We start from the raw sequence: 72,089 nt of genomic DNA on the forward strand, positions 1-72,089 counted from the left end.
CCAGTTTTTTCTGCTTTGTAACTAGCTTTCCTCTTGACGTATATTAGCCAAAAGACATCCTCAATTGATGTTGTGGAGACGAATCGTGGGCACCAGTCATCGTCAGGTCTGCACAAATATATTCGGCTGGACGCGCTCAGCCAGGCTGGGATGGAACAGCGCTGCGCCGGCCTTGCAGTTAAGCAGCCATGAAAATCCAGTCTGCGCGTGCTTGGCATGCGTACTGGGACAGTCGTCGTCTTCGGCTGCCGGACCACGATGGCACGCTACAATGTGAAAAAGTCAGTAGAAAACAGGTCAGAATCGTCTTTTCTTGGGCTAGTTGGTTTTTCATGCTGTAGGTGTTTGCAGCGCACACGGAACAACGCTCTGTTTCGTTCCCTTTTCTGTCCGTCCTTGTTTCGTGTGCGCTGCAAACACCTACAGTAAGTAGAAAATTTGTGATTTCATGCAAAAAGTTGACTCCCTCTCGTATTCACACTATTTTACATGGCTGCGCGTTTAGACTAACAAGCAATCAAGTATTTTGCGCATTTTTTACGTTGAAAAATTTTTTGTCGGCACCTGTGCTATATAATAGGGTGATGTAAGTTACATATATGAAGACATTTTTGTTTGGTACAAAAATTTTGTTGCACTAATGATTATTGTTTCTTCGTAGTCATGCAGTAAGACAGGTTTCCTCAATAGTTAATCACCTACCACCATGTTTCCGTAGCTTTCAAGGAATTATTTGCAGAAATCCGATGCTACGTTAGCTATTAGTCTCATCCTTTTATTTTCCGGCAGTGTTTGTTTAATTTCTTTTAGGTACTGTTCCTCCCACCAAATCGACCGACGTGAATTGAATGAGAGAAAAGCATCTGAATGCGTATGAAAGGCAGTGTAGTGTAGAAATTAATGCTTGTAGCCGTTTACAAGATATAAACCAGAGCTTTCTGGAATCTTCTTTTAGTGTCTTCAGTTGCTGCGGACCTTATGCGCAGTGCCCTCCACCCTTCACCTTCCATAAGTACCAAACAATCAGGAGCTCCCTAGCATGTAGCTCTCTTTCCATTTCGAAAAAAATCCCATTTTCCATTTCGAAGGTCTAAAAAATAGTAACGACTAGCGGTAGACTCATCACGCCAGCAGTTTCTCATTCGACTATGCTGCGAGAGCACAACCCTTGTGAAGAGTAAGTAACAACATATCGGGCCAACAGGGGCTTTGAGGTTTTTGTGTTCTCATGGAGCTTTTCGAAGGCTTAAAAGGTGAGCAGGCGGGCCCTCTCAAGCGAACATAGCCTTTGGAATATTAGGAGAGTAGCAGTAGCCGCAACCCACAGCCCGAAAATCAGTCGATTTGCGCTAGGTGCTCGCATAAGGCTAATGACCACAATTTTGTAATATATACGTAAGGTGGAGCAGAAATAACACTGTACGCCATGGTGTGCTCGATAGTAAATCTCACGCGACCCACTGCTGTATCTGGGACATGTCTTAATATTGTTCTGCAATGTTGTAATTGACGCAGCTGGTGCTTGAAAAAACATAAGGGCCACCGCGTACACATTCATGACTGCGGGATATCTTGCTCCCATGATCACGGAAATTTTGATATCGAAACGTGATACAATCATGGAACCGGCCCAATAAGAGCCGTTCCAAAGAGCGAGCAGTTTCAAGAGTTCCTTCCTTAATTTGCCGACTGGAGCGGTTGCCTCCATATACCCGTCATGCATTTGTAACTAAACTGCGGGCGTAGGAGGCGTTTGGTTCTTTGCTGAAACGCTACTGTTGCACTTATATATGCAGCCTAGAGAACAGCATAACGGCCGCGTCAATCCCGCTAGCGTGCCTGGCTACGGGATGCTTCCAGACACTTGCACTTGCACTGGTTCTGAACAGTCCCGCCGGCCTTAGCGAGGGTTTTGGTCTACCAGAAGACCTGCAAGACAGGGCATGTCCTGACCCGAGGCAAGCGCTTTGACTAAAAACACGTCATTCTTGAAGCGTTAATATTGATGCCAGTGTTTCAAAATTGAGGCAAAAAGCGCTGTCAGCCCTGAGAAGTTAAAGACTCGCTTTTATGGTTTAAAAAAGAATAATAAAGAGCGCTGCACAAAAAGCTAGGGTGACTTTAGTATATCTTACGGCAAAGACATCAATTACACAAAAGGCGCGATTCATGAGCAGACCTTAGCTTAAATTGCAGTACTTCTTTCACGTCGTTACAAGGGCCGCTGTATAATAAAGGGGCGAAAGCGTGCCAGCATGCTGTAATATGTGGCCATATGCTATACAGTTCAGCTTTTTTTAGAATGCTGTGAACACGGCAATCTGAGACCAATTCCATTGAACAAATAATTACCAAGAAGCTCCAAGAAGTCTGTCCGCATTACACTCAATGAATAACAGATGAGCCGGCTTGCGGACAACTACTAAGGCTGACGACAAGAAGCCCATCATTTATTCAGCAGTGTTTGTTTGGGGTCTAGTTGGCTCATGATATAGAAAAAAGGATTTTGTTGCGGAACACTTGAACACACTAAGACAGAAAAAAGACGGGAAAGCGCCTGCCCCGTGTCCATTTGTGTTGATGTGTTGGAGGTTTGCGCTACAAATTCCCATTTTTATATTTAGTCAGCAGGCAGCTTGCTTGAGAATTTAGAGTAGCAGCAAGTAGTCGAGCAAGTAGGAGCAAGCCATGAAAAGCTTATGAGGAAAAAATGGCAGCAAATATGTCTCAGCACAAATCGTTTCGAGAGCCGTAAGGAACCTTCGTAAGTGTATTCCGTGCAGCCTTGGGCGTGGCGAATCTGAAAATTCCGACGATTTACGAAGCCGGGTTTGAAGAAATCGTTTCTTTTTTTCTTGAGGTACCTTGTTCTTTGATTCATCAATCAAAAATAAATTTTAAAGCACTTCCTAAGCTTCTGAAATTCTGCCACCATGTTCTGTTAAGCGCTGCAGCTTCGTGAATGTAAGAGTTTCAGAAAAAAAAAACGTGAAGTTGTCGCTTGAGTTCCGTCGTCTTTAAGTGCCTCGGGTTAATCCTGTAGCTGTCTACGAAACTTTCATCTCTTCACTCTCACAGAGGAGGCGGAACCCTTCCGTCAACCAGGTGTGAAAGTTTCAGTGAGAACACAACATTCGTCGCAATTTTTTTGGACGGGAAAAGTTGAAGAAATGCATGGTGCAAATAATGCCACTCCAATAAGCACCGGTTCCTTCCAAAGTTGCCCATAAATCTATCTGTCACTTAGTCGAAGGAAATTATTCATCAATATAGAATATATAAATTAGTTTGTTCAATTCATCAATCAGATATAAAAATAAACAAATGCTTCCATCGGGCAATTGATTTATCGACAATTAGCATTACGAATTTACGAATGACGGTTCTCATACGTGACCTAGAGCCTTTCACAGGTAGTTGACTTCTTTACACGCCTCGTTTCAGCTTGTTCGTGAAAAGTATAACGAAGAGAAACGAGAGCGCGGGAAAGCCTTCGAATAATTTCAAGGGAAGTCCTTCCCAGGACGTGAGGCGCAGACAAACGTCTGCGGCCGCTCGGCACAACAGGCAGGAGGAGAGGCGAGCAAGAAGTTCCTCGCGGCAAGGCAAGTCGAGACCGATCAGCATGGTGGCGAAAAGTATCGGAGGACCAAATTGCTCCCGCAACATCTGGCGCCCGGGGTGAGTGGAAACTAGGACGACAGCGCGCGTAAAATGCACGCTAGTGTAGCAGCGCACGGCGATTCCACCCGGCTGGCACTCGGTCAGGCTCGGATCGCTAGACGCATTCGTCGTGTGCCGGAGACAAGTGTGAGAAAGAGTACGCATGCGTACCGCACACAAGCGCATATAGTCCGAGGCTTCCCCTCACCTACTCCTGTTGGGATGCGCCTGACGGGATTTTCTCTCGTGTACAAAAGAAATCAGTAATCTTGTGCGCGTAGCTTCGCGGTCATCGCCGCACTTTTATCATCCTCTTCTAAGTATAGCTTACTGTCGGTTATATTTTTCTACTAGTTTTTATCAGCAAGCCATCTGTAAAGCTTCATTTAGCGGGACTAGAAATAGCCGCGTATTCTTCTTAGTGCTTTAAGGAGAATATAAAAATATATAATATGAGTCGAATAATGGCACACACCAGCAAAAATGCAGAAGAAAGGGAAAGACAGAAAACGCGAAGCGAGTTGCAACGTTGAAGTTCAATCGAAGATACTGGAACAAAAATTCAAGTGCATGTTCACAAGATAAAAAGAAAAGAAAACTGTATATATTGACAAAGGGAACAGCATCGGCACTGGTGAAAAAATTTTCTAAAAGTTTATGCTAAAACGATAACCTTTAACTGGGAAGGAGTGCGGATATATTGAATAATGAGCGTTTTGGGGCCGCTACCTGCGAAGGTCACTAAGACAACGCAAAACAAAAGTGAACGAATGAGAGGGAAGCCTCAGGGTGCTTAGCCAACGTTTCAACAAAAGGATTCGTTCCTTCCCCTATTCACTTTGTTTTTTCAAGAAACCGATCTTCCTGCTCTGTCTACAATGGCTAGTAAGGGCGTTCAATGAAAAAAAGAAGAAGCGGAAGAACATGCACATTGCACAATATTAGCATCCTCTTCAGAGGCGAGTGTTCGCTGTTCACGACAAGAATACAAAATGGTCTGCTCTTTCGTGTGCCTTCCTGCGGAACTCAGAGTAGAACACAAGGAAGGGGCTCTCCGAGTATTACTGCACTGAAATTGTTAGAGAAATTGGGGCTAGCATTGGCATGTCAGTCATCAATAGACTGCAAATCCAGTACGTTAGATTGGCTGGAACTACTCTAGTCGATGTGAGGAAACTGACTCTCAACTCTCAAGGAACTTCTGTGCTGAGGCTTTTTAAGGCGAAAGCCTTTAATGCCTCATACTGTCGTCAGCAGCCGTGTTTGGCAGCCGTGTCGGCAGATTTGTCCGCGTTTCGGCGTCACTAAAAAGGAAACAACGTCGAAGCTGGGAATCGAACCAGGGCTTTTAGCATTTGAAGCGGAGACGCTACCACTCCGCTACGAATGCTCAAGTCTTGAGCATGTATAAAGGCGGATCTAGTGAATACATGGCTCTCATAAATGAAATTAAAGAAATAAAAAATAAAACCAAGAAAAGAAAAAGAAAAACAATAAAAATAAGAAGAAAATGAAAAATATGATTAATAAAAAGAATAAAAATAAAAAGGACAAAGATAAAAAGGAAATGAAAAAAACATATGAATATAAAAATAGAAAGCAATACAAATAAGAAAAAAACAAAAATAAAAATTTTTATGAAAAAATATGAAAATCAAAACGGAATAAATAAAAAACAAACAGTGCGCCAGGAAACGCTTTCCCTTTGCAGCCCTTTAGAGAGCCGAAGTGCGCCCTGAATTCTTTACTTGACCGACAAGTCTACCCACTTCCTGGTTATCCGAATCCAGCATGCGTGGACTTGTAAAGTTTAGCATTGACGGCATGCTGAGGCTTGGTTCAGAGAGTGCACCCAAGTGACTAAATTCATTGACGCTTTTCAAAAGTGCGCTGTCAGCACCGCGTGAGCACAGCACGCTGCACATTGAGCACGCAGGATACATTTAATGAAGACAGCACAGAATACATTCAGTCGAATGTAGTAGTGTAACATACCCCAATGAGCACTTTTTATTAATAGTATTGCACATTAACAACAACGAAATTGATCACGATTACGATAATGCTAATCATAGACCTATTACCATTTTTATGTGCACAGTGAAGGACGAGCATGCCAAAGCCGCTGCGAGTGGACTTAGGGGCCAAACTCTGTTGTGGGAACAGATTAAATGCTCTTCGGCGGAAGTGCAAGATATTTAGCGATATTCAAAATAGATTGCAAAGCAAGGAAAAGTGAGCACTGATCGAGGAGCAAAGGGGAGTACATTTATATTTTAATCGCGCTAAAGGTTCTAGTAACTGTACATGTTAAAGTATTTTGGCATGAAACATCGTACGGGAGATTGTTGGACAAATACGGTGCATAGTATTCATTAGCTGCCCCACCGCATAATGCAAATATTGTGGGCAATATAAACTAATTAACGTTACACATATTGCCTGGTTCTGTTTTCTGTTCAGAACTTACTGAACGAAATGTGCTGGCGAAAAAAAGTGCCGAAAAAAGAGCCTGGAAAGGCCGCATGCGTACAGGCAAGAACACTGACTTAAAAACTTGAATGGTGGGTGTTTTAACAAACACTTTCAGGGATATTAGGTAACATAGTACTACCTTTCTTGTGCCAAGTACGAAAACATTGGCCGAAAACACTTGAAACCCATTTTAATACACTACAGCCAAGATATTCGGTCAGCAGATTGCGGACATCAGAGCTAAAAATGATCAGGATAATTCAAACATGCCGGCAACAGTTCGCATGCAATTTCTGAATTCCAGGGAGGTCCATAGGCCGAAAATATGTCTACAGGTTTCATTGAATCATTCCGACCAGTACAAATACAGTAACAGATTTATTTTCGCAGGTAGAACCGTAGTTAAAAATGGATGAAAAAAAAATATTTTGAGAGATTCTTAAAGCAGGCAAGCTTGATTTCTGAAGTTTTCAAATTCATTTTGTTGCTTAAAAATCAGTCTACGAGTTCACCTCTTCGGTTCTTAGAAGTCCAGAGCCTGCGAGTAGTTACAAAGGGCTAGGAATATAACGGTGTCCAACATTTGTAATAAGCGACTTATCTTGACCTGTGAGGGTAAGACGCGAATATAAATCCAGTACATAACAGAGGATAAACTACAGAGCCCTAGAGAACCCGACGAAAAATTTAAATCAAGGCATTTTGTACTTCTTTTTTGCAGAAATGAACTGTGTCCTTTATTTTAGTAATTTCACAGACTGTGATAAAAAACCAGAAATTCACTCATATGCAGCTTCCGTTGAAAACATCGATGACAAACAGAACGTCTAATAATAAGGCTCTGCGGACCAGTTTACGTGTGAAAGAGCGCTGAAAATGTTTTAAAAAATCCTGTGGAAATATATTTGCATCGCGGCATATAATAAATTCATACTGCTGCGGGGGAAAGACATCGAACTTAATCAAGAAGCTGTACATCAGTAAGAGAAGTTTGGAAAATATGCACCGTACAGAATTGGGCGACAACCTTCCGTCCTACTAATGGATCGCACTTTGTATAGAGGAATGCGCTGAGTTGAGCGGAGGAACGAAGATTCCACGTTCTGAAAACAAGTTTAACATACGCAGTAGAAAGCCTTTGGTTTCGGCAAAATTTAGGCGCATATCACTGAAACAAATCTTCAGAACCGGCACTTTTGCACTTCAGACATGGAGAGGCACGACTGCGTCATGAACAGTAAGTGCGCGGAAAATGCTACAGTAAACAGCTATGTGTACAATCGGGAGTAATATACTTCGTTCCATGAATATTGTGAGCAAGCCTCAGAAAAGTTCGCTTTAAGGACAGAAGCAGAGAGAGCACAGACTGGCCCACCCCTTCTGACCATCTGCGCTGCAAATATAAATAAATAACAAAAAGAATAAACTAAAGTGAACCAAAACAAAGGCGCATACAAGCGGCATATGGTGTCATATTTGATCGGCTGAAAACGCAAACAATTTTTTCATGTTGTTCTAAATGTTATCAAAGAAGGGGATGAATTTTGACATTCTGCTTTGACTGACCTCTGTTTACTATTTGGAAACGGAACGAAGCGACGTTTCATGGCGCTCAGTAGTCTTAAACGATTTCTTCTTTTCCCCCCGCAGCGAACAGCTAAACAGCAAATTCTTTGACAGCTGGCGCGACCGTAGAGGGTCGAATACTGTTTGGAAAAGGTGCAGGATCACAATGAATACTTTAGAGCCAGTACTGAGACAGCGGGTGGCCTGTAGTCCTTTTTAGGCGGCAGACTGCAGAATTCTCGATAATATAGTGCAGCGACGTCTCTTGCGCGGTTGATTTAGGAGGCTTTTTGTGCAGCTGTCACTCTAGCCACGTTCTTTCGGAAGTGGGAAACGTCCAGCTCTCAACTAGGCATCGCGGTTTTGGACCTTCTATAAACAAATAAAAGCAAATTTGCATCAAATAAGGATCGAAACACCGAGAAAATGGCTAACAGTGATCTCGACAAGGCGTACATTTTTGTCTCCACCTCACCGAGCCGTTTTATGCGCTCTTTATCCGTCGCACTAGGCAACGCCAATGTCCTTGAAACTTTGCACAGACCACGAAAGCTCTCAGCTCATGCCTTTCCCAGCGCCTCTGCGAGTCAACTATTTGAACCCTCTTCGAAGCGGGGTAAACACGGTACATGGGGCTCCAGGTGAAAGTCAGCCTTCGCGAACTCTATATCTGCAGCGGCAAAATTTTCCCCTCCTTCTTTTCCACCCTCCTTCTTATATTCGTCTCTCAAAGCCACGAACGCTTGAGAGGAGTCGGAGCGAGAGCGACGCGGAAAGTGAAAAGCGGTGCGATCGTGTATAAACACAATATCGCGAAAACGGGTAAGGGAAGTAGGGGAGCGTTGTCGCAAGGGTGGGGGGTCTTGGTATCTCCCCATCGCCGTGACCGCGCCTCAGCCTTCTTAGAAGGTTATAAGAGAGGCATACCCACCCGGCCGGAGTGTGAGTGCGTGCCTCTGTGTGTGTGTGCGTGTTTGAGTGCGTGTGTATGTTTCTGCTGTCGAGACGAGTAAGTAATCGGAGCGATTGGCCGTAACTTTGCGCGGCGCGTGTCCCTGACACGGGTCTGCTGTTGTCGTTTCCACCGAACGCAGGACGAACCAATGCAGACTGCCGTTAGACACCACATCGAGCGCGCACACTGACCCTAGCTCCCAACTACTTTCTGTCCAATTCTCTGCCGCCGACCCGAAACTGCAATTCCTTACCACGCCTTCACTCGAGTTGCCATGCGATCAAGGTGCAGAAGTCCGTGTCCCACGGCTGGGCCCAGTGAGGCTCTTTTTCTTATCGTCGTCACTTTGCTAGCGGTCGCTGTGCACACTGCCCCGTGTCTCGCAGCGTCCAACTCTACGCTGCGACCGGAAGCCCGCACCATCTCGAAAAGAGACGACGGCGTCCTGTCGGCCGAGTCAGTGGTAGTCGTACAGACCGCGCCCACTCCGTCGGTGACCGAACGAGGCTTGATAGACAAGATCAAGCACTGGATCGGCCAGAAGATCGACGAGTCGTCGCCCGCACTGACGCGCAAGTTGCTCAGGGCTGACGTCTCGCCTCAGTGCAGCATCGGTTTGCTCAAACTGGTCCGTGGCATCCGAAACCTCGAGCCCTGGGCGCTTCGACGTGAGTACACAAATGGCTGTACGCAATGCCCCGTATGCAACAACTATTCGTTTTTGTTAGAGAAAGAGGTCTAAGCGTGTACTTGAGTGAGCGTTGTGTACCGCAACAATGTTTCTTCATAGTGTGGGCTAGAATGGCTACGTATACTGACAAGCTTATTCACTTCTTGTACACTCCTTGCTGTACTCTCACGCAGCTCCTATGTGTCAGGAGGTGTTGTGCTGTCTCAATGGAGAAACATATTTCAATCCTTACCAAGGTAAGCCAAGTTTCTCAGTTAAGAAGCCTGGCTTTGCTCATTGATTGAGAATCTTGGCTCATCTCTATTTGTAATTTGAACTTCACAATTTTCGTTTTTGTTTTCTTCAGTGAAGAAACGCGCTTACTCTTTGAGGATTCTTTCGATGACAGGGACAAACACGGTGTTGACTACAAAAATAAGAAATGGAAATGGAGGCACTCAAGGGCAGACTAAAACTTTGGTTTGCCGTTACCTCCGCAGACATGGGTGCATTCTATACTTTTGGTTCTGCTGTCGTTTTACTTGCTGAATGCTAAGGAATTTGGGATGGAGAGGAGGGGGCGGCGAGCTTGTGCCTTGCTGAGAATTATTTCGTTGCCGTGCTGCGAAAGCTTAGCACTGCGCCACGCAAAGAGTGCTTAGAAGAAAATAAGAAAAGCACAGGCACATCTCTTAATTAACCCACAATGCCGCAGGCCTAGCTGCTAGAGAACTCCAATGGGCGATCTATCGTCGTGCAGTATCTCGTGTCATATATTACGGGACAGAAGTTTCACGCGCTTCCTTCTTTCCTGCAATTCATGGTAATTGCACAAATGGATGAACCCAAATGGACACAAATGGATGAACCCAACATGGACACCTCATTATTTTAATATTAAATTAGTGTTAGCATTTCTTCCATGAAAACTGTTTCACTCTAAAAGATATGAAAAAAGGCTGATATACATCAATTTTTGTATGTGGTTCCATGTGCATTGAGAACAGTGTGATGCGAGCTGTCCGAGATGGCGGATCATAATAGCGGTGAGCAGATTTGCCAACCCTAACACATCGAATCACAATGTTCGCAGTGCACATGGAAGACTGGCTTTCATAAAATAAACAATATTGGACATTAAAATTACGGAATAGAACGAAAACTGATCGAAGAGTTCGATATTATTTCTGCTGTTGTGGGAATAGGTGTAACCGAAGCATTAATTTCCCTGACGATAGTCGAAATTCAAATCATGTCGCAGGCGCAGTGAAGACATACTCTCACCTGAATGAGGATGTGCGCTGTGATAAACAATGAGCTGGCTCGTGCTACACGTAACGAGTCTGTATTAGGTTGGCCTGCGGTGTTTGATATCTCGAAGCTGCATGGGAGGCACCATGGTGAAGGGCTCCGGATTTTTTTCGACACCCTGGTAGCCGCGCACCGACATCGCACAATCCACAACGTGCTTTTTTCTATTCCGTCACCATCGAAACATAGCCGCCACGACTGGCATTCGTTTCCGCGACCTTGGAATCAGGAGCTGAACGCCATAGCTATTAAGCCGCAGCGTGGGTAAATTAATGTAATTAAGGATTTGGCACTGGCCGATTCAACAAACTCTTAACTTGTGCATCGTCTTCTGATGTCCTTTGTCATTCCTCAGGGAAAAGCGTCATAAAATAAGCTGTTTAATCAACTAGAGCCAATTTTGGATTTCTTAGCAACAGCCCTTGTTAGCAGCTTCGACGCCGAAGAATGTACACGTGCACACAGTACGCACATGAAAGTTCTTTATTTTTTATGGCTTCCGCTGAGTGAGGTTACTGCGTCCCATTTAGGAAAAATAAATGAGTCCTAAAAGAAAGAACAACGATCATAAGAAAAATCTGACGTGCTTTACTCGGTACTCGCGCTGAAGGTTTTAAAACAAACCCAGAGATGCGATTAGTGTAATAAATTTAATATAGACAACATCCTTCAAGCCGGTGCCAGCTTTTCATCGCTGCAATTAAAGGTTAGATTAGGTATGGTTAGGTTCTTTTCTAAAAGCTGCGTTATTAGCCACCTAAAACGACATTGCAGGTAATGTTTATTCGGTTTAGTTCCATACTGTACTCAAACCAAGAGAGAAATGTGCTCATTATTGTTGCTCACAATTCGAGGCTGGGTTAAAAGGGCAGTGTTAACCAAGAAATCTGAACGCCTCTAGCTGAAAACACATTTTAGTTACATCCAGGCACGAAAATAATTGTGCCTTTAGTCTTTTCTTAAACGTACTGCCTAAGCCACTGAACAGCAATGCATAACAAAACGAATATTTTGCGGAATCTAGGCTTGGAACGTGAAGGCATCGGGCTGCCAGCCGCACTGTGCTGACAAAAGGCCCGACAAGATATGCCGCGCACATTCGTAGAGACAGAAACTAGTCACTGTCTCAGTTATGTGTCTTAAATGGCTGCTCTCTGCCCCTTAAGTGGCACCAGCGTTTCGAAGCGCTAGCGTAGAGTAAGTTTCGGGAAAGCCGCACGGGCTATCTGACAAGTTAATACGCCAATTCTCCCCACCATGTTGCGCGCAAAGTCCATGTACACAACTCAGGTGGGAAGTACGACTGGAAGAAACAGGTTGAGTTCTAGGGTGAACGACTTCGAAAATAAGTCACCCGAATTCTCATCTAAAACAGGAGTGAAGGAAACATGTCAACATACGCACAACCTTAAATTAAAAAAAAAAGCCGGCCCGTTGGAATAAGTAGAACTTGTCGGCCTGGTTGGTTCATTATACATGTGAAGCAACAAATTCGTGACCGAGACACGGACGCCGAAGAGGCAAAGAAGAGGCACACAAACGCGTTCGCTTGTGTTCATCTTTGCCTCTTCGCCATCTGGGTCTCGTTCACGAAGTTCTTTCTTCTCATCGTTGGAAAAAGCCATCGTGAGAAAGGTGTACGGGGCGCTCGCAGCAAAAGCTGAGCGCAATGGCACTGACAGGAGATGCTTGTAAGTCTGTAACGAGGAAATTATAAGCAATCTAACAATAAGCGCCAGCTACCTACCTCATGTTAACACTTTTTTTTCAGTGCATGCGTTTTTACTGATGCGAAAAAAAACGTTATCTAAATGTAAAATAATCAAGACTCGCAAGAGAAATACTCAGAAATATACAGAAACGTTCTGTACAAAAAAAATTGCAATATTTGTGGAATATTTATTAATAGGAAGAAATTGGGCAACGAAAATGTGTCTGCCCGTATTTTTTAACTTCAGAGGAGAGTACGTATTAGGCAAAGCGTAGCGTCCAGTTTTATATAGAGAAGAATCTCGTACTTTTCAACTCACAATTGACCTGATGGCCTCAACAAATCAAACTTTTAAATCATTGAAGTTCATGCTGCGTATTTTACGTCAGGTACACCACAGGTGTGCTTTTTTAAGCTGCCAAAACATTTTTCTCCAACCTTTCTTACCAACTTTTCTTTCTTCCTAAACACAAATTTATAAGTGCATCATTATAAGACAGGGCACTCTTTGACGATGTGTTCAACCACAGAATGTTTGAAATACGTATAAAAGCGAAGGAAAAATGGAGAAAGCTGGAAGACTATGGGAGTTTTATGTGATCACAGAGCCGGGTCCGACGTCGAGGTAAAGTGTGATTCCTATATTGTTCCTAAAACAAACTAGCTTTTAATTTCTAGTTATTCGTATGCAAAAGCGACATGACTGCTTCACCGGAAAATGTGCACAAGCCGGTCATCCTTTTCTATCAATTTCAGTGTTATACCACACTGACGATAACTCGCAGTCCAAGACCTCATGGCGGAGACTAATCCAGCTGCAGAAGTCCACACAAATACAGGAAGGAACTGTGCAACAATACCATTATTTTTCTATTCGTGCCATTCTTGTCGAGCAATGCGGATGTAGAATATACGTGCGTCCAGAGTCAGGAGGTGGCTGCGCATATATATGCCTTGAGCTGCACTCACGTCCGAGGAGGGCCCCGAAAGCAGTAAAAAAATCCTATCATTGCAGACCACTCGGCGCCAACATGTGCCGATTGTGTGTCTTGCCGCACAATTACGACGACAGGGCGGCATTATTTCACGGCCTACGGATGTCTTTAACGGCGCGAGACGCAGGGCGCTATACTTCGCTTCGCCAGTGCCACCGATAACGACCGCGCGACAACGTTTCTTTTCTAAGCGAGCAAATTTATCCAATGCGCAGCGGACACGCTCCAATATATTTATCACTCCGGAGAATAACTTTATGGGTCAAGGCAGAAAAGAGAACGAAAATAAGGAAAAAGGAAACAACATAAAATCAGAAGAAGCACGCTGTCAGTATCACTCAAACGATCGGCACCGACCAACAAGACGCCCGTGCCGGCCGGCCACGACGTCGGAGCGCATCCTCTAGGTCGCGTTCTCGGCGGCAGGCGGAAGAGCCAGAGGCGTGCGTACGTGAGCGGGTCGCCCTGGACACCGGGTGCCCCCGTCCGATCGAGAGCGAAACATGTAGGAAAAGAGAAACAGGACTCGTCGCGTGTCACTTTCTTGCCAGCGTTGCCGCTGGTTGCATAGAGCCGGGATACGCACGTGCGGCCTCTCTTCCGACTTCAACCGGAGCAAGGTTGGGTCGCTCTCATTCCAGCGTAGTCAAGTTTGCCCCCGCCTCAGCGGGACACTACTGATCCGACTAGCACGTTCAGGGGTGGGGGAAAACAGCCGCAGTGCTATGAACATGTACCGCCTTGTGTAGCCCCGCGCTTTTTTGCGAGCGTGGTGTGTGCGTTTCTGCCGTACATTCTGGGTCGCGTTGCTAAGATTCGCCCGATGATAGTGCAGCGAAGGTTGCAGGGATGGGGCTCAGGTTGGGTGCAAAATCGGATAGGAAATTATGACCGATCAATTTCAGCTTTAGGGATCTGGCAGCTAGGGTCTTTCGGTTGGCTTATAGGCCTGGAGTATAACACCGAAATGATTGTGTTGAAGATTTGCGGGGTCGCAGCGGAGCACCAGAGCAAGATGACCAGCGTGGCAGGCTTCCAGTTCCGAACGGCCCGTGCTGGGCATGCGCTCCGAGCACGCGCTGTCGATCTTTATTTTCCTCCATCGCGGGAACGCCGATCTCAGCGCCTGCCCTTTATTGCGTCGCCGGGCGCTATAGGGCCCCCCGCCTAGACCGAACGTCGAAATGGGCGCTTGGTAAAAGAAAGGAGAGAATGAGAGTCCAGTAAGTTCATGTCAGAGGCCGGGAAAAGCCGTCGCTTGGGGTGCGCGAGCTCAGGTGGACGAGCCTGGCTGCTGCACAACGGGCGAATGATGCAGGGTGCCAAGCTGACAAAGGATATGAGGGAAATGGAGGCCATGGTCGGGCCGTCACCGACTGTAGTGCTGCCCGCTGGGTGTTGGAACGTTGCAGCTGGTGTCGGCGGGAAGCTGGCACGCAGAGTACGCCGTCACAAGCAAGGGAGCGGCCGAAACGGCTCCGTGGACAGATGTGGTCTTTATCGTGGTGTCGTGTCGCTGCTGTTGCGCCAGCTTCAAGTCCTCCAAGTAGGTGGCAACGGCTGGCTTACATGGCTCAGGTGAGCCTGATGCAAGGCGCGAGCAGTGCGGGCCGGCCACTAGGGTTGGCACAGGTGTGACCGACGAGACAACGGTGACAGCTGTGGTGATGACGGAGGAAGTTGCTCAGTTCAATGCCAGGTGCTTGGGTGAAACGGGAGTGATAGTCCGGAGCACCTCAACAGTGTTGATGCGCGTGTGGGCATGGTCGGCTGTGGGTGGCTGCAAGAAGATTGTGGCAGTGACAGGCCGTGTAGTTGAGACTGCTATATCAGAGGGCTGGCTGACAGCAAGAGATACATTCTAAGAGGATTCTGGTGTGGGCTACGTGGTTCATTCTTAACAAACAGATTCACAACAGCGCTACGGAACGAGGACAGAAGGAACACGAAGAAGGAACACAGCGCCCGCCCTGTGTTTTTCGTGTTCCTTCTGTCCTCGTTCCGTAGCGCTGTTGTGAATCTGTTTATCAAGAGATACAGCTGGTGGATGGGCAGTTGCCGCACTACACGGTGTGGGTAGCTCTGCCATTCGTTGCTGAGGATGGCTGAAGTCAAACACCAAAGCAAACGCTTGCTGCGGCAGTGTCGAGCTGACAGGGTCAGACTCCGAGAAGCTGTTGACAGCACTGAGGGCTTCGGGTGTGGCCCCTTGGGCAGGCGGTGTGGCCTTCTGGATAGTGGGGCGGATAGCTGACAGATTCTGCGGTGCCGGCAACCTCACTTCGCCCTTAGCACGCTCGCTCAGGTCAGTGACTGACGGCACTGGTGGAATGAGCGATGAGGCGGCAGGTGAGCTTTCGGCTGGCAGCGATGCTACGCAATATTAGGTTACTGAAGGTGGCGGAGTGGGCCACTCGTCGAGGATGCGCTCGGCTGACGGTGGTACAACTGTAGATGAGAGAAGTTGCTTGACGGACTGTGCTGAAGGCACTGTAACGTCATTCTGGGAGCCGGTATGGCCAGAGGCGCTGAACAGGCTGGCGCGAGGTGCATCTGTCGCTGAGTTTGCTGACGTGGCAGACCGCGGTGGGCCAGGCATCTCAAAGAGCTGCTGAGGGAATGACTGCGTACTTCGGGCCGTAGAGTCGTCGCACAGCGCTGCTAGCGTAACCGGGGTAGCAGGATGTGCTGCCGGAAGCGATGCGGTAGCGTCTGGTGCGGTCGGTGCTGAAGAAGCCGGGCCGGAGACGCTAGACAGGAGCGGCAGAGTACTTGCCAGTGACAGTTGCGGCGTGCTGGTTCCGTAGGATGCAGCGGGAGACAAGTGCGATGCTGGCGCGGGCGGTGGCGAAAGCGGGTCCGCCTCGTCGTAGAGCGACAGCGGGTAGTAGGATGCGCCGTAGCAGGCGAGGACAGCAGCGCGCAACTCGTCGTAGGGCCGGCATCCTGAGGCAGGGCAGGCGAGTCGGCAGAGGAGGTCGGGCGGGAGAATGTCGGAAAGGACTGCGTGTTTAAACAGCTGGATGGTAATGCTGTTCATCTACATCGCAGCCTTCAGTTGGGCGAACCACCCGCCGACGCCTGCAGGCCGGAACGCTGGGAGCGGGGGGTTGAAATCTAGGTCTTGCCAGCCTGCCATGCTAGGACGCCGCTGGAATAGAAGGCACGGCTCGCCGGGTCACCACTGTTGAAGATTTGCGGGGTCGCAGTGGAGCACCAGAACAAGATGACCAGCGTGGCAGGCTTCCAGTTCCGAACAGCCCGTGCCGGGCGTGCGCTCCGAGCACGCGCTGTCCATCTTTACTTTCCTCTATCGCGGGAACGCCGATCTCAGCGCCTGCGCTTTATAGTGTCGCCGGGCGCTATAAGTGCTTTTTCTGAGACATGTTACAGATGATTCAATGTGCTCAACTTCGCTTCGAAAGTTATGGATGCATTTATTCCCAGCGCTCCTCCCAATCTTTGCATCCAGATGATACGGTTTAGGATTTAGGCTGGTACTAAATAACGTACAATGTTCATACTTAATAGACACTGTTAGACAAAAACTATTCAGCTCTGCGCCCTTTTCTCATACCTTCGGTAAGATTATGCTCTTGTACGTGATCATTCTGTCGCAGAGAAACGTATTGTCTTACGTATGCCCGCGGTATACGCCGTGGCAGCGCAAGTGAAGCGGGAAACAGGTTTGGTAAGTCGCCGAGCCTGATTTGATTACTACTGCTTTGATTACGACAGGGGAGGATGTAAAAAAAAACGCCATCCTCCTTTACAACCAAGCCCAACGGGCTCAAATTAATAAAAACGGCGCAAATTTTTCTAAATGGCAAATTTTAGAGGAAAAATTAGAAACAAAATAACGCTACTAAGCGAGGCGCAACCAACCATCAGCTTCCTCCACCCTTTCCGCTTAGCAGGCAAGGATATCCAGCGCATTTTGTACAAGAGGGACGAAAGAAATGAAGCGAATTAAAGACTTGCTCCTCTCCCTCGTATGTGACCCACTTTATGTGGTGATCGTAGCTATCCTAATATCGAATTCCAGTGGTTCACGCGTGTTGTTTGCTGCAGAATTTCATATTAAGGCATTAGTTTTATATGCCTAGATGCCTGCGTTCCTTTCCAATACCTCCCCTTTTTTCTTTTCTCTGGCTGCACTCCACTTAGTCGTGCACAATGGACATGGCAGAATAAATACGACATGCCAAAGCTGACATTGCATGCAGCGGTAATCTTAAACATACAAAACTTCTTCAAACTAAAATATGCGGTGTATATAACTTGCTTAATGATTACTGAACCAAAATAATGAGCATCAAGATCTATACAGCGATGATACATAAATGCTCCCGATGCGGAATATAATATGATTCCTTTTTTGTTGGTTGTCTTGAGCGCCAAATTTATGCGTATCTACCGCCTCACATACAGGTCTGATGAGCACCGGGGCCGCTTTGGTTTAACCAAAGCCTACAGTCCCAGGGTGTGTTGTACAGTAAGAAATACCGTGAAGGCGGCTTGCGAGGCGCACATCTACTGCTGGAATTGCGCGCTGAATGCAATATTCTGAGAAGTCGAAAAACACCAGACTGCTGTCGCTGACAGAGGAATAGCCAGGTCAGCAATGTACAGTCATGGACAAAAATTTTCAAGTGCAGATTTGTAGAAGGAAATTATTCTTCGGCGATCTAACAAAGGAGCTCCTTGAAAAGCATGGAGTCAGAAGAGGCATTCGTGCTGAATCCACTAGAGCGGCTACGAGCTGACTGGCTAGCGAGGTAACGTAGATATGATTTTTTCCCGCGATTTCGCATACCGCAGACTTTTGTCCATTACTCTACCGATGAAGAGATATGCAGAAATATTTCAGCTACCACGATGTAAAAACGGGAGCTTTTGTAATATCATATGCAGTTTTAAAATTTAAACAGAAGCCTTGTGCTAGAAGTCGAAGATGCCAGCTGAAAACGAACGACGATGGGCTCAGTAACGTGAACTACATGGTTCTCTGGAAGTGGCCCTTGCAAGAATCATGCTTTCAGCTGGCCTAGTACGAGGAGGCGAGCTTTCGCATCGCAAACGTTTCTGTTGTCAGTTGAGCGAAAGTCTAACTCTTACAGAATAAAGATCCAGGCGCAATATTTCGCATTCAGAAGCATTTTCCCGGTCGGGCGCCGAGGTTTGCAAAACAATATTTTCTTGACTGAAGGAGTTTCAGCAGGCAATGTTAACCACCTCAAAGCAGTGGGAGGCGACAAATGGCCTATAAAGTGTTTTCGCACTTTATTGGACCTTTTTTTCACAAAAAGCACATGCTTTTTCAATACCGCCCTTGACAGTTGAGGTATTCCGCTGAATTCGTACGTGTATATGTACGGGTGTTTTGGCGGCGATGATAATATTTAGAAAGAGGCGTTTGAAGTTGGGAAGAATTATTTTTTTCTTAAGGAGGTAATCTACGATGGCGTACGTCAGGAAAGAAGAGACGTGCTAAGTTATTCTAAAGTACTTGTGTAAGATGTAACAATCAGCTTTCTCGCCACAACCAACAGGCGCTTTACTGCGTGGATGCAGGGGCAATCTTCCATCCACTACGCGGGAGCAGCTCTATCGCTTGCCAACCCAGGAAGGGTACGCGCTCGAAGGAACAAAGGGAGAACTACATGAAGTGTGCACTTAGATGGTATTTACTGCTCATGCAAGTAATACAAAGAGTGGCCCAACTGGCTATGCAAAAACAACAAGGGGATCATTGGAAGGAGGGGGAACCTGCAATACCTGCATTTTACTTTGTCGCAGCTGGTAGCCGTTAATTTTGGTTTTAATTGGAAAAACGCGAGTCCTCTCAGAGTTCTGACGCTTCAGCCACGTAAAACTGAAATAAAGAAGTCGAAGAGACCACGTAATCACTCCGCTCAGCCTGCATTCCTGGACAGCGCACATATAGCATGCACTTTCCTGTGGCACCCGGCCTCGACCGAGACGCCGCTTGGCGTCTGCGACCGCCCATCCTAGTAGATATAGGAATGTGATAATGGCTGCTTCGACTGATATCGTCCGTTCAACGCAGCTCGTTGCCTTCCATTGTGCCGGGCAGGCACAACGAATTTCGATGCTACAAGTGGACAAGGCAAGTGGTTGTGTTTATTGTCGAGATGTTTGCGGACGTGCTTTTGTTTCAGGCAGCACATAACACATTCTCTTTTAAAATTAAAATGAAGAATTGTATAGTCCACAGTTCCGCCCTAATTCATGACCGCCACACAATTTTCCTCCGCGAAAGAATAACAGTCGGCTGCTAAAGATTTTCAGGTCACCTAAACAAACAGCTAATCACAAGACTAAATTATAAGCCCCAAAAATTCTGTTCCCTGAGACTGGTCTAATAGAGTGGAGCATTAAAATGCTAATCTTGTTTACTGCTGCGATTGGTAAGCAGAGTAAAGCACCACCCTGCTGCTTTTAAGCTGCATCCTACTGTAAATCTTCATTCATGAGATGAGGCGTGTTATTTTAGTGCGAATCTGTGTACGGCATAGTTTTTGCTCGTTGCAGCTTTCGACGGATTCGACAGCAGGCAAGGCTCCGCAGCTCCTGCATTAAGGCACAGCCTTCAGCTCGTGCCATATCTCTTTCTGGTTGCTGCTTCAGGCATGCCCGCGAGCCTGCAGTACAGAGGGTTTCTGTGCTCCGGCGCTTGCGCAATCGGGCCACCGCATGACGGCGCAGCGTAATTCCTCTTTATAATCTAGTGATAGGCGCGTTCCCCTGCGTGCAGAGTCCGCAGGGAAGCACTAAATGGAACGCGACGCCGGCAGAAAGAAGCCATTTCGATTCGGGTAGTTGAAAATCAGCTGTTGGCCCCCGTGGGGCTCCGCTCAGCTGACGAGAAAATGGGTTACGTGGCTTCCGATGTTGCGAAACGTCCACAGTAACAGGCAGGCCCGGCCGACATCGCCCCGATTGGAATGGGTGCGCGTCGAGATGCAATTCTACGAAAGATACTGCGGTCGCTTTCATCTATAGGGTCGCTTGTCACCTGGGGCACATGCGATAGTGCATGGGCATGAGAGCGAGCTTCCTTCGTATACGACTTTGAATTACCAACAAAGCGCGGAGATGTACCGAACTAATGTTATTCGCTAGTGCTGCGAACGTAGTGACTGCAGCTGTGTGGCACTGCCCCGGATGTCGCGCTTGCTTCTTTGATTCCGCACGGATAATTACAGCCAGGGCTATCTGCTAATGCACAGATGATTGGCCGGGTTTGTTTTCTGTTCAGAATATATTGCTGGCTCTCAACGCAAGCTCTTTAATTATTTTTTATTAGTTCAATATAAAAATCCATTGCCAACAAGGAAACGGGCAAGTCCTGCGTGGCATTTGAATATTTTATGTAGGCGTTCGCGTTGACGCATATTTAGCCCCAAACATTTACCCTCTATTGCAGTCCATATTAAGGAGATTTGGTGAATCGAAAAAGAAAAGACTGAATGCGAAATCTTTACCCAAATATAGTGTAGCTGCAAGTAATGAGGAATAAATTTGCCCAATTATTGGGACCTGTGTTGAGCTTTCTCTTTAGAACGCATTGCGAGCTCTAAAACACATAATTGAGCTTTTTCACCGGTTCTTAGCGCAAACGAAATTTCGCCTACAGCCATAACCTAACAACCTCAAATTCTCCAAAAACACGCGTGTAGGCCTGACTTCCTCAGATAATTTTGAAACTAATTTTTTTTACGTTACACTGACTGTGATTTATCTCCCAGCAACTCAACTTTACTTGCCCATCCCTGCCATCAGAAAATCTATGAGTTCGGTCACTTACGATATCGCGCATGCTCAAACAAGGCCTCTGAATAAGGTGCGGCTTGATAAACGCGACCAGCGACTGTTTTCCTTTTGACACCTCATGGGTTTTTTGAATTTCTTCTCCGTGTTTTTCACCTGCCAGAGAGCTCAGCTTCCGCGTCACGCCCGAGTACAAAGGTCCCTATTAATTTATACCACCTGTAGTTTAACGTGTCAGAAACTTTGAGTACACAGGCACTTTCCTTTTGTCTGCGTTGAAACGCTGCCGCCGAATGAGAGATTGTGTGCTATGATTGCTTGAAGATCATAAGAGCGCTGTAGCCATTTAGCCAGCTTATTTCTGACTGCGGAATTTTGTGCTATAGAACGTTTGCATTTTCTGTTACCCTGAGAAAGAAGCAAAAATTTGCTATTGTAAAGATTTGGAATGATACTACTTGACACAATTTGTGCAGAAGGTTTTTGGAAACGTTACCGTGAAACTTTATTCACTGAGTAAACAAAGCACGCAAAATGTTATGTACATTTCGTCCTACGAAGCATAAATGTAGCTGTGCGTATATATATATATATATATATATATATATATATATATATATATATATATATATATATATATATGCAAAATTGAGAAACGCTTCATTTAAGTAAACATTTATTGGGAGTCGACGTTTCGGACAGAGCCTGCCCTAAGGACAGCTCCGAAACGTCGACTACCAATAAATGTTTACATAAATGTAGCGTTTCTCAATTTTGCATTTTATCTTTCTCTGCTATATATATATATATATATATATATATATAGCAGAGACGAGAGGGGAATGAGGGGCTCGTTATACCAGGTGTCCCAGCTAAATGTAACCAAGCTTTTAAAAAACACAGGATGTCCTAGCCGTCTGAAACCAAATGAGGGTTGTTTAGACTCGCGTGACCTAGTCTGCAGTATTTTTTTCGTTCTTCAAAGTTGACTAATTGGTTAAGCTTAATTAAATAACTTTTTAATTATTGATTTGAGGAACAAAGTGCCAATGGAAAAGTTGTAGATCGCTTTGAGAAACAGCTTCCTAAGACATTTGCAGCAAAGTAATATTTACGAAAGTAGTTTTTTGCCGGCCTTTAACCATAACCCGCACAATAAGAAAAAGCTGCCACATGACAACTGTGCCACTTCAACGTCCCAACACGCACCTCAAGAATAAAATCCGTTTTTTCTGGAGTCCTCTCCTCGATGAGACTATGGGTGCACATTGGGGCAGAGAAGTGAGCGAGCAGCCGGTCACGTGACAACTTTCTTTTAAGGCCAATAAATGAAGCTACGTAAATTATAACTTCACGGAAACAGCACTACTGGCGGTTTTTCGAGGAGATCTCAAACTTTTTTATTGACACTTTCTTCCTGAAGGCAATAATTAAAAAGTTAGCTAATGAAACTTAACTACTTAATTAACTCTGAAGAGCGAAAAAATACTCAAGACTAGGCCACGCGACTATGAAAAACCCTCAGTTGGTTTCACTACACTAGGACACTTCGCCTTTTTTAAAAGTTTGGTTACATTTGGCTAGGACACCCGGTATATTTACGAGAAGCCAACAGCCACACAGAAAACAAGGAACACAGGGAATTTTATTTATATATTTATTATTTTGTGGTGTTGATCAATGAAGAATATTACTTAATATGTTATCGCTTAAAGATAATTCATTAGAAAAGCAGAAGAAAAAACAACCACATGCCGCCGGTGGGAACCGAACCCACGCCCTCCGAACTACGCGTCCGGTGCTCTACCAACTGAGCTACGGCGACGGCTGTCAGATCAGCTTTTGGGGGTATTCATGCTTACAAGTGACCTAACCTTGAGAGTGTTCATCAACGCCACGCACTATTCGTAAGCGGCAGACGTAGCACGTCCTGAGACTCGCAATAACACATGGTTGCCTAGCAATTTCTGCCAGGCCACATTAAATTCCATGCAGCGCATTGAATGGCGGCGCATGAGCAGCGAACACGTAGGACTCTTTCGGAGTTTCACAGGCTTCGTTGAGTTTGTAGACCAACATTACGAAACCACCCCTAGGGAGGTATTTCTGACGCGCTGTAACTCATTGATTAATGATCATCAGGCAGTTTAAGCGGTCTTGAAGAAAAACTAACCGCCTTGACTAAACCTTCATCAAGAACGAAAAATATTCAAATCAGCGCTTCCCCGCACCCAACTTGACTGCTTTATTTCATATTCGCGATACAAGCTTCTTATCTTTATTAGTTCCAGTTGCCTACAACACTGTATGTAAGTTCAGAAAATACAGTTCCTTCGAGTCTGAAGCTTAATGTGCATCGTTACGCCGACGAATAAAGAAAGGTGACGCTGTGCGACAGTGTAAGGCGAGAAAAAATACTTTTAATTGGCAGTTATATTAACCTGACGTTGATCAGAGCTTTTCACAGGAAAACCTGTGCGATTTTAGTGCAGATTCTAGGGAGGCTAGGTTGTTTTTTAATTATTTTGTGCTGCATACCATGGCATTTTATGCAAGGGGGTTCCATAACAAGCAGTGTACACAGATGTGACAAAACACGTTTCATTAGTATAGGTTCCAAAAATTTGAGGCTGAATCTCGCATTATTAGAGAATACCTGCATTTTCCAAGTTCTGACAATAAGAAGACTGAACAAACTTACGTTGACGTTGCTTGCGACCAAGCCCGAATCCGGATTATGACGTATTTGTACTCCAAGTGTAACAAAATTATAAAGCAATCCGTAAAGACTTCGTTTTTCGTTGCCGGGAAATTCAGCAGCGTCGCTTGCGCGGCATTGTAGAAGTAATTATTTACGTCTGAAATTTTTGAGTGTGCGCTCGATTAGAACATGGAAGTGACAAAAGGTAATCCAAGATTTCATTCCTGCCAGCATTTCTTCTAGAGAGTGATAGCGGCAGAAAACGAAGGTGGGAGGAGTATACAAGTGAGGCGCGCGTCGTGTGTTGTTTCGAGCACTCTTCGACAATCCAGGTGCGCTCAACTAGATGTCCTTTCAAGTGATTTGTAGCACACTAGCCTCGTCTACATGTTTTATACTTTGCTCGCAGTGTTCGACGCGTCCGGCAAGTACCCTACAGGGGCGCTGCAGGCCACCAAGGCTGACCTGGGCGCCTTCGAGGAGTGCATCGAGACTGTGGTGCGGGACAACGACGGCTACGTGACCGCGCGCGGCCAGTACTGCAACCTGCTCTACTTTTCCACCAACGACACCGATGCGCAACGCTACATACTGCCCGCAATGGCCATGTCGCACCCTCGGGTTAGCCATTATTCTGGTTCATTAACCACGACGCCTTAACATATACGAGTAGTCGCGAAAAGTGGCGGACATATGCTAATTGACCTGCTCGTGCTTATGAAAACACGCGCCTTTCGCGGGCGTCTCTATTTACAAAACTTTACATGACACTAGCTTTCATCTCATGCGTCTCCTTATACCGGAGCGGATTCATGCACTGCTGTGCTCACGCTTCTTTTCCTGCATCATAGTGATGCATCCACTACAATGAGGAGTGGCATGAGTCGACTGCGCTTACTAGATTACGGAGATATGTTTTCAGCTCCAGTCGCAACATATTTTCATGGCGAGCAAACTCTGAGGCGCACAGTGCGCTGATCGGACGCTGTATGTTATTCTTATGTTACATATTGCATCTCCTTGATGCACTTTTTATACGTTCACACAGAGAACCGTCTTAATTGCGTGAGGCGCACATTCGCGCCGCATCTTTGACATTATAACTTTTTAAAAGATGCATCGCTGCTTCAGAATCACCGTAATGTGCTCTGCTGCTTTAAGCGGGCAGCGGTTAGCACTCTCAATGGGCGCACCAGGCCAGGTTATTTTGTGTTACTCAGCACGGTAAAATTTCGCTGGGAAGCTGACTAGTACGGCGAGAAATCCTCGGGAACGCACACAATAATATGGGGCACATTGAGGCCGGTCACGATTCTAGCAAAGCGCTTAGAAGAGCTTAGAATAACGTGGTTCAGCAGAAAGGAGAGAAGAAAGCTTTCATATTGCCGCCTGTATTTATAACTCGTGAGGCAGTGTGTCTGGGAGCTCCAGACATTATATTGCATGCACTTCATATTTGATATGACGCGGTGCGAGACCCACCCAAAAGCACTGAATGTTAGAGCTGAATTTGAACGGAACCGTTACATTCTCCCGGCTCAGGAATATCTCGTGACCGCTAGCAATAAACCTGTGTTTGCTGCGACCGCTTGCGAGCAAAATTTTACTTTTTCCCCAACCGAAGAGAAGTAAACAGTGAATTAATTTGGTTTATTCCACTCAAAAGAGATCCTCTGTCGAGTCCTGAAATGTTTTTCTGTATAATACCGCTCATATTTTGCCCGGAATGATAATCTTTCTCTATTTAAGTAACTTCAACTTCTCGTATTTTCGACAAACCTCAGTTTCTTTCTCGCACACAAACTCGCAGTTAATCGCATATGCAGCCCTGTGCAAGTCTGAAATATTACTGAAAAGGAGGGAGAATTTTCATGCTAGTAAAATGCAGTCAGATAACCTAACGTAACGATTCTCGTTTCTTCTAGTATACAGGAGCCAGACTTAGAAAAAATTTTTGATCAGCATAACTTAGGGAGAGGTACCGTCGGGGGTCAAATCCGGTGTACAACTTTGGAGTTTCAGTTGAACTTGACTGCGGCACCACTTTCCAGCAGCGCCTACTGTCCAGACAGACGAGAAGGCGACCGTTTTCATCCAAAGGCATGTAGCTTCGCTCGTATACATTCGTAGCGCTCAAGCTTGCGTAAACACCGAAAGAAGCCTCATGAACAGCAAGTCATTTAACCGCGAGTATTAAACAGGGTGATTTTTTTTCAATCTTTCGAGGTGTTTATTTTATGAACTATGAGAGATAAGTCGATTCGGTCTGTTGATCCGGACTCTAGATCAATGCGGATGGTATGTACCTCGCACTTATCAGTAAATAAAAGACTGATAAGCTAAATGAACGAATAAACTTTCATATTTTTGAATTTGGAGGGCGAGGATGTACTCCGAAATTGATGACCATCAACATAAATGTGAGCTGTGTTTTGAAATTTTGTTAAACGTCAGTGTGTTTCGTAATACCTAATGTCAAAAGTATGCATTTGAAAGCTGGTTGAGGGGGCTTTCTCTCATTGCACATTTTTAAAATGGCGTGTCTCACTCTTCTTATGCATCTAATATAGGCTCAATCGGCGTACTGGATGATGTAGAAGAAGATAACTTTATTTCGGCGACGATAGTATGCCCAGCAGCACAATTTTGATGTTTTATTATGAGAAAAAGCCAACTCAACAAGCTTCGAAATTGAAATTTGAAATTTAAAATATTGAAATTTCAATTTCAATATTGCGAACCATGTTGGCGATTAAGCAAATTAAAAAACAGGGCTCGGTCTTCTATATTCACGGCCATACATTTTGCAATACAACCTTTCCCCTTACAATAAAAATAAAAAAGCTTATTGGTAAATTTAAGTTAATTATTCGCTTAATTATTGATTCATATGAGGTACACAATGTCCGCATTGTTTTTCAATGCAGCTCAACAAACCCCACTGGCCTTCTCTCCCAGTTTTTAAAATAAACATCTGGAAAGGTTCAAAAGCCACCCTTCCGCCGCTTTTTCGCTGAGACTTATTATAGCTCGAATAGAAAAAGGGCAAGATAAAAAGAGGGAATGCAGCGCACCCCTACACATTATGTCGTTGCGGTGCTCGCGATGACTGCGTAAAATGCGGTCATAGTTCTTGCTTTTGCTCTTGCAGGTTACTGAATTCAGGAATCACTTGTTCAGTGCCAAAATACCTACGTTGCGGCTGGGCATATGTGTGCTGAATGACTGCACAGAGCAGGAGCTTCAAGCATTGATCAACACAGGTGAGTCATTTGTTGTGAGTTCAGGGGAACCTCTCTGTAATACTAAAGGAAGGGAAGCTTAACTTGGTGATTTTCATGTCAAGGCAGTTCCACTAGGACAATCAGTAAGTCGACTGTTCGAGCTTTGATATTTAAAGGGATTTTCATTTGAGGACAGCATCACCTCGCCGAACGTGTAAGCACGACTGAGCTTAACTCCAAATAACCTAAACCTGTGCTATGTCCGCCTTCTTTACGACTACTGCTCACCCGTGTAGTCCTGTCATCATTGTATTTCCTGCAGACGCAGCACCCGGGTGAGCATTAGTTGAATTCTTCGATATAAATTGTCCTTCCTTGTTTGTAACTGCTCACAGACTGACTTGTAGAAAAGGCTTAAATTAGCGCTTTCGAGCATGCTATAGCGTTGACAGATTTTTTATTTAAATGGGTAGCTGAATCAACAACATGGCGTTCCGATTGAAACTAAACAATAGCCACATTTAATCATTCGCTCTTTGTCTCCGTGTTCCAGTGGTTCCAAGTCAAGTGCGTCTTCGCGTGGAAAACTGCGTCGACGGCGACTTTCCCTCGTTAAGTCGAACACAGATCATCATCACGTGAGTATGAAAGACACGTTAGATAGAATTCAGGCATTCAGCTCTTCTCATAAAGGACAGCGAAGAAATAAAATGCGAGGACTTCGTTCGGCATGCCCACTGGCGGCCTACTTATTGTGCCTATAATTCTTACAGATCATTTTTGGGCATTATCACTTTCACCATTATTCTTGGCACAGTTACGGATGCACTGACTTCAAAAACGACGAGCCCAACTATCAAAGGTAAGCTATCAACGGCTGTTGTTCAGTCGTCCAAAACCTGTCTGGAGAACTGGAATGGCGCACCGGGAGCACATTTTGGTGGTACATGAGTGGCTATAAATCGTGCACAACTCCACATGCCTTTAGAAGCCGAATGGGGCCCGATAGGCACCTGCGATTGCCATAAATGCACGAGAGAGCACACTGTTGGAACGCTCTAAACTAGTGAGTGGACATCTTTACTGTGTTATCACTTATGGAAAAATTGCAATGCGTGTTTTCATTCAGACAGAATCATAGTTTTGTGTTACCAACTACACAAACGCATGAATTGGTGCCAAAACGGTCATAAACTAGTAACATATTTTTAGGATTCCTACAGCGCGGCCAGAAGCGCTGCGTTTAGGAAGGTAACATTCCGTGAGCCGCATAAAAAATCGGCCATGAAATCGGTATAAGTAATTAGGAAATAGTTGGTCTTCTTTCAATTTTCTAGCGAAGTTGAGTCGCAGCCCAGATGCTTTTATAATCTTAGTGCGCATAATGGGGATGCTATAATACTGATTTCTTTTTTGGGACCTTCGTGTTTATTTTCCCCGCCCTGGTACGTGCATAAGCACGCACAGCTACGGTTTCAGCATGACACGTCGCAACAACTTCAATAAGAAGCTCAAACGTGTCGTTCTCAATGGAAAAGTGCTGAGAACCATACAGACAAAAAGATGTTGACTTATACGGAGTCAAAAAAAAGGAAAGCTCTAAATACTCTAAATATTAATCATTATGAAGTAGGCCATCGACACTGAGACTTGGTGTTGTAGTCTCACTTTGTTCAAGTTAGTTTGCCAGACGCCTTGCTTACGCTTAGTCTACATCAATTTAATCCATTCAGAATACTTTTGTATGCTCCGGTGTAGTTCTAATCTGAACAAGCCGGCTTTGCACACTCTTCGGGGAGAACAACACTCTCATAACTGCTCTTAATTTATGACACATTCCGCTAGAACCCATTGAGTGCCAAAATTACAGACTAGATTAATTAATCTTTCCGTGGCCACGGATTATGCGCCAAAATAAAGTGTCCTTGTATTTAACCTAGTGAATGAAGCCCTCTTTCTTCTTTTCCAGAGCGTTCGAAGTGCGCAGCCATTCTAGTCGAGACGTTGAAGTCCTTCTCCGTGATATCTAACACCAGGGTGTTGCTGAGCATCGCCAAAGACAAAGGCTCCGACTCTCACCGCTACCGTTTCCTACACGGCATTCGCTTCCTGAGCATCGCGTGGGTCGTGGTGGGCCACTGCTACGGTTCACCTTCAGACACCTGGTGTGAGTGAAAGCGACTATCTTTAAGCTCAACGATACCTCAACTCTCTTTCATTTTCAACTAGATGTCTTAGACATACGTGAGTCCTCACTCCGGTTTGGTGTAGGGGTGTATTCGGTTTTTAAACGTGATGCAAGGCGGCACGGGCGGCAGTGAATGTGACTTAAACTACCACATAGTCATTGTTACATTTTCGTTGCAAATATGCCAGTCACGTTACACTCTAAAAATAAAACCACTTGTGAGAGCAACTACAGATGTTAAATGTGTCAATAGAGGTGCGGACACTAAAGCTCTTGAAAATCTTCCGAAACCTCTAACTATTTCGACAGTCCCTGTTGCCGTGCCTGACTTTCGTAAACGTCGATTAGACAGCGCACAAATACGTGACGGTTGAAGGTGAACGCAATCTCTTAAGTATCTCTCTGCACTGATTGTGCTTTCAGTATTGCGCGCGGTCGCTTTAATTATTACTACAAAATAAAGCGTTACAAGGTATGTCCTGTTGTCTTCTGGAGAGCGTGCCCTTGTAACTCTCCATATTGTGCGCATCACCTGAATCAAAGACTGATATTGAAACTTTCATACTCCATAAGAAAATTGTGTCACATCTGAAACAAGCTGTACATGCTCTACCGTACAAAGAAAGCCGTGCAAGTTCGATAGTACTTAAAGCGTTCTCGGTGACCTGAAGTGTTACTTACGGCGCTGTTCTTAAAGAGTTTATATCTTATTTTTCAGTTCTGTGCCGTGGCTGCATGTGTGTACTTGTCGTTCTCATTGCACATTTTCGGCAGTAACGTATGCCTGTCATTTCTGTTTTTTCAGCACGTGTTGTGAACAACATAATTTTTGCTGACCGCTGGTTCACTATGATTGTTCCCGCGGGATTCATCGGCGTTGATACTTTCTTCTTTTTGAGGTGAGCACGATTATTTCGGGGTGGCAACAAGGCTTCGAATCCAACGGCTGAAGGACTGTATATTTTTTTACTACTTTCTCACGGTGCCCAAAACAGGCGCGCAATTATTGAAGTTAGACGCACGCACCTTTCATACACACAAAAAAGTAAAGCGTTAGGACTTCTGCGATTCTGACTTGTTGACAGTCGTTGTTAGGTTCTCGAAGCTGCAGTTCTCTGAAAATTGAAGAGCGATATCGTGAACTGAGCTATTAACAGGAATTCTGTGAAAGATAACGTGGCGAGTGCCATGTTTGTTTTTATGTTTTTAGATCTGCAAATGGAATAATGACTACCGCATGTTATAACAATTCTTCCCGAGCCGCTTTGCCTCACGGAATTGGCCAACTCCACCTTTAATATACTACTCGGCGAATAACAGCACTTGGTAGCTATCAGTCTGTTAGTCGCATACGGCTGGTACCAGTAGCATAGGAAAAAATAACACATAATAAGGAATTTCATCCGCAATGATTATTTTGATTACACTGAGACGTGGCGCCCTTGGGATAAATATAAAAGCAAACCCGATGTGAATAAGCAGACGGTCATTAAGGTTGCAAGAGCTTTGTCTTCCATGTACATTTGTGATACTTGCTGCTGCGTCACTAAATCATTTACTCTGTGTAAAGAAACATTGTAGTCTGTGCGCTCCTCATATTCAAGTTCTCCACGAAAGTACTGACCTCTCGAAGCCATTATTATCTTATATGTTTGCTCAAATTGTCCGTAAAGAGCCTCAGGAAGAGAGCATTGTTAAGTAAAGGGAGTAAACAAATCACAAAAGCAGAAAAAAGCGCCAACTAATATACTTAATGAAAAAGAGAGATGCTGGCGAACTTGTGCTGGACAGCTAAATTCAGAAATTCTTAGTATAAGAAGGCAATATTAGTTTTTTGTACTGTATACGATAACATCGTGTTCTATCACGGTTCCGATCGCTGCTCATGAATTGCACTGCACCCTGTTTGGGTGTAGTCAGCCGCAATTATCTACCTCGATGGTGGAGAAAATCTCTTTTCCACACCTTGTGATTAATTTCCGTCAGAAGCGCGTAGGAACTTTGACTATTTTCGGGACATGAAAGTCACTATTAGTCACTGCACGATAAAGGGCTTCTTTGAGGGTGCATATATTATCGTCAGACTACAAGCCATAGACTAAAGCTATGAACAATCTGTTCATTTCAGCGGATTTCTCTTAGCGTACGCCGTGGCAAAGCAAAAGCAAACCGGGCCGATTCTTTTTGCCGTCGCTGTCATACGACGTTATGTAAGGTAAGTAATGCGATAACAAGCTCTGTACTTTCTTCCTATGATGAGCTCCTGGCGTACACAATACAAGAAAAGATCTGCTGCAGGACAATGGTGCCCCCGTTCTTCCTCATCATGTGCATGTACATGCTGCCTGCAATTACGTCTGGGCCGGATGCCAAGACTTACTTTGACAACTTTTACTACGAAGTGAAAAAGCACTGGAAGTCGCTGCTGTTGCAAGTGAACAACTACAATCATGAAGACAATGGCAGTGGGAAACTGGTGAGTTTTTCTAGTACGCTTTATAATTTTGGATATTGCAAACAAAGTAATGAAGAGCATTTAAGGTATTTGCAAAATGATATTATGACCAGAGATAATCAAATCAAACAACTAAATAAATAGATAAATAAATTTTAAGATTTTAAAGAGACGAGAACATACCTTAAAGAATTCCAAACCTCTTTTGTGCAGCTGTGGGAATCTTGCGTTCAAAGTGCCTGATCCGGCTACAGCTACATTTGAGTAGACGAATAATGAAATTTCTTCATTGATGATCAACAGCCCGCGCAAAATGTGGTTTTTTTTTTTCATTCTCGCGTTCTGAAATGTGCACCATGACGTTTACGCTTCGTTCATGTGCCTGACATGCGCAACGGAAACTGGAATGTCACGCTGCCATTCATTTTCAATTTTGTTTTCTTGCAGCCTATACTTCCACATTTTTGGTACCTGTCACTTGATTTCCAGTTCTTCTTGATCACCCTAATAATCCTTCTAGTTCTTAAAAGGTAAGTAATCGATGTCTAAAAATGAACCGCCGAAATTCGGGGTACACTTAAGCTCCGCCTTAACGGTATGACACAATAGCGTTAAAGGGTCCTTTCAGTGGCATGGGGGGTCCTCTTGGCATATCACTCAGCAGACACAGGCGCTGTTTTTTGTTGTCGTTGCCATTTTTGTTTTTTGAACTTTTATTTTTCTTTGTTTATCACAAGACGCACAAGGCCTCCCCTTAACTAAGTCGAACGAACATTCCTCAGGGGTCTAGGGTTAGCACACCCGGTTCGAGTACCGGCTCATCCGTTTTTCTTTTGTGAGCATTTCTTTTCTTCAGAGGCACTGCGTAATGATGGTGTAATGACGTCATGACCGAGTAGAAACCATCACGCGACCTCTGCCGTCAACGCCAAACAAGATTCGCTGCAAGGAATGTGATGTCACAGTCCTTTTCGACCAATAGGGAATGTCGTCTTACGGACACTATGTTCACGTCGGACGGCATATGTAACGTTATCCCACTAATATTTTGTTAGGAAAAAATGGGTTCTCCAAGGAGGGCGGCACCATAGAAGAAAGATGCTCGGGCACCTACACTTTGCCTGATACTTGGATCGTTACCACTGAAGTACACCGACAGCTAACTGCTGCTATCCAGGCGCCCAATTAAAGCATCTCGCTGTAACAACAGTTCTTCAGTTCTTGACTGGGTGATGCCCATCACTTCAGCAGTCATGAAAGGTTCCACATATCTGTAGTACGCGGAAAGCGTTTAGAGTTCTGTTGATTTGCTGGCGGAAGAAGGAGGTTTCACTACAGAACTAACAAGTGAAACACAAAGTGGGCATGGTGTCTTGGTTTTCATGTCAGCCAGACCGCTATAACTTTGCCGCGCAGATAATTAGAAGAACACGGCATGAACTATCCCCAGAAAGTACTTGTTCGAACAGTAACCCCTTTGTGAACACTGAAGTATTTCATTTTTTATTAGTGCCGTGGTTTCTGGTCCCACTAGGAATATTTACCAGAGGCCTCAAAGAGTGATTGACAAATACTTCAACATATTTTTACGTGCATGACCGTCACCTCAAGGGGCATTGTGTTACGAAATATTTTTTTATGAATAACACTTGCCGCTTCAGCAACGACAAGGGAGGTTTTTCACGCCACAGCCGATCACAGGCATCAGCCCTTCCTTCCCTTTGAGCAGTGCCAATGGGCGGAGGGGATAAACAGATGTTATAGCAGAGGTATCCTTCCCCACCCCCCTTCCGTTGTGTGGATCACTGCTTTAAATGACTTTGAAATAGTTTTGACTTTGCGGTTCTTTAAACTGCAACGAAGCTTGAACATGCAAGCGGACTTTCATTTGGTATCAATGGGAATGCAGCAGCTCTAGTTGGAGTAGCAACTTTGATATCGCACTTACTATGAGATTACCGTAGCCACCATGCTTGATAACGGGAGCTATAGAACTGTATTTTTACTGCAGGAAATGTAATTTTGCTTTTGATGGTATTTATTTGTGTGACTAATATCTTTTACTACTTAGGCAAAGCTAGAAATCGCGAAAAGGATACTTACGAAAAACGGGGCTAGTTTGCTGCAATGTGAGGCTCTGCAGGCGTGATTTAGAGCCACCGCCTTTGTATTCTTTCACGTATTTCAAATATATTTACATTATATTTGTATTCGTTGTTAAACAAAATAGGGAAATTTTCACCTTTACCTCTGTATTTCCCGCAGTTTGACCTTCCTGCCCATTCGATAGACAATGGGACTTGTATGCACCTAATTCTTTTTTTTTTCAGTAAACCTCGTTTCACCATCGCCATCTTCGCTTTTCTCACGCTCGTCGGAAGCGCCGTGGGCACTTGGCAAGTGGCTGGGAATGATATGCCACCATTCATTGTCGTTATCGACGAATCGGTTGCGTAAGTTTCTACGTTCTATATTTACCTGGGGTATAGGGATGAAGCGCGCGTCTTTTGGCCGAGCGCCTGAAAGGGCGCTCGGCCAAATACTCAGCCCTTTGGCTGAGTTTTTTTTTTCTGAACTGTGTTAAAGTGTTCGATTTAAAAACACGATGCCGATGGCTTCCTTTAACACAAGACAAGAAAAGTATTGACCCTAAGTGGCATATTTTTTTAGTTCAAAGCAGCACCTAGTGCATTAACGCCGGCGGGTTTTCTCGAGCACTATATACAGGGTCTGTTCTGAAAGTAGTAGGACTGATTTTTTCCTGGGCAAACGGGCGGACGAGAGGCGGCCTGCGCGTGCAGGATCAGTGAAGGAGGATATTGGGAATCCTGGGGAAAATCGGCAGTCCGCTCTCGGCCGTTGAAGAGAGCAGGTCGCTTGTACTGTGAACCCCTGTCGAAACGTCTCGTCACGCAGAATCATAGAGCGTTTACTGGATCAGCGATACGCGATAAAATTTTGTGTAAATCTTGGTAAAACGGGCAAAGAGACTCACGACATTATTAAAGAGGCCTACGATGACGCTGCCATGGGTAGATCAGGTGTTTTTTGAGTGGCACACGCTGTTCCGAGAAGGTCACGAAAGAGTTGGAGACGACGACCCTTCCGGACGCCCTTCGACCAGCAAGACCAACGAAAATGTGTAGCGAGTGAAACATTTACTGAACAGTGATTGTAGGATGAGTATCAGAATGATAGCTGATGACTTCAGCATTCTTCAAACCCAAGTTTTTCAGATAGTGACAAAAAACTCAACCATGAGGAAAGCGTGCGCGAAGTTGGTGCCGGGAGTGTTGTCAGTGGAGCAAAAGGCCAACCGGAAAGTGATCTGCCAGGATCTTCATCATGTGAATGAGGACCCAGATTTTTGCCCAGCACAAGGCGGCAACGTTGCCTCAGCCCCCCTACAGCCCCGACTTGGCCACGCCAGTCTTTTTTCTATTGCCGAGAATAAATCGACGCTCAAGGAGAAACATCACGGATCGGTAGAGGCGGTTAACAGGCCGTGACGAGGGAGCTTAACAGCATTCCGGTCCAGGCGTTCTTGGAGGCGTACGAAAACTGGAAAACTCATTGTCAGCAGCGTGTAGGTGCGGAAGGGTACTGCTTTGAAAAATTCTAATCGTTTGTACTATTCTCTTCAATAAATTTTATTTAAAAAAATGAGTCCTACTGCTTTCAGAACAGACCCTGTATACCCTACTGTGTTCCTTATCTCATCGCATGCCAAGCTCTCCTGGTTTCAAAAAAAGTATTCGGTTCTGCAATAACTTTGCAGCTGTGCGCGCTTTCGCATCAGGTCTCGACCACCAGATCAACCACTCGGCCCGTCATGGTTGAAACGAGATGTACAAATTCCTGGCTCTGCTGCTCGTAAACTGGCGTGCGTCTGTGGCACGTTGAAAGAATATATTTAGTGCTGACACTGCGCCTGGTGGCGTGAACAGATTGTGTTCGCTCCTCGTTGACCTTTTCTCGAATGCGGACAGATGGCGCCAGGCGATGGGGTCTTGCCTGATCGCCGAGTTTCGGCGGTCGTAATGCAGGTGTTGCGCGACCGTTCGGTGCCGCGGCCTGTATGGGCGCTTTGTTAAGTTCGACAAAGCGCAGGAAGATTGAAACTGCTGTCGGCACTGAATCATTTTAGGCTGCTCCGTGTTTTACTTGATGGGACTGCATGAATGGATGGAACAGCGGCGAGGACGCGGCACTGCGATCCTTCCAAGCTCGTTATCGAAATGCGTTCATTGTAAAGTTTTTTTCCTTCATCCGCAAGGATGCTGAGAGCATAGTTAACTATACCGACTCTTAAATATAAACGGTCGGCCGCAACGAGCAAGCTCCTACATTTGGGGCAAAGAGCCTGCGCGTACATTCAGACATTGCTTGAACAGTGTAACGCGCCGACGCTGTGACATGATGCCCGCCGTGTAGAGAACATGCTTAATTTCGCCGAACTGCAGTTTTTTATTCTGCAAAGAAACCTCAAGGGCGTTGCCGTATTCCGCCCGACAGATTGCCTCCGCAGCCGGGAATAGAAATCGCGTTTTTGGGGTGCGTTGCGGAACGCCTCCAGCGTTACACGAATGAGCGCAGGGACCGAAGGGAAACCAAGTGTGCATTCACGACGTTTTAATGGCTAGTGTAGTGCACGTTTAGCTATGCGACGCAAAAATAGTGGAAATTCCAATGGCGTTACTCCTGCCAAGCTCATCTTTTAAGCCGGCACCGACGATGCTGGGCTGTGTTGTCTCCCTCAAGCAAAGGCCGGCTGCACGTGCAGAGGTAACATATTTACGCGATTATAAACTGGGATTTGCGAATGTCAGTTGAGAATAACTGCAGCGACTTGACGTCAGTAGTGGGCCACGAAAACTCCATCTAGCGTTCTAGGGTCCTGCAAATTATGCAGCTGCATATTTGTTATAAATATTACCGGCATGTCGTTACCGGCGTGTCTTCTGCCTTTCATACCACCATGTTTTGTGGCACCAAATTGTACAGCGGGTGGAAACTGGCCACGAGATCATCGAAGGAAATTAAATGCTCCGCCGCCACGGCATGTCGCATCTAGTGTGTCTCTCTAGATGCTTCTTCAAAATTGGCTTCTTCCACATCAAAACAGAGAGCCCAGACTCCGATTAGGAGCTTAAATTATTTCTTTCGCTTACCTCACGACCTCCAAAATTTTAAGCTCAAGAACACCTAAAGACCAGGAAGCTCGACTACTTAGCCGGAGAGCTAGATAAAGCCGATGGCAACGGCCGCAAAACTACGCAAAAGGTTCCCGTGTACTGTGTGCTGTGAAGAATCCGATGTTGTCGAAATTTGGAGCCTTCCAATGCGGCATCCGTGAAAACCATGTGTCGCTTCCGGAAGTTAAAGGGCACAATTTACATTTTTTGTTCAATTGAGGCCTGAATAGCCATTATGTGGAACAAACAAATTTATTACTACAAGTATCCCATTTTTGAGAGATATGATTGTGTATTTTCACTTCATTAGGCACAAAACACAATTAATCACAACTGGCTGGGCTACTTTTGTGTAGTCTAGAGGCAAGACCCTGACAGCAATCTTGATCACCGCAACTGTCTATTTGGACGATGCACTGAGTAATGAACCTCCACCATCTAGGCTGAACAAAGCTTGGCCTGTTTCTTCTTTTCTTGAGACTGCTTCGTCATGATTGCATTCGTGTGCTTTCAATGCTGCTTCATACGGATGCTGACGTGCTAGTGGAGAAGATATACGATTAATTCTTCCTTTTGATTAGTACATGGGAAAGTCACCGTGCACGTATCAATCACCCCGTTTATGGTGTCCCAGTAAACCATGTGGCAGTCTGCATAGTCAACAAAAAGCCACTGTGTTTGCTGCAAAAGATAAAATATGTTCAAGTTAGGATGTGTAAGACCTCCACTGCTCTTCACATTTGAGGAGAGCTGCTTCAGCAAAAGAGTTATTTTTTATGCTGAAGGCAGATAAGCTAGTAGAGCAAACTGGTTACTTTTCGCATTTTTTTTTGCACAAAAAAACTGGTGACATACTAAGGAATCCAGTCCGCAACTTGCCCTCCATCCGATTTGGAACGGAAAACACTGAAAAATACAATCTAAAACGGCACCGAAAACCAGGCCCGCCGCTCAGCCGCGTCCGCCGCTCCACACGCGAATAGACCCTGCTCCGCAGCGCATCCGCGCCGCTGCGGTCGGTGCCTGTACTAGAGGGAGAAGATCTGCGCGCTGTCCGCCGCGGCGGCGGCCAGTGTCAACACCTAAATTATTCTTACACCATGTTCTGTAGACTGTCAAAAACATTCTATGAGTGCCAAAGGGTAAGGGTGAGTTTTGCTACTGTGAGAAACGGGGAACTCCGGCGTGCAGGGAAGTGGAACTACTGAATTCGGTCTACATTGGTTGTATTACTGTGTGTGTGACAGAGATGGAAGAGAGAGGGATGAATTGGTGTGCAAACACAAGTACATGAGAATGTGATCTCGTGAGTCACACGCAAGCAATATAGCGATTTTGAAATTTTGCATTGTGTTTTCATTTATTTGTGAACAAGCGCTCAAATAACGATTTTAACTGACCTCTCGGTTTAAAAGAATACAATCAGATTCAGTTTTAATGAGCACCTGGGGCCATAACTTTCAATGAAAATTACACATCCCACCAAATTAGCATTTAAAAGGTTTAAACTTTTAGTGCAGGCGGTAATGCAAAAGAAAGACATTTTGAGCTCGAAGGCAAAAAAAAACTAATCAGTTTAGTTTATGGGGGTTTAACGTCCCAAAGCGACTCAGGCGCCTGAGTCGGTTTGGGACGTTAAACCCTCATAATCTAAACTGATTAGTTTTTTTTTTGCCTTCGAGCTCAAAATGTCTTTCTTTTGCATTACCGCCTGCACTAAAAGTTTAAACCTTTTAAATGCAGGGTACTTTCGTTAGAACTAACTGCTGGGTGAAAACACTTTTTGTTCGCGAAAGGAAAACCCATTATCATACACAACTATTTCGGACAAAAGCATTTTTGAGCAAGAAACCGTTTATGACCGCAATTTTTTCTTGTAATGTAAGATTTCAGTGTAACAATCAACATATTCGCAGATAACACGATGGCCTTCTTGTATTTTTTTTTTCTATTAACGTTTTTGCTGTGGTCAAAAGCATTCTCCATCGTTTTTTTGGGGCAGTGTTAACTGTTCGATGCAATCGATGTTAACACTTTAAAAGAAACATTTTTATACATATCAGAAGAATGGTTCATTACCTTAAATATTTCCATAACAGTGCCTTACAGTTTTCTAAATTTTTGTCCGAGGTAGTTGGAAATGAGAGAGTCTCGTTAACCGGAAGTTTCTTAATTCGGCCGTCAAATCGAACTCCCTCACTGGTGGTAACACCATTATATGTATTAAAGAGGCTCCTTCGTTTTCGACTGCATCGAATTTGAACAAACTTTTCCGTCGCCTTTGAGTTCGTAGTATGGAGAGTTAACTGTACCTCTTGAAAATTATCTGCACAAAGAGCGCGCACCATTCACAGTTCGGGTTCTAACGGATCATTAGCTGGTGTTGAAGACGGTGGTGGAATTACTCCAGCTTTCCACATATTTAGTTTGACGTCAGGACACACACGAATAATTCCTCCTCTGCAAGCAAGCGAAATTTCAGCGACCTCATATTTCTCTAGTTGCACAGATGAAGCTAATATTTAGAGGGCAAATATTTATGCATGAATTGTTTTAAACCTCGAAAAAGACAGAGCAGAAGTTTCATACGCAAGTTCCCGAGCGGGCGTAAGAACAAGCAAACAAAAAGAACAGACATATAAAGTTTCCAAAGAATAGGGAACTCATCGTGATATGACAAGCAAAGACATTGCATTACAGCGCTCAAAGAGCATGGTATTCAAAGTACTGCCAATGAGGGACTCGGACGGAATTGAGATGGAGCCGGCGTGCTGTTCCCACTGCAGGAATTTCTTCCACACCATGTACCACTACTACTTCTACCCTCCATACCATGCCGCCTGCTACTTCGCCGGGCCCATCACCTTCCTCCTGTTGGAACGCTACAGGAAGAGCAGGGTTTCGACGGTGAGTAAGTGACTGCACAAAGACGACGTGTGTACTCGATTGTAATGCGAGTTTTTTTTTACCGAAAGTAGAAGTGAACTGCGTTATAACCCAGTTGAAAAACACAACAGAACTATCGTCACAACAGATGTTTTGCAATTATTTTGCCCATGAACTTGTAGCTTCAGCAAAAATTTTTGTAGTAACAACAGAATTTTGTGTAGTTACCACTGGAAATCATTACAGAACTACGGAAAAATACAACAGAAAAATACTACAGTACGAGAGCTGAATACTGTAAAAAAAACAGAAAAATCTGCCCTTAGAAGAAACTATAAAATATTTTGTTGTATTTTGCACAGTTCCATCTCGTTCATCATCTACTTGGTCTTACATATGCTTTGTGAGCCATACGCAGGAGGCATACATTTGAAAGCTTCGTCCGCACCATCTTAGAAACAACGACTCAGGACGCCGCTCAGCAAGAAATGGGCGCGAAACAGTTGCGCTCTACAAAGCTTATATAAACCACAAAATTGTGTAAAAGCCAAGTATACGTGGCGTCACCACTTGAGCATTCGTGCAGCACCGGTCAGTGGCGTATTTATGAGCTTTCTTGACGAGCGTTATTTCGCCGTAAATGGGCAATCGCTGTCGAAATGCTAGGAGAGCAGTGCGTCGAGCTTAGCAAAGAGTGCGAAGAGCCACATAATTAAAACAATGCAAGACAGACAAGGTAGAGACAAGCTAGACGCGAAAAATGCACGGTCTATCTCGTCGTCGATAGTAGACATAAGCATGGAATGCACTACACGAAAGGCATGGCGCATTCAAGGACGGATCATGTGTATTTATAGCCACACTGAAGTATTGGGGAGCATCTCACATAAGCGGCTTTTTTTTTTCCTCAGCTTTTCTTAGCCAGCGACAGCGCGCTTGGCTTCCTTTGCCTTGTTGTGTATGCGACCGGCGCGACCAGTGCTCGCAACATGCCAAAGAAAGATGGTGCAGTGGCGGCCGTACGCCCCCGCCGCCACTGCTCCTTCGACCACCAATTCGAAAAAAATTAAAGCTGATGGGTTACTGGCCGCGCTGGTAGATGGCGCCGCGGAACCCGCGTCTCTCGCCCGCGCATTACTTAATGACGGCAGCTGACGCTGCACTATTGCCTTCTTTCTAGGGTATCGCTCATCAAGTGCCACCACGACTGCGCATGTGCCTCTCGGGCTGCAGGACCGTACTTAGGCTCCTTCGCGCCGCGCGCTGGCTTTGACCACCACGTTACTACAAAGCAGCTGTTGTTGATACATGCGCCGCTCCGGTGGCGCGCAGCATGTTACAACACGTGTTGAAGGAAAGTTTCAGTTATGGTTTCAATGTTCGCTTAGGTCCGTGGCTTAGGTTCGGCGCCGTGTTCTTCTCTGTACTGACACAGTCACCCGCGGCGCGCCGACAACGGCGCCAGAAAGTATTTCATGCTGAAAAGCAGTGCTGAATCTACGCCTCACATTCCGCCCACTCAAGCTATGTGCGGCCAGTGTACTACGTAGCGAGTTCAGAACCTAAAGATCTCAACGACACTCACGCTGTGTTGTGCGGTTGTGTTTGCTAGGAGGTCGGTTAGGTGGTTTCGTTTTCACTACAGTCGCAGAATCGGCGACTTTGTGCTGGCTGCGGGCGTTATGAGATTGCAGAGTGTTTGTTTATTTTGTTCTGGTACGCGTTCTCGCAGACGCGCACGAGCATGCATGTCGTCAGCGTGTGAAGAGCGATGAGATTGCGGCGTCTTACATGTTTCCTGCACAGTGGAAAAATGATATGATTCGAGGTCGGCTGACAAAACTCACGGGCAGTTTTTCTCGGGCCTAATCTCGAATTGTCGTGCGCTAGCACGGTTAGCCGAGGTTTCACATGGTTCATCTTGGCTTTCTATGGTTTTGCTTGATTGGAACTGGCTTTAATTGATTGATATATCCTGTGATGCAAGTTTGCGTGATATTGCAACATTTTAGACTTATACTGTTGTAGAACTGGCCATTCTCTACTGTTATAGATCCTTGGGACTCTTCGTACCACTCGTGGCGCAGTGGTGCGGCGATTAAGCGACGCGCACTGCCCTGCGATGGCAAGTGGGGCCATGGGTGGGGCTTGTGAGACCCAGGTTGCTCTTCCCTAGCAACCTTTCCGGACCAATCATTTATTGAACTGCCACCTGCAACTAGGGTAATTTTCTCAGAATCCGGTGGGCGGGTAGTGATGACGTCGCAAGGTCACGTCGCCTAGGTGGCCCACCTGCAACCGAAATAATTGGCATCCAGTTCATCCATGAAGCGGGGGGACAAGACAAGACGGGAGTACAACGGGTTGAAAAGCTGCCATCTGCCCACCGTGGCAGGTGGGCACCTGCCAGAACCAGGCTTGGGACCGACAAACAGAAAACGGCCTTTCGGTGGAGTGGACGCCATAGTGCTTGCGCAATATGGCATCCAGCGTCATCCGTCACGTGGCTAATTAAGGAAAAAGTTTCCCAGCACGAGTTCTCAGGCAAGCAGTACTTGGGGTGCCGGTATGCAAGGCCGGATTTTAGCGCGACTTTCATTCGAGTCCTCGAGACGAAGCTGTAGCATACAGAAGAGGAAGTTTAATCGCTATTAACGGTATACCTGCTTCCGCGACACACATGCTCAATAAGCTGATGTTCGTTATACATTATTATGCGTGCATTCTAGAAGGTACCCTGAATCTTTCCCGCTTACAACCAATAAGAAGCAATTCACGTACGTACAAGTCGCAACGACTACCGCAGAGTCAGTCACAAGGGTCGTCTGCGATCATACTTACTGCGTAGTATAACCATTAGTACACAGCGGTGCTTGATGAGTAATGCGCGCAAATTTTTTTTCACTGAGATGTGATGTTGAGGGGACAGATTATGCCCTATCTTTCCCATGTATTTTGGGGGATGTTTTGGTACACTTTTCTTAACAACCAATAAAGATAGCAGGCAAGGCAGAAGCTTCAGCATGTTGGTGCGTCGTCATCGTTTCAGCGCAAAAGACGAGGACGAGACGAGTACACAGACCGGCGCTGAACTTACAAGTGATCATTATTGAGGGTTTGCCACGGCTTAAATACTGTGGGGAGGAATCTGAGATGAAAATATACCAAAAAATGACAAGAATGACACCACAAACACTCTGCACGTGGCAACTGTGACACATGACCGGCTGTGTGCGTTTCCCTAACAGTCTTTAAAAAAGCGTAGCTATTTGTCTCACAGAGCTATTCAGGCTGTGCTTACGCGTGGGTCTTGGCGTCTATGAATTTCATAGGCCTCAATAACCACTCACCTGGTTTTGATGCTGCTATCTGTCAAAGAGTTTTCAAAATCAGATAGAGCGGCTAGAGGCAGCAGGATACCGAACTTTCTAATCTCTGTCTCAGAGAGCCTACTAAAATACATTTTGAGTTCAGGCCGCAGTGGAGCCATTGAAAGGCAAAAAGAAGAAAAAAGAATGGTCGCTGTTATAAATACATGCATGGGATTTCACACAATCTCAAGATTGTGGGACCACGGGCAAATGAGAATGTTGTTATTCGTGCGCCCGATAAGATCTCAAAGCTTTGTCACATGGTAAACTCTTGCAACGCAAGCAAAGCGGGGTGCGCCAAGAAGCACTAAAATATTTTTACAGTGCACGAGCAATCTTTTGTACAGGATACCGCTGTCATGTGGCAAGCACTACACGGAACAAACAGGTAGACGCCTCAATGATCGGCCACAGGAAAACAATAACAACGCGAGCAACGCCGTAGCCAGTCGTCTGTGCATTCATTCAGGGACTGTACGGAAAAAAAGAAAAGAAGAAAAGAAACCATGTCGCCCCATTTTCCGGCAGTGAGAAGTTTTGACAGATAGCCGCATCAAAATCGCAAGAGAGAGTATTCAAGCCTACGAAATTCATAGTCGCTAAGACCAATGCATAAGCAGGGCTTCTGTAGTTCGGCCAAATGAAGAACTAAGCTATCTTAGAGATCATTAGGGAAATCCGCACAGCTGGTCATGTGCCACTCTTTCCGCGTGCGGAGCTCTTGTAGTGTCATTCCGGTCATTTTTATGCGTGTATTTCCATATGAGGTTGTTCGCCACAGTATTTAAGCAGCGCAAAACTCCCAATAAAGATCAACTGTAAATACAGCGCCTTTTCTGCGTACCCGTCTCGTCCCCGTCTTTTGCTCTGCAGCAGTAATGGCAATGAAGATAGCGCCTACTTGTTTATGTTTTATCTCCCTGCTTTATCCTTTTTGACTGAACGAAAGCCATGTAACGCAATTAAAGCACTAATATTTTAAGAAATCTTTTCTACAGGGCAAGATTTGAGGACGCATTTGATTTTGTTTCTTTCTATAAAAGCTAAAACATATTATTGCAAATGCCTAGCTTTTTTCAGTATATTCTCACATGCTGATATAAACTGCAGGCTAAAACTAGCCTTTTGTCCTGTCTCGTACCGTTTTGAATACAACGGTACCATCCTCGCAAGAAATCTTGTTTGGAGACAAATGAGCAAAGTAAAAATAAACCTTAAAAAACATTTCTGCCTTTGCCGACATTTGGTAACCAATTTATGCCGTAGCCACGACCTCCATACTAGTTATTGAACTCTTCTCTGTTTTCCAGTAGTTTAATTTCCAAGAATTTTTTTTTACTTCCTGTTCTGCTGCATACATCACGCTTTCAACTTCTCTCAGCCGGCGGAGAGTGTTACTGCTTCATTTGGTCCAGGTGATTCTAGAACCCTGGCTCTTGCTTTGCTGCCGCATTTTAATGTTATAACAGCATCTAGTATTGTAACCTTAGCTCTTCTGGTGCATTTTTTGGAGCTTGCTCTCAGATAATGCGAATCAAGGACTAAAATGCTGACATGTGGCCTGAGAGCTACGAGATTGTTCCTAACTGTGTTTTTGCGCAAATGAACCGAAAAACAGTAAGTTCCTATCAAGGAATTATGCTTCAAATGGCTGTTAAGACATTGCCTCAACAAAAAAGGTGGCTTTGAAACCGTTAAAATCACCGTTAAGATAAAAATCGAAAATTTTGGGATTTTTTTGCTTACCCTGTCCCGTTAAATAAAAGAAGTTAGAGCAAATTTGCTGTTCGGATGGTTTTGAGGATCCCTCAAAGCTTACGTGCACACTTCAGGCCAGGAAACAACGCATCGAAGGCCACAAGTTCACCTCGTAGTCACCGATGTATACATGCGTGAGCGCGATAAGCAGTTCGTTCCGCAGTTTGTTGCTGTCCTTCATAACTTCACTTAGTATCTTTCGCACACGCGGAGCCTATTTCTACCGTACGTACGCGTAGCAACCAGATGCAGTCACACGCGATGCTGCTGAGGGCTTCGGCCTTCCGCGGTGGGTGGGGGGCTCAGGGTTCAAACGGCATAAATTTGCATATCTCCGCTCTGACCACTGATCTGTGTACTTTCGTTTTGCAGTTTCATGCCTTGTTTTCCGTCTTTAGAACAGATTAGTGGGAGGCATCGCTTGAAAATGCGTCATAGAAATGACGTAACTTCCTCGTTTTTCGCAAGCGGCTTTATTGTGTAAGGGTTTCGGGACAAATTTACTATTTTCTTTGCAACGCAGCCACCTTTCCATGCAGAAAAAATGTCGCTTGTGCTCCCGAGCAATAATTTAAGCGTCTTGTTTAGTTTATTTCCCTTTAGCGTACAGTTAAAAAAGGGTGGTCTGTGGTGGTCTGTAGTGGTGGGATGGTGACGGAGAATTTAAATTTTGATGTCTTCTGAGATTCAGTCAACTATTAAGGGCAATAGCACAGTACCTTCACCACTGGCCAACTACCGTGCTTGCGCTAATAAAGCAGGCAGCAAAGCGCTGGCCTAAGTGTTGCTTGACGAGAAAATCTTTAGAAATACGGCTCCTCATTTACAAAGCTTTTGCTTAATCGATCAGTGAATGGTTAAAGCTGCTTAGTATGGGCCAGAGGCTCCCCGCTATGGGGATTTTTCAACGCATGAGAGCTTTTATTTCGCCTGCATGGACTTGGGGCCCCGCGATCAGGCTGAAAGCATCACCTTCATCACTGAACAGATTTTGTCGACACATTGCCAGCATCATTTACACGAATGTGACCGCAGTGCATGTTGTCAACTTTGTGGCATATCGCACTCATGTGAACTGTGTTAATTTTCCCGAAGAAGGCGGGGGTAGATCGCGATGGGCAGGTAGACTTCCGTGGTACATGTAAATAGGTTACACAAACAGTAAATTTGACTATGGGGAAGCTCACTTGCCTCCAAACTGCCGGAGTGCCTCGGATGCATCATAGCAGAAACAGACGGCGCACAAGATGGCTGCGGCTGAGCCCGTCGCGAGACTGAAGCGGTGCATGTAAATGGTGACACCATTGGCTACACGAAATACGGTAGTAAATGTGATGTGCTAGTGTCATATTCATGTACACGGGTGGCTAAAAGTTTTTATGCGAAGCATACTACTTTAGCTACCACTTCAGCCCTTCACCGTGGTTATGCGCCTCCAAATCACGTGATACATGACGTCACACCACGTGACACGATGACGTCACGACAGTAGAGAAACGGGGGCCCACCTCGCGCCGTCGCTGTGGTTGTGCGCCTCCAAATCACGTGATACATGACGTCACACCATGTGACACGATGAAGTCACGACAGTGGAGAAACGGGGGCCCACCTCGCGCCGTCGCTGTGGTAGAGTGTACTAGAAAGGTTTAGCTGTGGTTGTGCGCCTCCAAATCACGTGATACATGACGTCAGACCACGTGACACGATGACGTCACGACAGTGGAGAAACGGGGGCCCACCTCGCGCAGTCGCTGTGGTTGTGCGCCTCGAAATCACGTGACACGATGATGCCACACCACGTGACACGATGACGTCACGGCAGTGGAGAAACGGGGGCCCACCTCGCGCCGTCGCTGTGGTTTTGCGCCTCGAAATCACGTGATACATGACGTCACACCACGTGACACGATGACGTCACGACAGTGGAGAAACGGGGGCCCACCTCGCGCCGTCGCTGTGGTTGTGCGCCTCCAAGTTACGCGACACGATGATGCTTCGCATTCTCCAGGCTTAACCAAGTTAAGCCTCAGCCATTTTTTTTATTATTGGGTCCACCGGTTCTTTTCATCCGCCACGCCGCTAGGTAGATCTTGGTGATTATGCCAGCGTGGCTTCGCTTGGTGATAAGACAATGTAAGAAAATAATAAAAATAGAATAATAATGAAATTTAATCTTTATGATCCTCCAGGCCAATTATACGAAGCGTTCACGTATATCTTTCCTAATTATAAACTACCGTGAAATGAAGTGACAAGAGCATCGACGCTCTTTTAGAGTCAAACCATGTCAACCATGTCCTGAAAGCGCCAAGAAACATGAACTAAGGTTAAATGCACGACGAGATAAAACGAGTCAGTAACGAGATACAGCGACGCTCTTTTAATTTATAAGCAATCGTATTTTTTTTAGCTTTGCCACTCGGTCATGTAACAGTGCGTCCCCATACCGCCGGAATTTAAGTTTTCGCTGTGGACAATAAGAACAAAATAGCGGGAGACTTAAGCTCTGCCGTAAGGTTATCACGCGACAGCGTTATCGGTTATTTCCTATTTTCCATCTCAATAAGTATCACTTTGTATCTCTTTTACTTGCAAGCAATAATTAGCATATATCAGTAGGCATACTAGACGACCTGATACAATTCATGATGCAAAAGGTCTCCCTTTAACCAAGTTGAACGAACGTGCCTACAGTACTACTGGACCGCGGCGGTTGAATTTCTTTGGAGGAGAAATTCGAGGCCCGTGTACTGTGCGATGTCAGTGCACGGTAAAGAACCCCAGGTGGTCGAAATTTCCGGAGTCCTCCACTACGGCGTCTCTCATAGCCTTAGTCGCTTTGGGACGTTAAACCCCATAAACCAAACCAAACCAGTACTACTGGAATAATGAACCAGCCTCTCTTTCGACGAAATCTCATTTCTGCCAAATGATTGTTCACCTTAGGGTAGTGTTGTTCATGTTCACCTTAGGGTAGACATGAACCGACAGACTTTAAACAGGACTGGCACTCCCTCTTGGCGGCGCGCTGAACTTTACATCCCGTCTAGGGCACTGTTGTTCGGCCTTTTTTTAGGTGGTTTCGTGCTGTTTCCTAAAAGCTTTTTTCTGAATAGTTCAAGTAAATAGATCATAATTGCATTTTTATAAATGCGATTTTTTTAATAAACAGTGCCTTCATGGCCTAAGGCTAACGTGTCTGACTCGCAACTCACCTTGTGCTGTGCGATGTCAGTGCACGTTAAAGATCCCAGAATTGTTCCTAAGCCCTCCACTACGGCTCCACGAGCGTTTCAAATCGGAGCCGAAGGGCTTGCAAGCCGTGTCGTTGGCCGGCTACGGCATCAAGAACCACGCCGACCAATTGCAAACAGACAAAAGAAAAATAATTGGAGATACGACCTCCGCACTCAAGTGCTCGAGCAAATTGTGTCTCCGACGCATCTCTGTTCATTTGCTTATTTTGAACATTGCGTTTATCCTGCGACACGTGATTGCATTTCATACGCAGCTACCATGACGCTTGCTTGAGCTTTACTCTGCTAACTCGGCACCCTCGATAAACTCTCGAAGCCACCTGACGAGGATGCATCACGCCATAGGAAATATCGCGGTTAGGAAACGCCCTCCTAAGCAATGACATGGCCTCACAAGAATGTTTTGAGGTGCTAAGGTCTCCCAGAAGGTTTTCTGTCATTTAAAATATTATCCTTGTTAATTTCTCGATCGCAGTAAATCCAGTGAATATTGCTGGTTCTCGGAAAGGAAAAAATAAAACACCAAAATGTCGGTAATGGCTAATTGGCCCACCGCAAAACAGTGAAAAGAGAAAGACAAAAAAAAAGCACTTAGAAGAAAATAAAATAAAACACCAAAATGTCGGTAATGGCTAATTGGCCCACCGCAAAACAGTGAAATGAGAAAGACAAAAAAAAAAGCACTTAGAAGAAAATGAATCACACCTTGCTTTGTTCTTGCTTGTGCCTAACTGTTACTATTTTATGCTAAATTCCATAGTATAGTAAACTTGATGTTTCCAGCTTAATTACGACAACATGAGAACCGATACAACTATTCGAATAGTTGTGTTTTCTAAAGGTCAGTGAAGTTGGAGGGCTTGTAGGTTTGCAGGTGGCAAGCAGGATTGGTAGGTTGAAAAACCTTAATTTAAGGACCATGTAGGATAAATAAAAGCAGTGATGAAGTCAGGTCGGGCAACTTGAACTTGAACTTGATTCAGACCTTCAGGGGAAATGCCGAACGTGGTTGATGCGGATTCCATCTTGATGTTTCAGAGCGCACAGACGGCAGGCTGGTGCATCGCCATTGCGTGCGGTCTTTGCTGCATTTTCATGAAGCTTGGTTGGTACAGCACGAAATATCCAACAACTGAGTTCGGAAAGCTGTCCACGGCGTTCTTCGACAGAATCCTTTGGTCCATCTTCATGGCCTGGGTGACACTGGCTTGCGCTTCAGGAAGAGGAGGTGAGCAGCTCCCGCTATAGATCCTGTCTTCTTGTGCCATGATGTCACCATATGTGCGCATAACTTGTTTAAATTTTGGTTTTCGTTGCTGTTCATCCATGATGTGCCGCGAAAGGTTGGAGCTGATATTGGGTACCTTTTTGCGACATTCCAAGTAGGATCAACTCAAGCCGTCAATGCGAAAAGACAGCGAATCATTTTTAACAAAGGCGCTTCTTTAAAACGGACGCAGTAGACGCGGTATGCCTTCGATGAGCGCGTGTTTTTGTTTGCTTGTTTCGCAAGCACGAGAGCTTGAAAAGTCCGAAAATGTAGTGGTTTCTTTACTTGAGCACTTGTTACGGAAGGAATGACGAAAAAGATGTCCATTCATGCCCTGAAAGCAGTATTACGCACACGGAGGATATATGATTACCTGAGGGAAGGGAAAAATTAATCATCTCGGAGGCTAGATATTTTATTTGCGCAATCACGGCGTGTTCTTTAAAAACCAGAATTTTCGAATGGTCTCCACCCACTGGAAAATAATTCTTGACTGGAGGGATAAACGCAAGTTCTACTCGAGAACGAATTGCTCTAGGAAGGTCCTGCCCGTCAACGACATGGGCGATTGAATTCTGCAGCGCTTCGGCGCCTTTCCAGGGCAGCCTGAACTCAGTTGCAAATTTCAGCGTTAGCGCCAGCAAATCGTGCGGCGGAACGGCATTTTCACAAGCATTGCCGTCATCGGTTGGTGATGCTTCGTCAAACTTTTGGTCACAGGACTCAGCAGGCTCCAAGCATTCTGTTCCAGCAGCACTGTCGTTGGGCACTGATTGGGAGAGTGGAGACAATCGTCGGAGATCTGGTTGAGTCTCAAGGTGTAGCGCTGCGCTGGGGAACCCAAGTAGCGGCACGACGCTTCACGACTGCTCAGATATTGGCTCTCTACTGTGCTTACTTCCGCTGGTGGTCTGGTATCAGCATTTTGTGACCACAAAATGTGGCCACAGGCGGTAGTTGTGGCCCAGCCTACGCTGGGCTACAAGTAGCTTGCAGGTTTTAATCGAATGTGATCTGGAATGAGTGGTTAAACATCTCGTGGCATAGGTGCGTAGAACAGGTGGAAGCCGGCACGACACATTAACCTTCGTAAAAAGTACTGGCGTGCGAAGTTTAGTTATGAATGATGAATGTCAAGCATCTGGCTTAGATTATCAATTTTATTTGTCCTTCATTACATTTCAGTGCTATGACTGTTTAATCTTACTTGCACTTTGGTTCCATGTTTGTTTAGACTAAAAAACTCGTGCGCATTACCAACGAAGACAAGTTTATTTGCGTCGCTGGTGAGTGAGGGAAAAGGGCTAAAGATTCGAAAGAAGCTGCTGCAGAAATTCAGAGATGTTATCAGTGATCGCATTGCTTCTCTCTTTCTGCAAATTACCATCGCTGCACTAAAGACGATGCTCTGTGGTGATTTGCTGCCGGCATCGCTCTTCCCAGCACGTAGTGTAATCCTTTAGCGTTCTTAAAAAAAAGACGAATATAGTGAAGAACGAAAAACCCGTCACAATGGTAGTAACTCTTTTCTGAATTGCTACTGCTTTAGAACAGTATGATTAAAATCAAAGTCAAATCAGCGTACAGCTCGACTTGGGTTTCCCGTGAGAATGTGGGCAAGAATAACCTCTTAACCGAGAAAAAAATAAAGAAAAATACACTGGCGAGTACTTTCAAGTCCGGACCTTCCCAAGCATCTGTAGTTAAACAGGAAGTTGGTCGGTCTTCGGTAGCTCATGCAGTAAAGTCTGCATGCCTGCCGAGGACAGGATTAAGTATACAATAGGACTGTGTTGGCGTTAACCAATCAAACCGAAAGATGCCACTGTGCGTGCAGTAAGACTGAGTATTTAAGAAAATGCCCACCAATGTCCAGAACAAAACGTGTTGTGCAAGAGTTTACAAAAGTTTCAAGAGTTACAAGAGTTTCAACATTTTTCTATGTTTTACATAAATGAAATGTCTTAATTCCGAATTATCACGGGTAGTGCTACTTTTTCTACTTCTGAAGTACGGTCACTCCTCAGTCACTCGCTAAATTTTCTGACTTTCTCGGTTTTGTGACAAGGTGCGAGCACAAGTGCGAGGAGTACAGCAGGATTCAATATAATTTTAAAAAAGGTAATAGCGCGCAAGGCGGACGACACTGCCGTTGCTCGCTAGGTTGCCGACGTCAATCGTTCAGTTGCAGTTTACCATGACGCCGTCGTCTGCTTAGGATATTTAGCAGATACAAGGCCTGCCAGTAACTCATCTGTCATTCGCCCCCCCCCCCCCCCCCCCTTTATTTTCATTATGTTGCTTGCTCCTCTTACAGCGCACGTGCACGCGCCCCGGGTTTTTTACAGACTACCATTGCGGAGGGCTGGATAAAAACTTTCGATTAAGAGCAAAAATAAAAGTCACGTTAAAAAGCTTCCGAAATGCCTTGTTTTAAATAGTCATAGCATAGATATGTGCAGTTCAGTTATGAAGTTTTCTCTGCTGCAGTTTCACGTGAGCGTACTGCACCTTTGTATTTTACCTCTAAACCACTAGACAGTGCAGTTAAATTTCACTATTTTAATTTTTATTACTATTATTAAGGTCTTAAAATGCAGGAAATTTTTCAGAAATTGAAAAATAAATTAAGTATAATGAGAAAGCAATTACTTCTTAGCATCCGCACAACAACAGCCATACGTTTAGCTTGACTGCCCCGTCCTAGCGGCGGTCCCAGCTTGGATCCCCGGACCAGGACGAATTATTCTTCAATTACGAAGTTTCTGAGAAAGTTTGGTAGCTAATGTTTGTAGCCGTAGGTGCTTTGTATCCCTGGAGCCGGCATATGTTAATGGCATATGTTACTACAAATTTACTCCTGCTTGAAGGGCTCCCTTAGAAAAGAAATGAAGTATGTTAGTTACTATACTTGTTTTGTGCTTTTTTGTCAGGGTTCCTGTGCACGTTCCTCTCGTGGGGCGCGTTCGCACCGATGGCCAGGCTTGCCTTTGGCGTCTACCTTGTTCACCTGCCGTTCATCCAGCTGGCGCTGCACATTTCCCGAGAAAGGATGTTCCTATCCCACTTCATAGTGGTACGTATCCGGAAGTAGTCTGGCATAAAAGTGCCAGTGGCCTTGCAGAGAAATAGTGCAAAATTCCGTTAATAGAGTGGATTTATTCGGTCTAATTTTGGAAGTGTGATACAAAAAACAACTTCTAATTTAAAAGTGTCGGCCGGTTCCCTAAGTGATTCGTGTTTAAGAGCCGTTAGAAGATCCACGCAACCGTCCGTTATGAGCAGAATGAACGATAAAACGCACATTCTGTGTGCTTATATGCTCGTGCTCGTATGACGAAAACAAATAATATGCATGACCAAAGTGTCAGCAATTATATTCCACTGTCTTGAGATGCTGTTTCGGTTTTCGGCGCAGCAACGCAATACTTCAAGTATTACACAAGAAGCCAACACATCAGTTGCCTTCTTTTTAGGAGCGCAAAACAGCTTTCATTCAGACAGCTCCTAGCCATACCTGCAAACAGCCAAATAGGTTTTTCTAGCCGACTGGCACTGAGTTGACGGTTGCCGCTGGTACATCGTTTCGCGTCCTTTCCCGCCGCCCCCCCCCCCCCCCCCCCACCTCCCGCCCATCTTCAAAGACAGCCTTACATTCCTTTCAAGAGATTTACACAAAGCATGAACGAGTAAATAACGGCTAAATTTATCAACATGACTATCCCGAAAAAATTATAATTTCATCCTTTGTTACAAAAAATTAAAGCGTCTGCACATGGAAGCCGCAGAATTTCACAAAAATTCTTGTGCAGGCTCATTCTTTGCCTCTTTTATATTTGGTAGTTGCCACCTGCGTCGTCAGAACTGGCAGCCGGCAAGCAATGTCGGTCTGGGCTTCGGTGTCAAATGAGAGGCTGAAAAATAATAAAGCCGCTGCGGAATAAATCATGAAGATATAGTCTTTACAAAATTTGGCCGCTGTTATCAATCAGTACATGGCATTTCAAATGTGGCGCTTCTTTTACTTTCTGCAGGCATCGTTCTGCTTCTCGACTCTCGCCTGGAGCTACATCGTCAGCTACTTCTTGTTCATCTTCTGCGAGGCACCGACCGCAAAACTCGAAAAGCTTGTCTTTGAAGGTCTACGAGGACGGTCTCAAAAGAGTGCTGAAGACTCAGGGAACGCGATGAAGAACATCGACACAGAAAAACAACACACCATCAATGGCTTTGATGAGCAAAACAACAACAACAACAACAATTATGAATTACCCACCGACGTGCAACGTTTCGGTCTACAGTTGAACGGCGTCAAATCGTGCGTTGAAGCATCCAGCTGTCGTCTCTGAAGGAAGCTATTTGTTCGGAAATGCCAAGGGCAACGTATCGATATGCCACGCACTTCTTGCCAAATGCTACTCGTGGATTTGGGAGAAGTTTTGCTTGCTTCCACCTACTTTGTGCACACTGAGGGTCTCCTGCAAGCGTCTGAGAGGACATTGCTGCAGATATGCGCCTTGTTCTACCTTTATGCGTTTTCCGAATGGCTTTGAATGGAGCTCCAGTTCTGAGTGATGGCACCTCGCTGCGGAGAATATGGTACAATACGGCTCCCTTGTCTACAGAGACCGCGAACTTACCTCAACCCTGATCTCTCAGATCATTGGAGTCTGCTTACTATGCTTCTGGAACCAGTTATATGCACGTCTTAGAAAGAACGAGATCTTTGTGTTGGGTAGTTGGCTCACTGGACCTCCGGCGACAGGAGAGAAGTGGGCCGTGCTGTGCGGGACTGCGTCATCACATGAGTGAACCAAACTTATTGGCGACCAGAACACGGCAGTTAGTGTTTCAACAACCATAAACGCGGTGATAAGCCTTGCCAACTCCTGCCAGGAGTACAACGTGTGGCAGTTGGTTTACGCCGGGTGTTGATCGTAAGGAGAAAACTGCAACGCACGAAAATGGAATGGAGGGCTAGTACCTTCCCAGTTGTGTCCTCGAGCAAACTTTTTGGGTAATCTCCTAAGTAACGTACAAATCTACGAGCGACACGTCATGACGAAATACAGTTAAAAGTATAGTTTAATTATTCTTCTGGCTTTTTCATATCAATATTTTGTGGTAATCTACAACTTATAGGTCTTTTTTGCATCAGAAAGAAAATATGCTCCCACTAGCTTCCATGAATTTCCAACAAGCCGAAGCATAAGATGTCCGGCATTTCATAAATTCGCTGCTCTGCTGCCACATTTCTCAAAATAGCATGAGCAGGCTATGGGCATTAAGGGGCGTTTACACAAAGTGCAGTGCTCGTGCTGCGATGCATCTGAGGTTCGACTGAGAAAAGTCCCTGTTTGATGCACTGGTAAAATACCTAATTTATTCGTTGCCTCTGCGAGACTCCTCGTTCCTAAATGCCCGCTTCGATGCGTGGTGCATACTAGCAATCCTAACGTCATCATATATAGAAAGTCGCCGAGTTCGGTGCATGGTGGCAGCGCTACTGAACTCATGCGCGCAGTTGTAACAGCACACGAGCGCCCAGATAGTTCAAGATTTGGCCGACAACCACATTCTGAAACAAAAGCTTGCCGTCACCAGCAACCACGCACAATGACTTTGACCCCACGGCTTTTCTGGTCGCATCGACTTGACCACGGTTACGAAAAGCGGTTCTGAAATCCGACAATGTACCAAAAGTTACATGTATATGAACTCCTGGTGGTGGATCTCATTCCTTGTAAATTTGCCGCCCATTTTAATTTCAATTGTGTTAGTAGTGGTTGGAAAAAATTATGCGTCAGAGACACAAATTTCTGTGCTGTAAATATCTCAGTATTTTTTACTCACCCACGTCTTTCGCCCCTGATCTTGTCTGCGTACAGATCCAGGCTTCCAGCGTTCATCGGTCGCTATTGTTTGCAATATTGTTTGATACCATGCTTGCGATCTTGTAACCTCGCCATGTTTGTGTACAAGGTGTGCCATCTTTACCCACCGCTTTCAGCGTTTTACGCCGTTTGTAATGGGATCAGTGCCTGAAAGTACAAGAACAGGCGCGACCTGCTACCTCTGTAGTAAAGCGTAAATAAAGCACTGCCTTGATTCTTCCAATAAAGGTATGCGAGTTTTCCTGTTGTCCAACACATTTCCTCTTCGTCATATAGAAAGCTCTGATATCATATTTGTCTGGAAACCAGTCTTAATGGCATTCTACATTCATGTTCAACGCAAGGTTCAGTCGGCGTCTGTATGTTGATTTTCCCTACCACGTCCCAGTGTAGCCACACCACTGCATAAGCCACAGTTTTTTGGCGATGAACAGTGAATATCTCTTCGAGTTACAAAGCTAACTCCTTAAACCTGAGCATACGCAGATATCAGGCAAAAAATTCATTTCAAAGATGTTTCAAATTATGTGATTCTTGAACTGTTTGAGAGGACGTATGATGCCAAGTTAGACGCTTGTTAACTTTCACATCAAAACTGAAAATGGCCTACCTCAGTGATGAATAATAATTATTAGGAATGTTTTGGTGCTATCCTCGCTTATAACTATGACACTCATTTACTGGTCACTGATGACAGGATGAAAAAAGCCATACAGAGAGATTTACCATATTTCGCTGAAACTACTCGTTACAAAAGAAATATTGTGGAACCCCATCGGCACCTAATTAGAAAAGCGTAAGACGCGCGTGAATCTAATCTGAAGGCACATATACGCGGCGTTCTAGTGATTTTACAAAATTCCCGACAATAGGATAGTCGAAACAGCAACTTTTTTCAGCAACAAGCTGTGAGAAGCTATGGGTATCAGTAACTTGGAAGACCATGTTAATTAGTTAGGTAATCACCAACATTCACTAATCATATTCCTAATAAGCACACTGGGGTGGTTAGGGCCAAAGCCGAGTTCGCAGCCAAGGATAGGACGATGCGATATCAGCTTCTGAAACGAAGTAAATGTAGTTCTCTAAGTCACTGAAACGCAAAAATAGCTGCTTTTTTCGCGCGAAAGAGAAAGAGAGAGCATGCTGAGCTCTGGAAGCTCTCTCAAAACACAAGATCCGCCAAATAGCTGGCGATGACTATCATTTTTCTTGCGCCAAGTGATCGACGCTTCAAAATATGCTAGTTACCTGAGGACTGCAAGAAAGTGGGCAACAAGAACTCTTAACCATTTCGCGATTCCTTGAGGTAAGGAGTGAAGATAGCCGCACCACACCCAGCGTTCCGCTGCATTTGTCCTTGTTTAAAAACTGCAGTAGCAGTAATTTAGTCAACTGCAATTGTGAAAGGTAAGCTGAATTACCGTTCTATGCGTGCCTAAGGGCTCAATGTCACCAGTGGTTATATTCTGTATCCTTTCTTTTTCGCTCCCTTATACTTTATTCATATGCAGCGGCCGCCTGTGACTTGAGGGTGGATAGCTGGCACGCAGTGTCGCTCACCGGCTCCGTTATCAAAGCAATGCCTGAGCAAAGGCAGAGACAGAGAAAACGGGAAGGATAAAGCGGCTCGCAATATACTGCCCCTGGACAACATTGTCAATGGGTAGCAGCAGAACACGGCAGTACCGGCCACTACACACTGCAATGAAGAGGTCGTTTCACCAGGGGAAAGTCGTTCATACGCAACTCACTGTTAGAAGCCTCCCTTCTGAACCACAAAAAGTCTTACGAACATCTTGAAACAGCTGCATTTCTCTACAGATGTCTTAAGCTAGATCAAAATGTCTTCTTCACGTCGGCAGCAGAAAGCTTTTCCAGAAACTTCTCTAAAACATCTGCAATAAGACGCTTTCTCAGAAACGTTTCTAAATTATCCGTAGTAAAAAGTTAATCGGAAATATTTCTGATACGTCTAGCTCCATACCAAGTAAATGAGGCACATAAAGACGTGCAAGCAACTTGCAGTGAGTGGCCGCTATGGATTAAAGCTGTCGATCATGGCGAGCGTTTTCGACCTTCACAAGCTAAACTCCAGCCATTGAAGAAAACACGTAAATCTCGGTCACATAAACTCTTATGCTTACAACTACACAGCGCAAAGACAAACACGGACAAGTAAGGAAACACCATAGAACAGTGACTTCAACAAAACTTTATTGCTGCGCCCAGCGTATACATATACGTATCGTGCCCATGCGCAGCAACGCAAAGAAAAAAGGGAAGATGTCACGCTTTATCTGGCACCGGCATCACATTGCCCCAGGAACCGCTCTCCCACGAACAGGCAGCAAAACACACGCTAAAAAACTATAACGCATGAACCCAATAGGCACAGAATTAAATACGCACATTTCTGATTCACTGCACGCTACATTCCTAAAAAATGGGCGCTCTTTTTTATTCAAACACAGCGATGGCGTGCTGACACAATCGTTCGCTCTCTCAGCAATTTCACAAGCCTCCGCTATATCCCTCGCCACTTTGTTCATGTATTTGTCAAATATGGTGGCTTTTTCGCACTCTTCGCAGTCACGGCAGTGTATGCCGAGATGACGAGATGCCCTGATGACACTGCCATTACGTTCCATCAGCGTCTCGTTACGACATCTGCCCGTTTGGCCGATGTACGCCCGGCCACAGGGAAATGGTATTGAATAAACCACATTTTTTGCGCACCTTACATACGGTCTCCGGAGTCTAACAGTGCAGTAATTGTTTCCAACATCGGTGGAATTCACCGTCCTGCACAACTTTGAAAGTTTCTTTGGCGCAGAAAACACCCCACGCACCCCTGCTTTCTTGCCTATTTTTTTTAGGTTGTGGGCGATGACATGCATGTAAGGAATCGTAGCCACTTTCTCCACCGGATCTGTGTCAGCCGCACCTTTGTTCGGATCACGCTTATTGCTGTCTCTGAGCATGGTCTCAGCCACAGACAACCACAGAGTACTCGGACAGCCGGAAACTTTCAAACGGGTCACCTGGCTATGGAAGGCTGATTCCCCTCGATGCCCACAAGATTTCGTGAGGGTGTTACAAAAGCACGACTTCACAATTGCCCGTTTCACTAGTTTGGAGTGTGATGAACCAAAACGGAGTAGGGGTTTTATTCCCTCGCGTTTCGTAAGCCCAATCCACGTGGTCAACAGAAAAGTAAATACCTCGGTCAATAAATTTTATGAAGTTGTTTACGGCAACTTTATGCGTCAAAGTTAGTGGTTCAAGACACCCTGAAAACTCTGACCATATTCTAAGCATATCAGCGTGATCGGACAGATCTTGCGCGTGGGTCATAAGAAGGTAATCATCTGCATACACGAACATGTTTGACTCATTCAACCCTCTACATCTTAGTTCATGTTCACGGTCTGGTTCCGCCAGCAAAATATTGCTCAGAACAGGGCAACGCAGGGGCCTATGCCTATTTCGTTTTCTTGAGTCACGATGCTGCCTTCCCAAACTGCAAAAGTGGATTTGAGGTACTTTGCAAACAATTCCAGGAAGTTATCCACAAACCACTAGTGTTCTGTAATGAAATTACACCTTGGCTATCTATGCAGTTCCTGACGCTTGTCAACAAATCGCCCTGGGGAATAGAATAATAAAGATCTTTTATACCAACTGAGAATACTGAAAGGTTAGCCTCGGTCCTTCCCTTCAGAATACGGATCACCTCATCAGAGTTTTTTACTTTAAAAGGGTCGTCAGTAGTGAGACAGTTTCAATTCTGCTGCAGGAACCTTGCAAGAGACATTTGCCAAGTCCCGTTTTCAGATATAATGACCCTAAAAGGGGAATCCAGCAGCAAAGACAAGTTCCAAACCGACCTTTTCCGCCTTGCCCATAGATAGCACAAGCTTGTCCAAATTCTTGGTACTGCAAAGTCTTAACGCGGCACTCTTTACACGCTACAGGCGTACCTCAGCATATTGAAAGAGTTTTCAGGGTGTTTTCAACCGCTAACCTTGACGCATGAAGTTGCCGCAAACTTCACAAGATTTCTTGACCTAGGTATTTACTTTTCTGCTCACCACGTGTGTTGGGCTTACGAACCGCGAGGGAATAAAACCCCTACTCCCTTTTGGTTCAGCACACTCCAAACAAGTGAAATGGGCTATTGTGAAGTCTTGCTTTTGTAACGCCCTCGCGAAATCTTGTGAGCATCGACGGGAATCAGTCTTCCATAGCCAGGTGACCCGTTTGAAAGGTTCTGGTGATCTGAATACTCTGTTGTTGGCTGTGGCTGAGACCATGCTCAGAGACAGCAATAAGCATGATTTAAACAAAGGTGCGGCTGACACAGATCAGGTGAAGAAAGTGGCCGTGATTCCTTACAAGGATGTCATCGCCCACAACCTCAAAAAATAGGCAAGAAAGCAGGGGTGCGTGGGGTGTTTTCTGCGCCAGAGAAACTTTCGAAGTTGTGCAGGAATGTGAATTCCACCGATGTTGCAAACAATTACTGCACTGTTAGACACCGGAGACCGTATGCAGGGTGCGCAAAAAATGTGGTTTATTCAATACCATTGCTTTGTGGCCGAGCCTCATGGGCCAAACAGGCAGATGTCTTAATGAGAGGCTGATGGAACATAATAACAGTGTCATCGGTGCATCTCGCCATCTCGGCATACGCTGCCGTGACTGCGAAAAGTGTAAGGAAGGCGGTCCCTTTCTGGAAAGAACCACGATAGTTCACAAATACGTGTACAAAGTGGCGAGGGAGGCGCAGGCTTGGGGAAATGCTGAGAGAGCGAAGGATTGTGTCAGCACGCCATCGTGGTTTTTGATTGAGAAAGAGCGCCAATTTTTAGGAATGTGACGTGAAGTGAGTCAGGAATGTGCGTATTTAATTCTGTGCCTCTGTGCATCATGCGTTATAGTTTTTAGCCTGTGTTTTACTTGCGTGTTCGTGGGAGAGTGGGTACTGGTGCAATGTGATGCCGGTGCCAGATAAAGCGTGACTTCTTCCCTTTTTTCCTTTCGTAGCCGCCGTGTTGGCTTGGTGTTTATGGCACTCGGCTGCTATTCAAAAGACGCGGGTTCCATCCCGGCCACGGCGGTTCAACTTCGGTGGAGGCGAAATTCTAGAGACCCATGCACTGTGCGATGTCAGCCCACGTTAAAGAACCCCAGGTGGTCAAAATTTCCGCAGCCCTTCACTATGGCGTCCCTCATAGCCTGAGTCGCTTTTGGGACATTAAACCTCAACAAAACAAATCAAAACACTTTTTTGAAGCGCTATGCGGAGTGGTGCGCAAAGTACTTGACAGTAATATTCAACAGATCTTTACATGACGGATCTTTACCGGATGACTGGAGGACAGCCGCGATTAAACCTCTGCACAAAACCGGAAAAAAAGCACACATCGAGAATTACCGACCCATATCTCTAACTTCCACATCATGTAAAATTTTAGAACATATAATTAATAAACATATATTAGGTTTCTTGGAACAGCACAAAGTACTTACCGATTTTCAGCATGGTTTCAGGCGTGGGTTTTCCACAAGTACACAGTTAGTTGAAACTGTGCATGACTTTGCTCAGTCGATTAACCAGGGAAAACAAACAGACGCAATATTCATGGATTTCCGTAAAGCATTCGATAAGGTGTCACATAACAAACTAATTCATAAATTAAGTTATTACATTAAAAATGACAGGATACTTGCATGGATTAAAGCTTACCTCTCGAACAGATGTCAGTTCGTCACTCTGAACAATATTTCTTCTAGCAGTGTCCGGGTTATGTCTGGCGTCCCCCAGGGATCTGTTTTGGGACCACTCTTATTTCTTTTGTTTATTAATGACATTGTGGCAGATCTTTCAGTTCGCGTGAGGCTGTACGCGGATGACTGTATCCTTTATCAAGTGGTGTCTTCAGTTGACGACCAGGTGCGTCTAAATAATGACCTAGCGAAAGTGGTTGCGTGGTGCAACAAATGGCAGATGTGCATTAATTTTGAGAAAACCGTGTTCATGAAAATTACAAACAAGAAAATGCCTCTTCATTATGTGTACGGTACTAACAGCATATCATTATTAGAAGTGACAGAGTATAAATATTTGGGCCTATGGATTACTAACAACCTTTCGTGGTCAAAACACATAGACGCTGTAGTAGCAAACTCAATGCGGAAGCTATTTTTCTTGAGGCGCTCCCTAAAGTCATCCCCATCTAGTGTTCGTCTATTGGCCTACAATTCTCTCATCCGTCCATTACTAGAATATGCCGTAATCATTTGGGACCCTTTCACGTTAACAAACATTCAGAAATTAGAGCGAATACAGCATAAAGTGGTTAGATTTGTTTTTAACTCATATGGCCGTGCATCTGTAAGTGAGCTCGTGAGGCGAAGTGGGTTACCCCCCGTCACTGAGCGCAATCGTGTTTGTCGACTAAAGTTTTTTTTCCAGCTTATAAAAGGACATTATAAAGTTGATACCTCTAATTATTTTTCTTACTCCTCAGGTTATAACACGAGACAAAGGCATGCACTAACAATCACCCCTTTGAACGCGCGAAATAACTGCTTTAAATATTCTTTTTTTCCAAGGACAATTACTGATTGGAATAAACTTAATAGCGAGACTGTTAATCAAAATTCTTTAATTCTGTTTGAAAAGTGCCTGTAAATGTTGTGAATTTGTGTGTGTTTATATGCTTGTATTTTGTTTTGTCCCACCCTGCTATGATCTGTACAAGATCGCAGTATCTATAAATAAATAAATAAAAAAAAAAACTTTCGTTGCTGCGCATGCACGCGATATGGTATCTGTATACGTTGTGTACAGCAATAAAGTTTTGTTAAAGTCAGCGCTTTGTGTACACAGTGCCTTGTTTCCTAGGTTGAAAATATATTAGGTCCAAAGAAGCTTCAGCAAAAACGACGGGGTGAAAGATGGGATCTGACGCTTCCTCTAGGATATGGCGGTGAGGTGTATGACACGCGCAGCAGAAACGACCCCAGGTCCTACAAAAATACTTCAGTCCAAACGGAGGTTATGAGAAAAGCATAGAAAAATGCGGAATCTTGGAAATGATTTATAAGATGCCTAAAATATTGCTGAAAAATTTTGCTGTGCGGTATCTGACGCTGTTAAATATATTTAATTTTGATTGCGTGATTTATCTGCTGTGTTGTCACTTTAATGCTATGTGCAATCAACAACCTTCTTGAATGGTTTAAATTGGTTTTCTTATCGTATATTTATGTTTGCGTGCTGAAAACGTCTGACGTTGGGTAACGTTCGTATGCCATCTCCTGTGTTTTATATAGTCTCGACTTGTGTTATGCCCCTTTGGCTTTTAAATGTCTAAAAAACATGCCCAGTCAAAAAAGAAACGACAGAACCGTGTCAGAAATACGACAAAATGTTTTGCCGTAACGACAAAATTTTCTGTTGTTTTGTTGAATTATTCTGTACTGTTGTTTTTCTGTAATGTTTTTCTGTAGCCTGTAGTTCAGTGGTACACTACACAGAAGTTCGTTTTTAATGCAGAAATGTCTGCTGTTACCACAAGCTTTAGGTCAGAAACACTACAAAAATTCCATTGCGACGACAATTTTTTTTTCGTGTTTTCCGACTGGGTGGTGCTGACGATGATTCTGAATAATCTATAATGAGCGTAAAGCTGCTCTGCCAGCTTTGATACTATAGTTTTGTTAGACTGAGAATTTCTGCAGTTTCTTTTGCTGGTGAGGTATTTTCAGTGAAAGCTATGTTCGGAACTTAATTAAATCAACAATCTGCTTGAGGTTCAATTCTATACTTGCCGTCAATAAACTGACAAGACATAGAGCTATTTCTGACTGAGGAAGATCCTTCCGAGCTTCTCAGGTTGTACCATGATCCTTTTCAGCTATGAGAAGAACGACACAGGCGCTTCGTTCTTCTTGTTTGTGCATGTTTAGCGAATGAGCTCTACTGTTAAGTAACGCCTTCAAATATTTGCTGAGAGTGTGCACCTGAGCGTTTGATAGCCCTGCACTCAGAATACTTTGTGGGTATTGCACTGTGCCTAGTGAGGAAAATTTTCGGTTTTATTTTTTGTATATTCGTGGTTTGCCAATGGTTTTATGATATTTGTTGGTTTTTCTCTTTGAAACTTGAAATCTTCAAAATGGCCAGACAAACTGTGCGCTAAAAGTATTGCGTGTATCAATAATTCAAAGTGCATTTTCTTCTGGTTATGCTCCTGCGTCATTCCTGAATTCATTTTCTGACGTGTGCAAAAGAATATGCTATTATTTTATTTTAGTTCATTTGCCTTGCTGAAAAGTTATTACTTCTGCGCAAAGTAATTACCTTTTGTTTTTTGTTTCTTCCTTCAATGCCTGTAGGGAGTTTATAATGTTCGCATACGCTCACAGCTGTACTTAATTCTTGTAGCAAATGCCCCCTTGTAGTGGTTTCCTGGACATATTCAAGCTGCCCTAAGACCTTTTATCCCGAAAACCCTCCACAAACATCTAGGAAACAGTGGCTGAATTTAAGTTATTGATTTCCCTTAAAGATTATCAGCGCTCCTTTGTGATGCAGTAAATAGTGACAAGTTTTTGAGGTAATATTTTTTTTATGTAGCTTTACGCTGTTTCCTAGAGACCAGGAAACTATAACTTGATTCTGAAAAAGAAAATGAGCAGAAGCCCTACCAAATAAGACTTTCGCTGTTTGTAAAAGTCAAGTCGAACGCAGATGACATGATGAGCCATAGCTACATCATGATGCGATAGTTAAGTCATGATGTGTCTTAAGAACATTTGGAGAAAGGGTGAACTTACATTTGAGATTAATTTGTGAACGCTACGCACCGCGTAAAACCAGTAAATTAGCCTAGATGTTCAATGGATCTTCAGTACCTTACCTTTGTGTTCAGTTTTTGCAGCTGTTTGGCTCTATAAAGAATGCAGAAATCGAAATTATGCCTTTGTTGCAATAAGCATATAAGTCTACCATCGCTAATTTTAACACTAAAAAACTTTTTTCTTCGAGGGACCCTTTCACTCTGCACTCTCGATGTTGTCTACTTTAATTTAAACTAGCATTACTTCCAATAAAAGACTTCGTAGCTATAGACACACGCTAATAGATATCACAAGGATGAGAAGTGCGCTCGAAAAGCTTTTCCCATCGTGCACAAAATTTTAGGGAAGGTATCTGTAACTACGATATACTATGGAAAATTTAATCTTTTTGGAGAAAATTGATTGTTTTTTTAAACTTGAATATAACGTATTAAGAAGCCTTATATAATTTATTTCTCTATCATCACATCACATATTTTCCAAATAGGATGCAACGCAGCAGAAGGGTAGAAGAATTAGTGCCTTTCGCGCACACAATAACTGTTTCTGGTGTTCGTTTTCCTAAGGAAGACGAACGAGTCTTAAGAATAATGAGGTTTCGCAGCCACAGTTACAATGATTTACGTCTAATTTGTAATGGTCCGTCTAAATCTATGTGGCTAACTTCGTTTTTATTGCTAGCGCTTAACATTCTGTTACTTCGCTGAAATATTTATTGTCATTTGTATCGTTACGGTTGTCTTTATACTTGTCATTGCATTTCATTATCGTGAATAGATGTTGCTACAACCTTTAACGTTTGTGTTTCAGTGCTCATTCGACAAAATTTATTAGTCGTATCAGTCACCGACTGAAAGCCCTTAAAGCAATTAAAACAATTTTTCTCGATAAAGTGATATTAGCTTTGTTGTGATATATGTTGTGTTGCCTTGTACTGTACTCAGAATGTAGTTGCTTGTGAAAAGCGAAAACAATACAGATAATGATCCAACTGTCACAAGAATGTTGCGACATGGACAGTCCTTTCCAGTGGATTGGTCAATTCGGGTCTCAACGTGCATTGTTTATGCAATGTATGTATGTTGCAAAAGTGATCGCTTCTTCTTTATGGTTCCTTCTCTTCGCGAAAACAGCCGATAGTGTATACAGAGGTGCAGAGTAGTGAGAGATGATGCGTCGTCAGGCGTGCACTAACTGTCTTTTCCCTCGACGACCATAGCAGTACTTTGTAAGTTATCTGTGACTGTTGTTCTTCCATTGCACCTGCTAGTTGTGTCAAATAAACAAAACATTCCTGATTTTAGCATTTACATTTAATCAAAGTTCGACGTCAGCACACATTCTCCCACTTGAGAGGAATAATTTCTCGGGAAATCCCGGACTTCGGTTCTTATCTCAAAACTGACATTTCCTCCGGTCTTAATTCAAGGTCTGTGTTATTCGTTCTTCCCTTGAAGCTGTGATTCAGTCACACGTACAGGCATGCTCCGCAGTTCTCGCACATTCAGATACTAGTATGAGATGCCTTATAAACAGCATCGGTGAATTCCCAAGAGACCTGAAGTCGAAAGGGAGGTTGTTGACATATAATTACTTCGGAGAACGCGCCTATAATATGTTTAAGTACAACAAAGAATGCGTCGAAAGATATTTGCGTCCTTGTAGCGCCCACGCTTTTACGACAAAAGAAACAAAAAAGAGAAAGATTCCCCTTGTCCTTTAAACTCCTGGCTTTCTAAGTATTATATACACTAACAAAAGTTATAGTATGGTAGGATCTCCAAATGAAAAAATAAGAAGCATATTTGGTTTCGCTAGTCAGGCTCGAACATACTTTTGCTTTCAAGTGTCGCGATGGGCAATACGGCGTTTTAAAGCATTTTTTGCCAAATTAAAATCGCGCTGAATGTTAAAGATTGCGCACACAAAAGATAAACAATACAGAACCGATGGCCACTGGCAGTACATGCAAAGAGGGTATGTTTTGCGCCAAGACGCTGAGGATTTGGAAAACAGCCTCAGGTGAAAGAGCCGCTCTAAGCTATGAAAAACACCTCGGCGGCCTACAGAGGGAGCCTCTTCGTCGCCAAAGAAAACAGGAAAGAAGGGGGAAGGGCTACGAAAATAAGTGGCAGCGTGGAGCTCTCGCCAGCGGGATTTCCTCCTCGAAACGCCAAAAGAGGTCACGACGCTTATCTGTCCCAAAGTTTTGCCGAGGGCGCCCTTGCGATCACCTTGGAAACAAATTGCCTCAGCCGATGCGCCGTGCGGGCATTCACGCTCTTCGCATTTACGCACGCGAGAGGCGCGTGTCGTAACCGCTCAGCGGCAGGAAAGTAGCGTGAAAAGCCACCGCTGGGCGCGCGTGTCGTCATCACTCCGTCCCCGGAAGCGTCAACGAACGGAGGCGACCTAGGCAACCTAGGAATAATGTTGGCATGCGGGGACCGGAAAAATACATAAGCTGCTGGCTACGCATACCACAACTATGCGCGCACGTCAGCGTTGCGTGATGCATTCTTGGAAGCCGTTTTGAAGAGAAAGCTTGACTACCGGACCTCGTGCTTCAATCGGGGACCCTGCAAATTTGGCCTTCAGCTGAGTGAGAGGTCAAACCCTGGAAAAGGGAAAAAGAAATTAAATCAATATCCATGACCGGGAGTCCAAGCCGCGGCTGCGCGAACAGGTCTCCTTTAAAGGCCGGTCAGCGAGACCACTAGGCTGTCGCCGCAGCCATCACGCCTCGTGTTGAACTGCACCACACTCTCGCGCTGTGTCTTGATCAGCTTCCATCTGGTCCGTCCCGCGGCACTGCCTGCTCACCGTCGTCTTCTACGCAGCACAAATCCTTGCTTTCGCTCCGATTCGAATGTAGTAAGCATCCTCTGTAGATTTTTTTGTCGGGTCTCTGCGCTGCCAACTTTTTAAGCCATCGGCGAAATCGGAAAAAAATGTCTGCTAATATTAGAAATCAGAAATTCCCGAAAACCCATATGCACTAGGAAACAGAAAGGTCGAGGAAGGTATTATTACTATTAGTAATAATCACTCTACTATTTAGGCTTTATTGAATAAATCGATAAATGAATGAAATGTTAATAATGATGATGATACCCACGATCATAAATCAAGCAATAATTATTTAACAGGCGCAGGAACAACCATCCGGTCTTGGTACTGCAAAACGGACAAGTACAAAACTGCACACATATAATTTAAAGGAAGAGTAGCAGCCAATTGAAGAATGAACAAGCACCAAATGTAGATGTCCATAAAAAAGGGTTATTAAAGGGAATGAAAGCCTTAAAAGGTGTGATTAGAAGGTACACATCGCTTGAACATCCACAAAGGAATGAAGACAGAAAACGACCTTGGAGGAAAAATTGACTCATACATACAGCAAGAATGCAATAAACAAACTAGACACTAACAATCAAACACGGAAACACGCATTTAAAATAAAAATAACAATGCATACACTAGCAAGGAACGCACCAAATAAAATAAGCAAAAATAAACTGGAGAAAAATGCGCAATAGAAGTAGAAACAATACTCCAGAAAGAACAAGTTACATGTAATAAAAAAGGACTGCTTAGAATGCAATGCTAGGATAATATTAATCATATTAGCAATAATAATAATAACTTTTATTTTCACCAACATGTGCAAAAGACAACAGTACTAAAAGATAACAATAATAATGCACCTGTTGTCGCAGGTACACATGCAGCCGGCTGTGGAGGAGCAGCTGACACAAATAAAACGGTTTGGTGCTTGATGACGCAAAAGTCCAATCGTAAATACCCCCTTTGCAAAAGTGATCGAGAAACAGGTTTTTCTTCTGAACCGTATACCGGAGCCTTTACGGCACCACTAAAGATTGAAAGGTGTCAAAACGTGAGCACAGGGGTTCGCCTTACATTACACAGATTCAGAGCTTAAAGGAAGTGCTTCGCTGCGCGGCTGAGAAACAAACCACTGTTGTCCGGCTACTCCTGGCAAAGGCGGCATATTGCACCGCTTTTGATTCTAAACACTGCCACACACGCCCAAGGACTATTCTCAAGCTTCTCGAGTGCTTTGGCGTTATTCCACCATCCTTTACAAAGCGTATTTTGCACTACGCTTTCTCACCTTCCTGCCACTTGAAGTATGTGGAGAGTTCATAAAATACATGTCTAAAGTATTTCTCAGTGCCTGTGATTTTCTTGTATCAAAGCGTAATAAGAATAAACCCGCTCTTTTAAGAAAGGCTCACGATAATGTTGAATCCTTCATTAACAAAGATACTCCACTGGACAGCATGTGATCGAGAATCCTTATTGCTTTTAATAAATCTGTTAAAAGGACACAGTGAAACCACCGAGCCGCAACATAAAAAAAAAATGGGAAAGCCAAGGAAGCTAAGAATCGTATTGGGCTTGGTGGAAGAGAAGAGAGCAGAAAAAGAAGTTGAGGCATGGTCCAACTTTTCAAGGACGCAGTAAACACACATGATCAAAAACTGGCCGCTATGAGTGGTGATCAAAGCAACTGGCTGCCGAGAATACTCAACCGGCTGCACGAATCGGCACATTACACGAGGTTAATTGGCAGCAAATCAAGGCTACAAAACAGATTTTAAAGCGAAAGTTTTACTGCGGCATGTTCCGCGTGTTTCGATGACCACGTCGCTTTGACCTTGACAGACCTTCAGACGATCTGGAGCTGTTGCTGACAAAATTTAATGCAGCTTACGCTCACGCAAATCAATACACGATAAAAAGCTCGCACGATACTTTGAAATTTCTTTAAACGTTTTGCGTGCTGTGTTCGAACGGCGACCAAAGCACTAGTTCGTAACGTCAGCTATGTCGTCACCACCGCTGGAATCATGTTGAGACATATCAGAGAAAATACCTCATTTTCATAGGAATTATAGCTTCAATATAAGCCGAGAGAGGGCGCAATGTACTTGACAATTCCCTCTTTCGGGCGCCTAGGCATTGTTTAAAGAAAAAATTTCGAGACCGGTGACTCTACGCTGACAAATGACGTGGACAACGATAGCGTAGCGTACTTGTCCCCATTTCATATTTTGTCAAGTTGCATAAAAGCCACCCGGGATGATAGTTTACCTTTTGCTTGCTAAGCCAGCCTTCTGAACTCTCCGAAACCTCAGTGAACTAAAACGTTTTTTGAAATTAACCGGAGGTCGACTTGGCGTCATGACAACGGGAAGCATCACAGAAGGCCCACAACAAAAGCGTCCGAAGACCGCGCTGCATCGTGTTTTTTTTTTGTTTTTTTTTAATGCGGGACGATTGCATGAATGGGCCGAACCACAGCTGTCACGTGAAGGATCGCGTATCTGGTAAATCTCGTTGGTTTAGTGCTACAGCGCAGCTAGGCATGACTTAATGAGCCGGCCTCTGGACAGAGATCAAGCAGTTCTCGTGCATAACTTTGAGGGAAAGAGGTGATCACTTATACAAGCATAAATCAGGTGCACATAACTCCGTAATTATGGAAGCACATTTAGAGTCGCAGTATTTGTTCGAACTGCTGGCATCGTCTCACGCTGACAAATGATTTGCAGTGAGTGCGAGATCTGCAAGCGGCCCTGCCACCACCGTAACCTCTATCAAGTTCAAGCTCATCACCGTAAAGCCAGCAACCTTGGCGTTACAGACCTGTTGCTGTGTACCCTTCTTGAAGTCTGAGTCTACAAGTTCTTTCTGGCGTTCCCCGCTCGACACATTACACGGCTTCCGCCTTTCCTTATATTCTCACATTTTAAGCTAGAGCTCCAAAAAGATTATTACAGAGAACGCTTCAGAAAGCGCGCCAAAATGGCGTTGCTTGCCTCAAATATGCCTGCAGCTGAAGGGACCATTACACCTATTTTAAATTGAGAGTATATTGGCAAATTACCTTTGAATGATGTCCAGTAGGCAGACTTCACCAAAACACGTTCTTCGTGACAAAGATTGGTCTGAATACCAAGTATCACCGGTGACTAACAATTCGACCTTGGCGTTGCAAGTGATGATAGTGTTAAAATGGGGAAGAAGATTTCCGGCACCTAGCAAATTATGTCTCTGAAGCAACGACAATTAGAGTGTAAAGGATATACTTTGTCCCTTCGAGATGTTGCTTTAATATTGTTATGAATTATTACAGTGTTTAAGAGAAAAAAAAACATCTGAGCGGCGAAAAAAATAAGGCTTGATAACTGTCTTACCACGTTACCAGCCTAAACGTGAAGCTCAAATTTTTAGTATCATGCCGGCAGATACCACAAAATAAGCCGATCTAGCAGGATGTGTTTCAAATGCGAGTTTGTCAAGAGAAAAAAAAAGTGTTGCTTCCTCAAGAATACCGGGAAGTAATGGCGGGAGATGTTATTACAACTTTACTATTCGAATTAAGAGCCCCATCACCATTTAGAGTCCCCTTAAGGCCACGAGCAACTACATAACGAGCATCTAATATATAGAGGGGCACTTAATCAGAAATTTATACGGTACGACCTAACGCCTAGCGGTTTCTATCGAAGTTGCGCAGACGGCAAAGCCTCATTCTCATTAAAATAAGCGTGCTGCCTTGCGTATGCGGGGTTTTCCCTCCTCGAGGCAAACTCTCGAGCTAAGAGACGTCATTATAGTGGGTGGCCACGCTTACCTTGAGCCAAGAAGGTTGCACAGCTCGCGTTTGACATTCAATGCTGGGCCGTTTTTGCACTTTGCCTCGAGCCTATTTTCTCCCAGTAGTGTGAAACAGGGAAACCAATGCCTTCGAGAGAAGAAAAGTGTCTTTGCGAGTTTTTCCGCCCCTGTACTTCTGGCGCTATGACGACGCAGCAAACGAACCAGTGACAGCAGTTGCTATGACTGCGGGAGAACTTTTTAATTCAGCTACAGGAATCGAAGTAGAACGCATCGTGACGCATGCGACCACGACTCAAAATTCGTAGCGACTAAACATGCGCAGTATCGTGGATGGTGAATCTAGAGTCACGTGGCTTTTACCTCCAATCAAAAACTATTAGCCTATGTGAAGGCGCTTCCACACTGTTCGGGACCGCAAGCTCTTGACCTGTTCGATTGCGTGATCGGCTTACGCTCGAACGCTGACCAGCCATGAAGCTTTTGTACACACGCGGACAACGTTGTATATTAGGCTGCTGACAAGGTGACGCTTGCGCAACATTGTGCTATTGTCATTCAATCCGAGAGCTGTTAAAGTGTAAACTTTTGCATATAGCAGTACGGAGCGCTAATTATTCGCTTGCGTGCAAGCGTAATGTGGGGATTCTGTTCAGTCCTTTTTTTTTTGTCCTCATCTATCCCTGTCTCGATAGGCTTGTCCAAACGATAGCTTGAGCGTCGCGCCATTTGAGCAAGTGCCAAAAAGCTGAAGAAATAAAATTGGAACACAATTGGAAGTGAACCGCTGTAGCCCTGGTTGCAAATGCCAGGTGTTTGCAGCAGTCCCTCATGCGAGCGTGCTCATATCCATCGTCTGTTTCCGCCTAGGTCGCGGGTAGACGGAGGCTTCGGGAGTCGCTACTGCTTTAGCTCGACGAACATCTGAAGCGCGATATTAATAGCAGTGAACAGATAGCCACAGTACGCTCTCTGGCTGATCGGCACGAATAAGCGGTGAGGATCTGAGAGATTTGAGAAGCGGTGGAACGAGATGCCAGTTCGAACACACACGGGTGTTATATGATTCTGTTTGCTTATTAAGATTCTGATCGCCTGCAGGAAGTGGACCAAATCGTCGTCTTTTTTGGTTTCGAAGTTCTTAAAGGAAACGTTCGGAATTTCGGCATCTTTCACAGCTTTATACCTTCACGTTTTTAACCCTGACGAGATATATGGAGGCCGACAA

The 72,089-nt window shown here is 44.7% G+C and overlaps 1 protein-coding gene across 1 annotated transcript; it reads left to right on the forward strand.

The window, feature by feature from the left end:
* The first annotated feature begins 8,933 nt into the window (after positions 1 to 8,933).
* On the forward strand, positions 8,934 to 55,366 carry LOC149354395 (nose resistant to fluoxetine protein 6-like). The gene is made up of 15 exons (XM_089575979.1): positions 8,934 to 9,327; positions 24,251 to 24,462; positions 26,993 to 27,104; positions 27,619 to 27,703; positions 27,839 to 27,927; positions 29,035 to 29,232; positions 30,059 to 30,152; positions 31,382 to 31,468; positions 31,552 to 31,729; positions 32,156 to 32,238; positions 34,039 to 34,161; positions 39,690 to 39,810; positions 49,214 to 49,403; positions 52,379 to 52,521; positions 53,480 to 55,366. Exons 1-15 carry the CDS (start codon positions 8,934 to 8,936, stop codon positions 53,792 to 53,794), a joined length of 2,424 nt encoding a protein of 807 aa, XP_089432105.1. The 3' UTR covers positions 53,795 to 55,366.
* Positions 55,367 to 72,089: the final 16,723 nt, after the last annotated feature.

This window comes from Amblyomma mixtum, chromosome 3, assembly GCF_055824585.1.
Source record: "Amblyomma mixtum isolate Tamu chromosome 3, ASM5582458v1, whole genome shotgun sequence".
Classification (NCBI taxonomy): domain Eukaryota; kingdom Metazoa; phylum Arthropoda; class Arachnida; order Ixodida; family Ixodidae; genus Amblyomma; species Amblyomma mixtum.

Excerpts from the sequence above, each read along its gene's own strand:
- LOC149354395 (XM_089575979.1), top strand. The coding sequence starts at position 8,934 with ATGCGATCAAGGTGCAGAAGTCCGTGTCCCACGGCTGGGCCCAGTGAG. Across the intron at positions 24,463-26,992 it reads TGGCCATGTCGCACCCTCGG|GTTACTGAATTCAGGAATCA; the intron begins GTTAGCCATTAT and ends TTGCTCTTGCAG. Across the intron at positions 39,811-49,213 it reads GGAAGAGCAGGGTTTCGACG|AGCGCACAGACGGCAGGCTG; the intron begins GTGAGTAAGTGA and ends TTGATGTTTCAG.